Raw genomic sequence first — 62675 nt, forward strand, 5'->3', positions numbered from 1 at the left:
AAAATCAAGACAATACCTACCTCACAGGATTGTCATGAGGGTTGATTGATCATGGGAGGCATTTACAGTAATGTTCCTAAGACCACTGCTGTAACAGCAAAAAAATTGGAAACTACCTAAAAGTTGGTCCTTGAAAAACTAGTTAAATAAACTGTGGTTAAGACTTCTGGTTAAATGTGGAAGATTGGCCATGAGGATTTGTCTTCTTTCCCTTCCAAAATGTAACTAAATAACAGGAGAGGTGTCAAAGAGGCATAAATCTACAAAGACTCAGAAGAAGACAGCAGTGGACACAAGACTCTGACAAGACTTTGGAGGTTGGGCAGTGGGAGAAGGATGGTGCCAGGCCAAGCAGGGCAAAGGGAGTCAGGACACAACGCTCAGAGATTATGGAAGTCCCCAGACCCTGGGTTAGGGCCTGGCTGAGCACAGGGGGGAGCTGAGACACTGTGCTTAACGTGTGGAGACTCCTGGGGCTCCCCTACCTCTCACACTTGAGTCACACACACCACCCCTCTGCACACTCACTTTCAGGAGGCTTTGGACTTGGTGACACCAGACCCAGGAGAGGTGTGGCTTGAGGCTAGAAACGGGAGCCTCCACAGCTGCAGATCTAGCCCCTGCCCCCAAACACACATATCAGCAGGAATGGAGAATGGAGGATATTCTCTCAAAAAACTGGCCTGAGAGAACCTGCCACCACCTATCAACAAATTTTCCCCCAAAAAAGGATATATTAAACTTCCCAGAAAGTAAAACAAAAACACAAATGAGTTGGGAGTGGTCAAGGGAACCTCACTCAGCTTTATGTCCAATGTTTTAATATTCTGCAAGGAGAATGCAATCACATTATTTGTGTAATTTAAAAAAACGGAGCCCGTGTGGTAACGCATGTAACATGTCTGGCATAGTAGGTCTCTGATAGTTTCTCTTCCCTCCAGGATCCCAGGGCTTGGCAGGAAGACCCCAAACCTTTCTGGACAGAACTCAGCCAGAGGTCATAGGGTTTGAATAGCTGATTGTGATAGTGGTGTGGCTAGCCCCTCAATCCCCATTTCAACATTCCCAAGGGCATGCTTCTGTTCCAGATTAGAAGGTATTTTACAAGATGTGTTGAGGGACACACAAGGTCTCTGAAATTAATTACTAGTTTGGTCAGGTTTGACTGATGTGGATGGACCAAGTTCATGAATCAGTGTGGGAATGACCCAGCTCCCTTCTATCCCAACATCTAGTTAGTTAAGCTATTAGAAGAGGAAAATACAATAAAAGAAACCCTTTATTAAAACCTTTATTAAAGGTTTTCTTCGTGTTGCCTACATCAGAATCACTGGACGTGCTTGTAAAGAATTGAGCTTGCCACCTCCCCCACATCTTTTGAATGAGCCTTGGGAATGGGGCCCAGAGATTTGGCTGCAAACCCATGACGCAGGTAAACCTAGAAGCCACAGTCTCTGTGACATAAATATATTACTTTATTTTTCTTTAGCTCAACTTACCTTTGTATTTATTCTCCATTCTACCTGCTTGCAGAAAACATCCTTTTATTTATTTCCAGGTGAACTCAGTCATCCCATCCCTTTTCCTGCCTCCAACACTGATCTAAATTTGAGGAGTCCCTTAGCACCCCAGCATAGGTGGGGTGGGTGGGAAGGCTGCTCAGTGAAAGTCCTCTCAGATAAATCTGTGGATCATATGTGCCCTCATTTCTACTTTGCTGTTGCCCCCAGGATCCAATAGCAATATGCCCACTTTCCAACCCACATGGACTCGGCTCTGGGTTCTATGCCTTCCATGTCCCCTATACTTGGGTGTTGGGAAAACAAGGATAACTCCTAAAACAGTGACATATTTTCTGTGCCTCCACTAGCTATGCCCCTGCTAGTGTGGGGTGTTGGAGGTGGCCTCTGCCTGTTTGCACCTCCTACAACCTTCCCTGTCTTAAACCCAGACACTGCACTTTTGACCTTAAAAGCCTGGAATATGGCATCTTTGTTCTTTGGCTAGAAAACAAAGTAGTCTCAGGGCCAGAAAGCAAGAACTAGCACCCCACAACAGTCTGTAAGACCCTGAGGAAAACTGTTCTTTTACATCCTTTTCACATAGGCTGAGCCACCCAGACATTCTGTATCTGCACAAGGACCCAAGGACCAGGGAAATGGCTGCTCCTGGGAGGAAGGGAACTGAGAGCATGTCATCTTACCTCTGCTGAGCACCCAATATGTGCTCCTAGTTCACTTACCTCCCCAAGACAGCTGGGAAACACCTCTGGTGACAGAGCCACTCCCCAGGCTTCTGCTGGGAGGGAGTGGGGTACTGCGTGGGGGAGGTTCTCACACCCAGAGGCCCTGGGAAGCCTGGGTGACAGAGGGAAGAAGTTGGCTCTTACTTGTTCTCAGAGACCAAGGCCACCAGCTTCCCCTGCACCCTTCCCAGTATGCAGTGAGTATCCCATGCCAACAGGGGCAAGTGGCAGAAGTGTGAGTGTGGCTGCGAGGGCAGTGGTCAGGCCTCCCCAAGAGTGAAGATGCCTCCATCACTCTTGAGGCTTTCCTTGATCCCCCCAGTGTATAGGCAGCTCACCTGGTCCCATCTCTCCTCTCTGTAGAGCCAGGCCCGCTGGGAAGGAGCTAGGTTGGTGGGAGCAGCTGCTGGGGTGATCAGAGGACCTAAAGAGTCACCCATTAGGAATAGAAGGGGCTGTAGATAATCTCCTCCTACCAAATTCCAGATCAAGCCATTTAAGAAATATGTATTTAGTGCCTACATTATGTAATATATTTTAGGTCCAGAGATGGGACAGAACCTGTCCAAGGTCACTCATATGAGCCTAATAAGCATGTAAATTAGCACAATATACCTGGGTACTGCAGGTGCTACTCTTGCCTACTGTCTTTTCCCCAAAGAAAAACAAAAGCTCTGTCCATTTGCCCAGACCTTGTGCCTGAGATCAGAGGCTGAGCCCTCCTGCAGCCAGGAAGCTGACCCAACTCGCAAAGGAAGAACTAGGTTTTGGCTGGTCTGCAAGCACCACGTGAAGGAGCCCCAGGGGACAACCTCGTGCCCTCCTCCCTTGGGGTCCTAGGTTTGCCCAGCTCAGTGGTCCTAACCTGCCAAGTTTGGTTTGAAACCCAGTGGTGAGAAGAAGCAGTTTCCACACTGTAAGTCCGGGGAAAGGAAATCCTGGGGCACAATACCTCTAAAAACCGCAAAAGTAGAAATAAACTTTAAAATCCGTTTATTGCTTACAAACTTCAGTTCGGGGCCTTCTCTTTTTCCTGCTCCAGCAGCAGCAAAACCGATCCTCCCCTTACCTCTCAGTACAGATAAGCCCTCCGTGCCTAGGTAATTACCCACTGATATGGAGGTGAACTTCTTTCCACCCCTGAGGAATGATGCAAATACACTAAAGCCATACTTTCTCCACCCTTGAGCGCCTGTTGATGTTGCAGATGTCCTAAACCATGCGGGATATTCTGAAAATATTACAATTTTACCCACACACACTTTGCAGTGACTTGGTTAGGGGGATAGAGCCTGGCTCCTCTTCCGTTTTTTCATACCCTCTAAGCAGCCAGGGGCCCTAATCTCCTCGAGACATCTCACTCGGGGCGCCGAGGGGCTGGGGACCAATTCCCATCACTCCAGTCCACCTCAGCAGCAGGCTCCCAGCTCTTCGCATTGCCCATTCTTATTTCCCACCCCAGCTTATTCCAAATGCCCAAGGCGGGTCACCAGGCGTTGTGACTTGCGTGCAGGCCGAGACCTTGGGTTGCGTGGTGTGTGGACTGGTGTACAGGTTTCACGGATGAGCTGGCACGTGGTTTGGGGCTGAGGGATGCCGTTGAGGGCAAAGTGAGGCGTGGGGATGGCTGCGAGGGCAGTGATGCTCAGACCCGGTTAGCGGTGAGGATAGCAAATGCCGCAGCCATTAGGCTTGCGGCTCGCGGGGGCCGAAGGAGGCGCCGGCGCCGCGGCGCCAAGCGCGCTGCCCCGTCAGGCTCCGCCCCCGCCGCCCCGCTCCCGCAAGTCGCCCGCCGCGCTCCGCCCCCGCCCGCAGTGCCCGGATGTGGGTGACGTGCGGCCGCCATCTTCCCGTCCCGGGCAGCCAGCGCCAGTCGGAGCCAGCGCAAGCCGCCGCTGCCGCTTCCGCTATCACTGCCGCTGCCAAGTCCTCCGCTCGCTACCCCCGCCATGTGAGTCGGCCGCCTGCGCCCACACCGGGCTTGCCTGCGCCAGCCGCCGCCATTGGGAGCGCGCCTCGGGGTACCCGGGGTTCGGCCAGCGCCCGTGCATCCCGAGGCCAGGCCGGCGCCCGTGACTGCGCGCGGGCAGCTGGAGAGTCTCGCGTTTCGGGCTGCCCGCGCGGGCTATGGCCGCAGGAGGGAGCGGACCCGGCGTCCGCCCGCTCCGCCCGTCTTCACTGCCTCCTGTTCTTTCGGGTCGACTCCGGACTGTGTCTGTGAGGTCGTCCTCATTTGACAGGGTGGGAAACAGAGGCCCGGAGGTTGAGGGGGGACCTCTCGCTCAAGGTCACGCAGCTTATTTGCGGCGGGGCCTGACTGAGTCCAGGCTCCCATCGGATGGCCTTCCTCCCGGGTAGATGCAAGAGAGGGACGGATGGATGGACAGGCGTATGGGCGGAGCCCTGGCTGCGGGGCCGGAGGTTCCAGGCTCTGGGTCTTAGTTCGTCCCTTCCCTCAGGTCTGCTACTGCAGCAACTGCCCCCCCTGCCGCCCCGGCTGGGGAGGGAGGCCCCCCTGCGCCTCCTCCAAACCTCACCAGTAACAGGAGACTGCAGCAGACCCAGGCCCAGGTGGATGAGGTGAGTGGGGGCGGGGGGCGGGGTCAAAGGCAGTGTGGGGAAGATCCTGAGAGTTGGCAAACTGGTGTGGGGCCCATCTTGGGTTGGAGATAATAGCAGTTCACATCTATGAGTTTTGAAACAAAGACACATCATGCCCCATCCCTGTCAGTGGGCGCTTGGAAAGGCTCTGGGGTGGTAGTCAGCCTTGTTAGCCTGGGGTGTTTCAGCCTGGGCAGATGTACTCTGGTGACAGGCTGCTTGGGGCTCAATAAATAGAGGGTGCTGCTGTGACATCTGAGATGCCTGGCTACCAGCATGCCCCTGATATGTGCTCCTTGCATGTCCCCAGGTGTGCCAGGCATGATTTGTGTGTGTCCTTAGCATGTTAGCCTGGCAACACTATGTGGGCTCGTGATGGAAGAGTGCCCTCACTGAGGCAGGCCTTGACACACCCTCTGCCTCGTGGGCCCCTCCCCCAGGTGGTGGACATCATGAGGGTGAATGTGGACAAGGTCCTGGAGCGGGACCAGAAGCTATCGGAGCTGGACGACCGCGCGGATGCACTACAGGCAGGGGCCTCCCAATTTGAAACAAGTGCAGCCAAGCTCAAGCGCAAATACTGGTGGAAAAACCTCAAGGTAAGGGTGGAGGCAGGCTGGAGGGCAGATAGGAGAACTGAGGTATCATGGTCTGTCTTACCCTCTCTTCTTGCCCCCAGATGATGATCATCTTGGGAGTGATATGCGCTATCATCCTCATCATCATCATCGGTGAGTCGGGTGGAAGTGGCTAGAGTCCTTACCCTGGAGAGGTTTCCATTCGTAATTTGGAATTTTGAAGGTCATTAACCTAGTTTATACTATTCAGCAAAAAGCATGTATCACTGCCAATGGCAGTTCTGATTCATCCAGAGCCCAAAGCCTTCATGTTGTTTAACCTCACTTTGACTGATTCTGGGCAATTTCTGTTAGGATTTTTTGGAGACTGGAATTCTGGTGGTTCATCAGTGCTCCCTTCAGGACTCTGGGCCTGAGAGCCCAGTGTAGGAACCCTGGAACTGGGCAGTGAGAGAGCAGGAAAGCCCCTCAGGCTTGAGACATGGCTGGGGAGCCAACCACCCCATTGGTTGAGAGCTTGTGGTCTATGAGGGCCAGAGGATTAGGGGTCTGGCCCCAGGACTATACATGAAGTTGAACAGACCTTGGAACCCACCTGTCCAGCCCCGTTGCTTTACAGATGGAGAACCAAAGCTGAGAGGGGAAAGGGATGTCAGCCATTTGGGGAGTGGGGAGGTTCGGAGCAGGGCCAGGCCTGACACCCTGCTTTTTCTCTTTCTCCCCTCTCCCTCTCCTCCTCTTTCTTTCCCTCTCTACAGTTTACTTCAGCTCTTAAACCCCTGAGGAGCCTGCCCTGCCCAGAGAAGGGCCTCTTCCCCCCCAATCCCCAGCTGCTCCTCCACCTCTCAGCCATATCTTCCAGCCCCCCTCCCCTGGATCCGTGTGTGTGTGTCTGTGTGTGCGCCCCCCTGTAAATAGCCAGCTGTTATTTATACATATATAATATTATATATATTTGGTCTGTTTGTAGTTTTATTACTAGAAGATTTTTCCGGTTGTCCTTAACACCCCTTCCTGAGGTTCCCAGCACCTCCTTTCTCTTTCCTTCCTTCGTCCCTCTCTTCCTGACCAGCCCCAAGTTCCTTCCTTTGCATCTGCTATGCAACAGTCCCTCTTCCTCTCCTTAGATTTAGCTGACCTTCCTCCTACCCTCACCTTCCTCATATCCCCCTCCCCTCTACCAAAACAAAAGGGAATTGTCCGGGCCTCTTGTGGTGTATCTCTTTTGTATCCTTGGGAGGCTCTGAGACTGGCCCCACTTGGTCCTAAGAATCCCAAGGTCTTCTGGGAGCTTCCAGCATGTTAATTAGCAATCATTTGCATACCGACATCCCTTTTGGTTTCCTTCATTTTTGTTCTATCACTCAACTTGATTCTCTCAGCCCATGTTTTTTTTTTTTACTGAGGAGTTAGTTCCCATTGGTCCTTTGTATCACATTTTCATTTGCATGACATTACTTGCAGGTGGTTGGGGAGCTTGGGCTCTTGGGAAGCCATGCTCTTCTGGCCCCCAGAAACACTCCCTCCTAGCCCCTAGTCCAGTTTGCCTCCCCTACCCCATTTTCCAAACCTCTTGTCCCCTCCTCTCCCTTCCCCCAGCTGATGTGTAAGTGTCTTGGAGTTCAGTGTGTTATGATGGACCAATAATTCTGCACTTGGAGTCTCTCCCCACATTCCTGCTCCCTAGTTTTCATGTGGGGCACTCAACTGACATTCCCATGGGGTCTCCCTCCCTCTCATCTGCCTGATTTGCCTCCTTCTCCTCCCACTAGGAGAGTTGGGGGTTGGCCACAATCTGATCTCGGGAGAAGTGGCTACCAGTGTGTGGGGTCATCACTGCCTTGGAAAGGAGTGAGGCAGGGCAGAGAATCCCCAGTTCTTGCCTGAAATCTCTGGTCCCACCCCTCCTGGGGGTTGGACTGAAAACTTTCCTCCCCAATTTGGGGGGTGTTGCCCCCATTACTGCCCAGCCCTCTGACTGCCCCCCTCTGAGTTCAGGGGGGGGTACTAGTAACTGCCAATGTATGTATGGGGCTGGCTGGAAGATAGGGATTCTCACCCTTCTCCAGGATGGTCAAGCCCAGAGAGAGCTGTCTCCTCCTTAGGTCAAGTTGAGAGAGGAAAGGTCTAAGGTCTTTTTAAATGGCACAATTTTAGGGGTCTGAGGGTGCAGTTCCTTAACCTGCCACTGGAGGGGACCCCCCCAACTTCCCCCACACTCAAGGTTTCAGTGTGAAGGGGGAGCAGGGAGATCTAAGTTGTGGTGTGAAAGGGTAGGAAGAGATGCTGGGGATGGGGGTGCTATGTTCTAGACACCCCATATTATCCCAGTGTCCCCTGCTCCCCCTTCCCTCACCCCATGCCCCCAATTCTGTGACGCATCCAGATTGTGAAAATGTACAATAAATGTGTAATGAGTAACCAGGTGGTGTCTGTTCTAAGATATTTTTTTAACCAGTGGGAAGAGTATCAGATCTGCGGGTATACCAGGAAGGTTGAGAAGATGCTTTGGGAAGGGACTGAACATTGTGAGAGGGCATGACCTTGTCCCGGGCAAAGTGTGATTCCCCAGATGGCCACGAGTGGGCACCAGGAATTGATAAGAGGAAGTGTTCATGATCCCTGTGTCTCAGTCTGGTGAACCAGGGAGGTCAGAGCATCCTGACTTCCCCCCTTTTTCTCCTCAGGGGGGATGGTGCTGCTATTTGTTGGATCCCTTTCTACCCCTTGATTTAACTCCCAGATGCTCTGCCATTGCTCTTGTGATTTACTCCTAGGCCCAAAGTAGATGACCAACTTCATGAAATATCTCTTCCCTTTGGTACCCAGCACAGTATCGGCATACAGAAGGGGCTAATAAATACTGAACCAGTAGGGTCAGGGAGACCAGCTGAGTGTGTTGTGGAGCTGGCCACAGATGGCTCCTACCCCTGCACTCTGTTGTTTTAGTAGTGACCCCACACTGCCTTCCCGTAGCCTCCAAGGTCCATGACGCCCCTGATGTAGCACCCGAGAATTCCTATCCCCAGGTGTCTCAACAATGAGTGGAGTGTTAGATGAGCCATGGAGGGCTGACTTCTCTGGGCTGCAGCATGAGGATTCAGCAGCACAGGATCTAGATAATGTTTCTTTTTCCTTAATTTGTCAGCTCCTAAGAACTACCAGGGATGCTTCTAAGCAATAGATTTCAAAAGGTTCACAGTAATTATAATGTCCACCATTTACTGAGGGTTTATTGCAAACGGTGCTCAGGATTGTTTTTGTGCTTTAGCTACTGAAGCCTTTCCAGGTTTGGGTTCCTGTACATCCTAGGACCCTTCTTCATAGTGTCAGGGTCCGAGGTTCAAATTTTGGCGCTATAACTGATTTGCATGTTAATCGTTTGACGTAACCTCTGGATATCAGTCTCATTTGTGAGGCGGTGTGGTAGTAAAGGAACCAGCCTCCTCCTGGTTTGTAAGAAGCGCCTGGCCTGGTCCACAGAAAATCAGGAGGCAGCTATCATCGTCGTCATCATCGTCACGTGGTACGGAGATATGAAGACCGCTTCACCATAAAGCTCGTACCTTCCAGCTGTTCACAACCTCAGGAACCCAGGGCCAGAATCCCATCGCGGGGGGAGGGCCGCTCTTGTCAAGACGACTGATCGCCCTGGTCCTGACACAAAGAACCACTGTCACTCACATCTGCGCCTGCGTACAGGTGTCGCTCGCTGCTCCTGCGCAGACTCCGCAGTGTCCGGTAAGAGTGTCGTCAAGGAAAAATCCCCAGCTTCTAGGTAAACAAGTTGCCGCGTGAGCCGGCCGGCACGTGTCCTCTACAGCTCCGAAACCTCTCAGCCTATGGGGAAGTTTAGAGGGCTGGACTGGCATTTGCGTCACTGATCTAGGCAGGGTGAGATGTTGCCAGAGCCAATAAGAACTTCAAAAGTGGATGGGGGCTTGGCTTATCGTAAAGCTTCCAATCAACGTTCTGGGGCGGCCCCTCCCGCACGTGTAGCTCGCAGGCCTGTTGGCAAGACGGCCAATGAGAAGATGATGACACCGGTAGGGCCAATAGCGGTTGAGTGGGGGCGGGGCGACCCACGCGGCGCGGAGCAAGGGTCGGCCTACTTAGGCCAATAAGCTTGAGGGGCGTGGCAGCCCTGCGGGTGGGTGGACCTGGAAGAGCCAACCCTAGTTGTCGAGGTTAGGGATGGGAAGAATTCGGACTCTGCGTGCGCCGCGAGCTGTGAGTGCTTGAGAGTTGGGGGACATGAGCGGCGGTCGGTATGAACTTTTCTAGGGTGGTGTGTTCTGTCAGGAGGGGTGTTAATGGAGTGTGTGTGTGGAGGGGGGGCGGGGAATCATGCGAATGTGTGATCGCTGTGATGGAAGCTCTGATGGTTGTCAATAGAGCTCTCAGCTCTAGAGAGACGGGGGAGGGGGCCAGGCAAGTATCACTGAAATCAGGTCCCTCACCGGGACCCCTGACTGCCTGGGGAGAGGGGCCCGGACGCCCTCAGCGACCTAAGTGAGCTGTGACCACCTGCTCCTAGGGAGGTGTGGGTACCGGACTCCTGAGAGCGGGGGTGGGGGTGGGGGATATAGCAGTGCGTGGCTGCTTTTGGATAGGTGCCTTAAACACTTGAAAGAGGCGGGATTCTGAGACTGGAGGAAGAATCTTGGTAGGGTGGGTAGGAGGGTATCAGTGGGTGTTGACGTGGTGATTTTTTAGAAAGGGTGGTGAGATGATTTGTATGATCCTGAGCCAGTAATATCAAGGCCCTGGATGTCTTTCTTATTTGTGAAGGTGAGGGGTTGGGCCTTGGTGCCATCCTTGGGTTTAAAAGTAGGGTAGCAACTGCTGGGTCCTGAGAGGGAGGATGCAGTTATACAGATTGGCTGTGTACGTGTCTTCCTGAGCCCCTGGGAGTGAGGAGGCACCAACAGGGTGCTCTGGTAACAACCAACCAGACATTGGTAAGATGGGAGAGTGAGGAAGTGGGGTTCCTACCTAGGAAATCCCTGGGACTGATGGCTGCTAAGGTGATCTCAAGAACTTTGTGAACATGTGAAAACTGGGGCTTTGATGATTCCGATTGTGTAAGGAGTGAAAACTAAATGCCTGAGATCCTGTCCAGAGGAGGGTGGAGGGTGGATGGAGTCTGTGTTCCAGGCACCAAACTTAGAATCAGCTGTATATTTAAGAGGCCCAGGTTCCCCAGTGGTGGGTAACACCTCATAGGTTCCTAAAGGGTAAGAAGCCAGAATAACAAGCCTTTATCAGAGCTCAGATTTAAACTCTGGAATCCACTTGTTAAAAGCCAGAGAACATATGAGGCAATTTAGGCACGTTTAGTAACTCTGAACCTTAGTCGGTCTTTGTGGAATGGAGATAATAATACCCATCTCACAGAATTGTTCTGGGGATTGAACAAGATAATATATGTAAAGTGCTTAATAAAATGCCTGGGTCATGTTTTAAAATTGTTTTAACTTTAAAAAAAAGGCTATAAGATGAAAAAACAGTAGTGACAGATTTATGTGAATGCTGTAGATGGAAAGTATTCTCAGGTTTTTCTGCATATTTTGGTGACTCCCACGCCATTTCCTTATTCTTGGTTCTTCTGGTCTTCAGGTACCAGCTTGCACCCTTTTATACCTCTCCCAGGTTCTAATTCCCAAGCGGGGTCATTTGCTTTCCCAGTTTAATTTCCTCATCCTAAACCTATTCTCCTCCGTGCCCCTCCTCCCTCTCAGCTGCCACAGTAACAAGAGGTTCAGGTTGGGAAGGGGACCCCTGGGAAGGAGCAAAGGTGCGTGCTCTCTCTCAGAACCTGGGCCTCCAACTTCCCCGCCCCGACTCTTTGGGACTGGGCCAGCAGATGTGTACAGTTTGGGAGAGGGGGAAAGCAGTGCCAGGAGCTGTAGGAACACGCTGAGGGGAGGGCGGTGCGAGTGTCGAGGAGAGAGGCAAGCGTGGGGGCGGGGGCGGGGGACCCCCTTCCTCCTAATCCTCTCTCCAGGAATCCCTGGCTTTGGGACAGGATGGCTGTCGTTGGGTTGGGGGAGGCGCCCAGTCTGGGAGCATGTCCTGGGCCACCAGCCAAGAGAACAAGATGTTCCCAAGTGCGCTGGCCGCCGCCCTCTTGGGCTGGCCGCCTCCCAAACCGCTGCCTCTCCAGTCTCCCTGCCCCACATTCCCCGGCTGCCTCGCCCGGCCCCTTCCTCCGCTTTGACGTCACCACTGTCTCCCACCCCCCTCTCCTCCATTGACGGCAGCAGGGGTTGGTTATTGTGGGGACTGTGAGGCAGGATAAGCAGGGCCTTGAGAGCAGGTGGGGGCTTCTAGAGTGCTAGACCCTTATGTCTATGCAAAAGATAGATGTGGAGGTGGGGGAACAAGAACTGCCTCTGTTAGGGGAGAGCACACCTAAATCCCTAGGGAGAGCCGGGAAGGAAAAAAACACGACGTTTCCAGAAGAGTTGTCTGAAAATGAGACAAGGGACTAGGCCACAGTATATAAGTTGGGGTAACATTTTTGAGAATCCAGGCTCCTGAATTCTTTGTTTTCTGGCTTTGGTTTTTCTGGGTAATATATTTTATAACATCCCTCTGTCCCAGCTTTTCCACAGAACCCTCCTCCTCCCCCGCCCCTATGGAGAACACCATTGTCTAGGAAAGCCTAGGCCACGTGACAGTGAGGGAAGTACACCCACATATGACTATGCCAGCTTATGCTTGTGAGCCTCTTCACTTGACACCCACATTTCCCGGGAGCCCTGAGAGGAACTACTCATTACAGTCTTGGATAGAGGGGTCTGTGTAACTGCAGCTCTCCCTGGCCCAGTCGGACACTTTTTTTCTCATATTAGGACTCAGTGTTTTGCTCCCGCGACCACCCCCTTTCAAACCCCCACCTCCCCATCCCCACCCCCGCCCGTTAGAAGTTGTAATTTCCAGCCCTGTCTCCACTGCTGAGGCCCCTTGGGCTTTTCTGTCTATCCCAGTTAACAAAACCACCAAGTTTATTGATCACTTATCATATATCAGGTTCTGGGAATACAGTAAAGTGACAAGTGAGGTTCTTGGATCTTTTCCTACTTGTGGAGATCTGAAGCCCTCGCCACTCCACCTTTCTCTGTCTAGGGTCCCAGTTGGTACTGTCTTTCAGTCACCCCCTCTATTACCCTATAATCTTGGCTTCACGGCCCCACTTTTGGGGCAGCCCTAACTGTGGGTGGCCGCATTCTCAGAGAAGAATCACTAGTCACCATGTAGGCTGCCTGGAGACCTTTTCTCTGATTGGCCACAGAGGCACCTGCTATTGTTTCCCTTCACAGCCCGTATTGGCTCTTGCTGTCCCTTCTATTGTTTGCATCCTCCCCCACACCCCACCCCCCCATCACACGTGGACCCTCAACTGCTCTCAGCTGTCAGCAGGATTTAAAGTGTCAGAGGAAGGGGTTGGGTAAAATGGCTTTATTATGATGCCAAAGCTTGGGAGGGGAACCCAGGTAAGGCCAAGCCAGGTTTCTGTTTGTCCCCCTCCTCCCAAGGACCAGACATCTTATCCAGCTTGGCCCACCTCCCAGGGTCTGCATTTCTTTTCCTCACCTCTGTTAAGGCCACCGTGTACTGTTCTGCAGGGTTCCTCAGCACCTAATTGTGGTCCAGGCATTTTTCCTTGAAGAGAGGCAGCTTACCTCCTCTCCCCTCCATTCCATTATTTACTGTGCTAGGCGTCCTGCGCCCATTGGCTGGGCGGTTTTCTCTGGGGCCCTTCAGCCCAGCGCCAGCACCCAGATCCACGTGCGCCCGAGTGTGTGACACAGTCCTGACCTCAGTGGGAGCCAGTAGCCAATCAGGCGCCGGGACCAGATCCCCAGCCAATCGGGGGCGGGTCCTACGGCTCTGTCGGCTGGAGGCCAATGAGGGACAGTGCCAGGCATTATGCAACCCGCCTCCTGGCCCCGCTGAGCTTCCACTCCGCTGCGGACTTGCAACCACCGCGGGCGGGCGGCCGGAGGGCGCTCGCGCGGCCAGGTAGGCATCTCCACGGCCCCTAGGCAGATTACCGCCACTTCCAGCCTGATGGGCTGCTTTTGGCACAGGCGCTCAGACGGCAAACCAATAATACGCCTGCCTTGCCGCTGTCCACCCTTCCTTGGCCCCCGGGGACCTAGGTGTTCCCTGCAACCCTGCACCGGGTGTCAGCACTCCTGACCCGCTTACCTTACCTCCAGCTTTGTCGCCCGTTGCCAGCTATCCCGGCCCCACACCCAACATTCGGCAGGCATGTCCCCAGCGGCCTTTTTTGTCACTCAGGAGTCCCCGGTTTTGCCCAGCACCAGGACCCCTTTCAGGCCTTCCGCGCACCCCGCGCTCCCCCCTCCAATCCCTGGCCCCACGCCGGCTGTGATGTCAGTCCAGTTCGGGCTGGAACATCCCGTTCCCGTCGCTAGTTCCTGCTGTTGGCCACAGCCTTCGCTTTTCTCCTGGCACTCAGAAAATGCTTGGGGCCCTGGGGGTGTAGTTGAAAGAACTATCCTCTGGCTGTTGTGCGTCCTTTGCTCAGAGGTGAGGGTGTCTGCTTCGGATGGGGGGGGGGGTGAGGGGTGTCTGGGAAAATAGAGGACCGAGGAAGGAGAATTCCTGGGTCCCTGACAATGGCAGGTGCCGGGTTCGGGAGAGGGTTCAGGGTCCGGAAAAACGCTGTGTCGTCTTCACCAGAATGACTGGAATCCAGGCGAGAGCTTTGGCGCGGAGGGCGGTGGCGGTTGTTTTGACCCTGGGGGCAAGGCCAGACCCCGGAACCCCGATGGCCACCGGGCTCTCCAGGGACTGGGGACGTATTAGAAGTGGGCGACCCCTGGCCGCACCCAGTAGTGTGGGAGTGGGTCGCTCCAGTTTCCGCCGGGAAATGGGGGAGGGGTCGCCCCTCCCACCCTCCTGTGGTCCCTACGGCAACCGCTGAGCTCAGCTGCTGACGTCGGTTTCCCTGGCGACCGAGGCGGCGGCGGTGGAAGCGCGTGGTGGGGTCGCGCATGTGCAGCGGGGGGGGCACCGCCCCCGGATAAAATTAGCCCGGAGGCCTAAATATAGGAGGTGACAGGCCCACCTCCTAATCGGATGCCTTGGAGTCCCAGCCAGAGTGGGGGCCTATGGGATTTGGGAAATGGGAAGTGTCCAGGATTTGGCCCACCGCCGTAGATTTAGTCTATTGCTCAGGCACTACTTACCCTGGCCACTCTGGCTGGGAATGTAGGGGAAAGCTCAGAGAGGCCCTTTCCCACCTGCAACCGCCCTCTGGGGACAGGAAATGGAGCATACATAGGCTCTCTTTTGAAAGCCTAGGGTCCAGGAGCGTGAGGGCAGGCAGGCTGAGTGCAGCCGGCAGGTACTGTAAAGTTAAGAGTCCAGCTTTCTCCAAGTCCTACTTCCGGGTCTCTCTCCAGGTACCTGCTGTGATCGAACTTCGGAATCCTTAGAGGCTTGGATCTTCCATCTCATTACCGTCGCCAGGCTTCCCGGCCCCCTTGTACATTCGTGGTGGCCTCTCCGCCTTCTCTCTTTTCCTCACGCCCTCTCCATGGCCCAAACATGAGCAGCCCTCTAGAAGGAACTGATGGGATAGGGGACCCCAGGCCGGAGGAATCCTTTTGTCCTGGAGGGGCCCCATCCCCTGGGCCTCCACAGCACCGGTCTTGCCCTGGCCCCAGCCTGGCTGATGACACAGATGCCAACAGCAATGGGTCAAGTGGCAATGAGTCCAATGGGCCCGAGTCCAGGGGTGCTTCACAGCGGAGCTCACATAGCTCCTCCTCTGGCAACGGCAAGGACTCAGCCCTCCTGGAGACCACTGAGAGCAGTAAAAGGTGTGTATGGGTATGTGTCTGTCTGGGAGTAGGCTTGTGAGCAGGATGAACTAGAAGATAGGCCAATGGTGTTGGCCATTTTCCCCTCATTTGGGCCCATTCCTTCTCCCCAGCACAAACTCTCAGAGCCCATCTCCACCCAGCAGTTCCATTGCCTACAGTCTCCTGAGTGCCAGCTCAGAGCAGGACAACCCATCTACCAGTGGCTGCAGGTTTGTGGGGGGAGGGTGGGGGAGGGGCCTGGGGGCCTGGGCCACACTCTGGGGCTAATGCCTCTGTACCTTCCTTTCTTGTGGGCCCTGTAGCAGTGAACAGTCAGCACGGGCAAGGACCCAGAAGGAACTCATGATGGCTCTGCGGGAGCTCAAGCTTCGCTTGCCACCAGAGCGCCGGGGCAAGGGCCGCTCTGGGACCCTGGCCACATTACAGTATGCTCTGGCCTGTGTCAAGCAGGTGCAGGGTGAGTGGTACTTCCTGGGAGGGCAATGGCTGGGTCCTGGGATGCCATGGTGGGGCAGTCTCCTCATTATATGCTTCACTACCCTCACCCTGCAGCCAACCAGGAATACTACCAGCAGTGGAGCCTGGAGGAGGGTGAGCCTTGTGCCATGGATATGTCTACCTACACCCTGGAGGAGCTGGAGCATATCACATCTGAGTACACTCTTCGCAACCAGGTCAGCTGCTGCCCGGCCTATGCCTCCCAGTCCACCTCCATCCCTACTCCCACAACTCCTGAATCTGCTCTTGTCCTTGCTTTCTTGCCTAGGATACTTTCTCCGTGGCTGTCTCCTTCCTGACAGGCCGCATCGTGTACATTTCAGAGCAGGCAGGTATCCTGCTTCGCTGCAAGCGGGATGTGTTCCGGGGTGCTCGTTTCTCAGAGCTCCTGGCTCCCCAGGATGTGGGCGTCTTCTATGGTTCCACTGCCCCATCTCGCCTGCCCACCTGGGGCACTGGGGCCTCAGCAGGTGAGGTCTTCAAGTGCTTGCAGGGGAGGGATGAGAAGTCTCCAGAAGTTCTTGCCATGAGGGGGCCAGAGGACCCAAGCTTTTCCTTGCTGGGTTCCTCTCAGCCCAGAAAGGGTATGGGAGGCTATGCTCATTGCCATCCTGGTCTGTCCCAGGTTCAGGCCTCAAGGACTTCACCCAGGAGAAGTCTGTCTTCTGCCGTATCAGGTAAGTGGGAGAATTGGGACCTCTCACCTTTTACAAACCCTTCTTTGCTGTGTGGGATGTAATCTGGGGGTGGAGGGTGGGTGGCCCCCATGGTTAGTCCCTAATGCCTCTTTCTCTCACTAGAGGAGGTCCTGACCGAGATCCTGGGCCTCGGTACCAACCATTCCGCTTAACCCCATATGTGACCAAGATCCGGGTCCCAGATGGAGCTCTTGCGCAGCCATGCTGCCTACTCATTGCAGAACGCATCCATTCGGGTTATGAAGGTGGGCAGGCCAGGGGCCTGGCCTGGTGGGGGTAAGAGGAAGGTATCTTCTCTAGGCTAGGGATGTAGCAAGACATGGGTCTGGGAGGCATGACCTAGCCCTTCAGAATCTTAGAGCAGGGAAGGTATTATGATGGTGAGTGTTGGAGTCCCCTGTAAAAAGTAGAGTTGGATCAGAGCCCCAAACGAAGAAAGGATGAAGAAGAATGCCTTGTTCTCAGTTTCATTATTGGTTTGGGGCACAAGACCATCTTTGTAGACCAGAGGATCCAGGGCAGAGCTGTAGGGAGGATTGCCAGTCAGTGTGGACCCAGGCAGTATGGAGGACTGAGGAGCTGGACCATTCTGGATGAAACCCAATGGCCACACTTTCTGTGCCTCAGCTCCCCGGATCCCCCCAGACAAGAGGATCTTCACTACACGGCACACACCCAGCTGCCTCTTTCAGGATGTGGACGAAAGGTGAGGTCAGGACCTCATGGAAAAAGGGATGGCCAGAGCTGAGGCCATGACCACTCTGATGCCTTCTCCTGTTTCAGGGCTGCCCCACTGCTGGGCTATCTCCCCCAGGACCTCCTGGGGGCCCCAGTGCTCCTGTTCCTGCATCCTGAGGATCGCCCCCTCATGCTGGCCATCCACAAGAAGAGTGAGTTCCTCTCATCCTGCTCCCCCTAGTCTCCAGGGCTTCCTAATAACTGCCCTTGTGGTTATATCCCTCAGTGCCCTGGTCTGTCCTTCAGTAGGATCTCCAGTAGGGTATCCCCCCACCCCATTATCCAGATCTCCCTCCCTTTGACCCTCACCTCATTTCCCACTCCCTTCAGTCCTGCAGCTGGCTGGCCAGCCCTTTGACCACTCCCCTATCCGCTTCTGTGCCCGTAATGGGGAGTATGTCACCATGGACACCAGCTGGGCTGGCTTCGTGCACCCCTGGAGCCGCAAAGTGGCCTTTGTATTGGGCCGCCACAAAGTGCGCACGTAAGTGGCAGTGTCCCAGAGCTGGCATTGGGGGAAGGGATGGTGTAGGAGGGGGTAGGGCTCAACTCATCCTTCCACAGGGCACCCCTGAATGAGGATGTGTTCACTCCTCCGGCCCCCAGCCCAACTCTGTCCCTGGACCCTGATGTCCAGGAGCTATCAGAGCAGATCCACCGGTTGTTGTTACAGGTGAGAGTTCAGGGGAGGGGGCCTGGGCAATGGCAAGCTGGTAGGGAGTGGGCCATCAACATCTAACTGGTCCCTCCTCCTGTGTCAGCCTGTGCACAGCCCTGGCCCCACGGGGCTCTGTGGAGTTGGCCCTGTGACCTCTCCAGGCCCTCTTCTCAGCCCCGGCTCCTCCAGTGACAGCAATGGGGGAGATGCCGAGGGGCCTGGGCCTCCTGTCCCGGTGAGTGTCCCCCTCCCACTTCACCCTCTAGTTCCCCATTTTCCTGGTCTTCTCAGAATCAGCATAGCCAATCCCAGAGGAGCTCTACCTTGTCCCCATTCCTTTTCCTCCATGGCCTGCTCTCCTTGCAGCCTCCATGCCTCCCCACTGACACCTTGTTGCACTGTGCCGTGGGCCCCTGATGCTGACCAGGCCCTGCCAATGCTGCCTTGCTTTGTCCCATAGGTTACCTTCCAGCAGATCTGTAAGGATGTGCATCTGGTGAAGCATCAGGGGCAGCAGCTTTTTATTGAGTCCCGGGCCCGGCCTCCACCCCAACCCCGCCTGCCTGGTATGTTAGTGAGGGTGTGGGTGAGGAGTGAGACCCGGGGGTCCCTTGACCTTCACCCTAACTCAGAGGAGTTCTTCTCTCCTTTATTTCTCCTTGTCTCAGCTACAGGCACATTCAAGACCAAGACCCTTCCTTACCAGTCCCCAGATCCAGAGCTGGAGGCCACCCCTGCTCCAGTCCAGGCCCCACCAGCCTTGGTCCCTGGGGAGGCTGAGAGGAAAGAAGCCTCCAGTTGTTCCTACCAGCAGATCAACTGCCTGGACAGCATCCTCCGGTAAGGCCAGCCAGGCACCTCCTCCCACTCAGGCCCTGGCCTTACCTCACCCGCCAGTCCCCCCTCTCATCCTCTGGTGCATTGTTAGGTACCTGGAGAGCTGCAACATTCCCAGCACAACCAAGCGTAAATGTGCCTCCTCCTCCTCTTGCACTGCCTCTTCAGCCTCCGATGATGACAAACAGAGGACAAGCACAGTCTCTGTGGGGGCCAAGAAAGGTAAAGGCCTGGTGCATGCCCTGCTCCCACTGCCCAGCCATGGCCCGCTGGCCCTGTGTCTCTACCCTTCTGCCACTGGGGCCCCCACTTTGCTCTGCCTTGCCCCCCTCCCAGCCTCCAGATCTCCAGATTCCTCCCTACTGTCAACCCACCCCCACCAGGGTTTCCTCTTCTGACCTCCTGTGGGGGGTCACAGTGGTAACTGGTGCCATCTCTCTGCACAGATCCATCGTCAGTGCTGTCTGGGGAGGGGGCCACCCCGCGGAAGGAGCCCGTGGTGGGAGGCACCCTGAGCCCGCTCGCCCTGGCCAATAAGGCGGAGAGCGTGGTGTCCATCACCAGTCAGTGTAGCTTCAGCTCCACCATCGTCCACGTGGGAGACAAGAAGCCCCCAGAGTCGGGTATGGGCGTGGAGTGAGGGGACAGTGTCCGGGTTCCACTTGGTCCCTGCAGCCAGAGCTCCCTCCTGCCTGCTTTTCCCTCCCACTGTGGTCCCTGATGTGGAGAAGGAGGCCTCCATCCTAATGGGGGTCTACTGCTGCGTGCTCTCCCTCCACCAGCTTCTGCTGCTTTGTCTTCCCCATCCTGCTTGGTGTGCTCTTATGGTCGGTTCTCACACAAAGTCTAGGGTCAGGGGGTTTAACCCAGAGTTGCTGACCACAGAGGGTTTGAAGGCAAGGACTTTTGAAACCCCTGAAGGGTCTTTGGGCATTGACCTGGAAAACGTGTGAGGGAAGGGCAAGAAAGGGCTTCCCTTCCAATAGGTAGTGCCACTGGAGCGTACTGAGTATTCTCTCATCAAGGGACAGCTTTGCATGGAGAAGAGGGCCCAGAGCTAGTCCTCAGTGGTAGGGAGGTGGCCAAGAGATGCTCCTGGGGCCTAGGCTTGGTTTTGGGGCAGAGGTCAGGGGTTGGCTAAGCTGTTGGATAGGAGCAGGTCAGGTGGGGGAGGGAGCAGGGACGGTGCAGATGTGTTAACCCCTAAGATGATTTTAATGACCTTTCCCTCATCTCACTTTTCTCAGACATCGTCATGATGGAAGACCTGCCTGGCCTGGTTCCCGGCCCCGCCCCCAGCCCCGCACCCAGCCCCACTGTAGCCCCTGACCCAGTCCCAGATGCCTACCGCCCAGTGGGCCTAACCAAGGCTGTGCTATCCCTGCACACACAGAAGGAGGAGCAGGCCTTCCTCAGCCGCTTCCGTGACCTTGGCAGGCTGCGTGGACTTGATGGCTCCTCCACGGCCCTCTTGGCCCCTGGCGAGCGAGGTAACTACCTGGGACATCCCTGAACCTGCCCACTGCCCAGTCTGGGCCCACACTTTCTGGGAAGAGGGTTCTTGTGGGGGAGATGTTTCTGCTCCAGGGACTCAGGCTGATGCCTCCACCACCAGGGCCCTGCCTAGGGACAGGCCCCTTGCTAGCCTCTCCCCACTAGGCTGGGGTTCCTGGCTGCAGCCAGAGGAAGGCAGCCTGGGGGCTGACTCTGAGACTGGCAGCAGAGATGCTCAGTTGCAGGTAAGTCACTTCAGGCCCAGCCTGGGGACAGGGGCAGGAAGTATCCCCACTAGGACTCAGTTGTCACTAAGAGATCTGTAAATAGACTCTGGACCAGACACAGGCAAGGAGGGCTTGAACAACTCCAGGTTGGGTGGGACTTCGGGGGCAGATGGCAGTCTTCTGGGTGTCCGAGGGAGGTCCCCTACAGGCAGATGCAGGACTCAGAACTGGGCTTTCCTGCTCACCTTTTCACTCTTCTGTGAGCTAGGCAGATCATGACCTCGACAGGCAGCAGGAGTGCCCAGGCTGGCAGTGGCTGTGGGAGTTTGGTGGATGGACCAGAGCTGCCTGCCTGTTCGCAGTCATGGACCATCTTGTCCTCTCCCATTTGCCAGCATGCCTGTGTCCAATGCATACCCACAACTCGACCCCTCATGTAACTCTTCCTTTCTCTGGCTCCTTTCTCAATAAATACCCTTGTCCCTACCTCCTGTAATTCTTCCCCAAAGATTTCTTCCACTCAGTTCTTTGTAGGCCTGTATGCCAAACACTTGTCTTGGGCCTTCACCTGCCCTCTTTTCTGGTCAAAGTGGCATGGCAATGGTGGTCGTAGGGGTGCTAACCCCCAGGTTGAGGCTCTCACTAACCCTGGTCTCTCCCTACAGGCTGTCACCATGGCCCCGTACCTGTTGGCCGCCGACACCACTGCCGATCCAAAGCCAAGCGCTCACGCCACCAGCCAACTCCCCGGGCTGAAGCTCCCTGCTATGTCTCCCACCCCTCACCTGTGCTGCCCTCTGCCCCTTGGCCCCCACCACCAGCCACTACTCCCTTCCCAGCTGTGGTCCAGCCCTACTCACTCCCAGTGTTCTCCCCCCAAGGAGACCCCCAGCCTCTTCCCTCCGCCCCCACATCTATGCCCCCTGAAGCTTTCCCTGCTCCTTTGGTGACCCCAATGGTAGCCTTGGTGCTTCCTAATTATTTGTTCCCTACCCCATCCACCTATCCCTATGGGATACCCCAGACCCCTGCTGAGGGGCCTTCTACCCCTGTCTCCCACTCCCCTTCCCCGTCCCTGCCGCCACTGCCTCCCAGCCCTCCCCACCGCCCAGACTCTCCACTATTCAACTCGAGATGCAGCTCCCCGCTCCAGCTAAATCTGCTGCAGCTTGAGGAGTCCCTCCGTGCTGAGGGGGGTACTGTTGCAGGGGGCCCTGGGAGCAGTGCTGGGCCCCCACTTCCCAGTGAGGAGGTTGCTGAGCCAGAGGTCAGACTGGTGAGCACTTAACCCACATCCTCTTACCAGCCCCCACGTAGTTCTGTGCCACCACTGTTCCTCCCACCTTATGCTCCTTTCTGCCCTGCCCTCTGCCTGCCTGGCCTCAGTCTCCAGGAGATGGTTTCATGGGGTGGGAGACCCCAGCTGAATTTCTGAAGGATGCAGAAATCAGCTGCCTCATCTGTGAAATGGGGACAGTCCTGTCTATCTGACAGGTAGCAAGCACAGCTCAATAACTTCTTAGAGTTTATCTGCAACTTAGAAATAGTCCAGCATCATGTCCCTACCCTTTACCGGCTCTCCTCTCATCCTGACTCCACTGTCTTGGAGTGGGAACAGAAGCCACTGGAGTGGGGTATGGTCCCCACAACCAGAGGAAATAGTTGAAGGGAGCCCTTAATCCCTCCCTGTCCCTTCTGCCCTTCTAGGTGGAGGTAACTGAGTCCTCCAATCAGGATGTGCTTTCGGGCTCCAGCGACCTGCTGGAGTTGCTGCTGCAAGAGGACTCTCGCTCTGGCACAGGCTCTGCTGCCTCGGGCTCCTCGGGCTCTGGCTTGGGCTCTGGGTCTGGATCAGGCTCCCATGAGGGGGGCAGCACCTCAGCCAGCATCACGCGTGAGTGCTCCCAACACTTCCCAGGATTGGGCAGTGGCTGGGGAGTTGGGAGGCCAGGGTCCACCTTGACTGAGTGGTCTGGGCCCATGCCTTGCTTCTGAAGGCCAGTGGGCTGGATGTGTGGCCTTGATGGAGGCCTTGTAAGGCCCTGGAGGTGGAAGTGCCAGCTGTCCTGACTCAGTTGGCTGGCTACTCTGCTTCATAGGCAGCAGTCAGAGCAGCCACACGAGCAAGTACTTCGGCAGCATCGACTCTTCCGAGGCTGAAGCTGGGGTTGCCCAGGCCAGGGCTGAGCCTGGGGACCAGGTCATTAAATATGTGCTCCAGGATCCCATCTGGCTGCTCATGGCCAATGCTGACCAGCGTGTCATGATGACCTACCAGGTGCCCTCTAGGTGAGGACTTTCAGAGGCCACCTCTGCTTCCCTTTCATAGGGGTGGGGAGTCTGGGCCACCCTCATTTCACAGCTAAGTAAAGATTTTCTTTTCTGGGGCTGGCTCTGCCCTAGGGCTTCCCTTCTTACCCCAGCTCCTTGGAGCCCCATCATTAGTTCCTTCCAGGCCAAGGGCAGCTGTCCTGGTCTTGTAAACCCTCAACTCTCAGAGGACTGGTTCAGGGGAAGAACATGAGGCAGCAGGTGGGCAGATGGGGTAGAGGAAGAATGCCAGCCTTGTGGTCCCTAACCCTGGCTTCCAGCCTCTGCCTTCTGAACCCTTTCGCTGGGCAGGGATATGGCCTCTGTGCTCAAGCAGGACCGGGAGCGGCTCCGGGCCATGCAGAAGCAGCAGCCTCGGTTCTCAGAAGACCAGCGGAGGGAACTGGGTGCTGTGCATTCCTGGGTCCGGAAGGGCCAGCTGCCTCGGGCCCTTGATGTGATGGTGAGAAGAGAAGTCTAGGCCCGAGGGAAGAAGAAAGAATTAAGCTTAAGTTCAAAGAATAGAGGCTAAGGGCTGATACCCTCATTGTCCTTGGGTCATTAATTCTGAGGGATGTTAATTCCACTAAGTTTGCTGTTGGGTTATATAGTGTTAAACCACATGAGTTTTTGTAGACCATTTCTGGGCCAATCCAGTGCTGATTGTGACTGTCCATGCTGGGGTCTAGATACTCTGGGTACAATGTTTTTCCAATCATGTTGGCCCCATGTGCCTCTGTGTAGACTAGTGTTTCTTGGGAGTATGTTTTTGGGAAGTGCTCTTGGGCTGGGGGACAAGGGAAGCTGGGGGGTGGCAGGTCAGCAATGAGAACTCCACCTGACTCATCCCCTCTCTCCCACCAAGGCCTGTGTGGACTGCGGTAGTAGCACTCAAGACCCTGGCCACTCTGATGACCCGCTCTTCTCTGAACTGGACGGACTGGGGCTAGAGCCCATGGAGGAGGGTGGTGGTGAGGGTGAGGGTGAAGATGAGGCCCAGGCCCAAGCTGGGGCCAGGGTCTCAAGCTCTCAGGACCTGGCCATGGAGGAGGAGGAACAAGGTGGGAGCATGTCCAGTCCAGACTTTCCTGCCACAGAAAATGGCACCAGCTAGACTACATTTTGGGGCCATCTCCAGGAGTGCATGAGAAGCATCTTTCTCCCATGTCTGAACACTCAGAACTCAGATGTGGGTGGACCAACCAGTAGGAAACTGCCCCAGCTTCTCCCGCTGTAGGGGGCAGGACCCCCACCACCAGCCCAGGATCCAGGGGCTGCCTCTGGCCTTTTAGGGTACAGAGGGTGGAACTCTTTAGCGCAGCCCACAGAAGCCTCACCTCCAGTGCTTGGTGAGAAGCTCTTCCTTCCCCTGGGCAAGGTTACTGACAAGCTGCTGAAGTGATCTCTCCAAGTTCCACCTGAGCCAGAGTCCTGGTCCCTAGGGTGGGGGCTGCACTTATTTATTGGGGGAGATAGCCCTCTCTCCCACCTCCTCCCCAGATGGGAGGAGGAGGGCCTGAGGCCCAAGCAGGACCCAGTGGTCCAAACCCCTAGCTGCTCCAGGGTGGGGGAGGTTGGTGGACCATGGAGTCCCTGGTGCTGCCCCTCAGGTGGGACCCAGGTGTTCTCAGCTGTACCCTCTACCAATGGCATTTGTGTTTTTGATATTGTGTCTGTTATTTTTTCTAATACAAAAAGAAAAAAGATTTTGTGGAATGAAGTTTAGGGTTTGGGTGAGGGAAGCTATGGGGAGATGTGCCGCCCACCCCCTTCCAGGAAGGTTGTAGGGAGAGTAATTCCTCCCCTGACTACCCCAGACCTCTTTGTCCCACACCCTTTCCACCTTAAAAGTCTTAACTGAGTCTGCTAAATCTCCACCTAATTAAAGCCCACTCTCACCTCTAACTGTTACCTCCTCTGGGTTTGTCCTGGGAAGGAGATGAGAGTCAACTTGTGATGAAGGGCTTAACCTCCAGGTCACATGTGCCTGAGGGAGGGGACACCCACTTAACCCCATGGGCCTCTGAAGCAGTTGAGGGTGTTTAGCTGCTCTGTCACCTTACAGAAGACCCTTTAGGTCAGTTCGGTGGCTAAGGGACAGGTCGTCACAACCCATTCATGGTCGAGTTGGACCCAAAAGGTGGGGAGAAGGGAGGGGGTGAGCGCTAACCTTTTGGCTCAACTGGGAAAGGAAAGGAAGGACTTTGGAAGGAATGAATCATTGAGGACCACCCCCTCCACCCGCCCTTAACTGCTGTTAGCACGGTAATTTACTGTGCCCATGAACACCTGATCTATTGCTAGAAAGGCCATCTGCTGCTGGCGCCGTGGCTTAGCTGGTTAAAGCGCCTGTTTAGTAAACAGGAGATTCTGGGTGCGAATCCCGGCGGTGCCTTCGCGGCTTGCAAGTAACCTGCTGTTGCTGCAAAAAGGACGCACTTCCATCCTTTCCAAACACCCCTGCTGCAGCAACTTGCGAAAAGGGTCGTGTCTACTTACCAACCCAATTACTCTTCGAGCCTCTGTTACCATAAGCTTTCAGAGCGCGGATAGAGCCTGGCTTTTCTACTTCACTGTCATAAACTAAGGGGCAAGAGGGCATCCTTTTGTCTGTCTTTAAGGCTGTGAGACCATGGACTCTGATTTAGACTCTATTGGGGCCGTACTGTGGCTCGGTGCGGAGAACAGGAAAGCGTAGTTCTCACAAGGCCGACGACAGCTAGAGAAGGCAAGGCCAGTACTAGCTGAGGCGCACGCGCATCGATGTCCTGAGACAGCCGGAGAACAGCTGGCCTGTTGATAGAGAACTATAGTTGCGCAGGCCCGAGAGTGCACGAGGCTGTGATGGCCGAGTGGTTAAGGCGTTGGACTCGAAATCCAATGGGGTCTCCCCGCGCAGGTTCGAATCCTGCTCACAGCGTCAGTAGTTTTGAAGACTGGTTGTTTACTACCTTTGGAAGAAGCAAGTTCGTTTTCCTACTGCTTTCTTCGGAGAAAATCCAGCATTTATTCTGAGTCTCTCAAGGGACTGAGCTACCCGTGGCCAGTCCGCGAGCGCCCTCTTACGGGCCTCGGACCCCTGCCTACACCTCCACGGACGGTTGTGTCTCGGCGAAAGCATTTTAACTATTAATTAGAATTCCTAACTCCATCGCACTAAGGTGGTTTCTCAGCGATGCTCGGCAATCGTTATTACAGATCCATTAACTAATCACCCTGCAACTCTCCTAAACGACTATTTTATTTCTTCTCCTTTCACCACAAACCACGAATCCTTTCATCCTCCCTCAGCTTTACTTCCTGTTTCACTGAGAAAATCAGGCACTTCGACGATACTTTGCCGTCGATATCCGCAGTCTCACCTACCTACCTACCTGTCTGTAGCCACATACTCTCCCTTTCCCTCATTACTGTAGATGAACCCTTCCACCTAAAGCCAACTCCTACCCTTACTAGACCACCCCCATCCCTCTGGCCCACGCCGGCTCAAGGACCCTCTCTCTCTCTTTTTTTTTAGATCAGAAAAATATATATATTTGCAATACATATCTCTTGCAAATAAAAAATGAAGTGATTGGGGTAAATGCCACATAAATCTGGGGAAAGGGTATACAGGTATTCTTTTTTTTAAATTAATTTTATTATCATTAATTCAAGGACCCTCTCTTATACCATCAAAATTTCCCTCTCTAACTGGATTATTCCCACCAGCCTACAAACATACTAATGTTTTTCTTCTGATCGCCCTTCTACATCATTAGCATTTCATTCACAGACTAACATCATCTGGATCTCTGAATGTCGGAATGTTCCCAAGGCTCAATTTTCCAGTCTCTTCTGTATCTGTACTCATTGTCTTAGAGATCTCCAGTCTCAGAGCTTTAAATATCAATAATACATTAATGTATCCAAAATTTTCATATCCAACTCTGAAACTCTTCCTTGAATTATAGATGCATATTGGTGCCTACTTATCATTTACACTTGGATATCTAAGAAGCAATCACAAACTTAAAACGTCCAAACCAAACTCCTGGTCATCTCCCCAAAACCTGCTTTACCTGTAGTCTTTCTGTCTCAGTAAACGGAAATTCTATTTTTTCAGTTGGTCAGAGTAAAAGCCTTCTGTCATCCCCGATCTTCTCTTTTACACACATTGCACATCAAATCAGTCAGCAATTTTCTAATTTAAAATATATTAAAAATTTGACTACTTGCTACACTCTGATTCAAGCTACCCTCATCTCTCACCAACATTACTGGAATAGCCCTAAATTATTTCCTTGCTTTTCCTTTTGTTCCTTTACAGTCTATTCTGAACACATTGGGCAGAGTAATCCTTTTAAAACCTAAGTCAGATTCTGTCATTCCTCTCTTCAGAATCTTCCAATGGATATCGATATGAGTTCGTGTTTTTTAATGTTTATAGATAAATAAATGCATGTACATACACAATACATACACATACATGTATTTCCTAGCTCTGTGAGAGAGCCTGGAAGGAATGATGCACAAGTAGAGATAAACACACCAAGTACTCCGATCTTGGTTACTAACTACCATTCTCTACTAAAATGAATCTGGGCTCATAGGTAAAAAAGGCTGAAAACTTGAATCTATTCATAGAGAAACTTCAGACAAACCAAACTGAAGGACATTCTGCAAAATAACAGTCCTGAACTCTTCCAACCGTGAGGATTAACAACAAAAATTCTACCAAATTAAATGAAACTGATGAGCCATAACAACTAAATGCCACTTGTGATCTTGGATTGGGAAAAAAGAACTGTAACTGATGTTATTGAAACACTTGAGAAAATGCAGATGTGGGCTGAAGATTAAATAATTGTGTATTAATTTTAATATCATGTTGATAATTGTATTATTGTGTTAGGAATGTCCTTGTTCTTAGGAAATGCACACTGAGTAACTGTGAGCAAAGAGCCTGATGTTTCTAATTTACCTCCAAATGCTTCAGAAAACAGATTTGATATCCATATTACATTTGGAAAGAAAAGATAAAGCAAATGGGAAATGTAAACAATGGATAAACCTGGGAAGAGTACACAAGAGTTTCTTGTACTATTCTTGTAACTTCTTTGGAAGTTTGAAATTATATAAAAATTATAAGTGCCAAAAATAAAACAAAACAAAGCCAAAAAGCTAGGGGAGAAATGCTCTCCAATAGCTTTTCATCTCATTCAGAAATAAATGCATGCTGACAAAGTCCTTGTGATGGTCTAGAAGGTTCTACTGATCAGCCTTCCCTTATCACAGAGGTCTCCTACATGTTGTGCACTTGCTACATGTCCTGCAGTTGCTACCTCCACTCCAGCCATGCCCATGCCTGCCCCTTGCTGCTCTCTGTCACTTTGACAAGTCAGGCACATTACCCCTCAAAGCCTTCCTTCCTGCTAGCTGGCCCCTGCCTGAATTGTTCTTCCCCTGGGTGTCCCTGTTAGCTTTCACCCTCACCTCTTAAATTTCATCTTCTCCATGAGTTCATCCCTGATGAAACCATCTAATAGTACAATTTCCAAGCTCCACTTCCCTGCTTCACTTTTCTCCATTGCACTTATCACCATCTGACAAATAAGTTTTGTATAATGTTCATTTGACTGCTTCCCCCACAAGAATGTACCACCTATAGAGGCAGGGGTCGTCATCTGTTTTGTTCAGGCTACATAGAGTTCTTCTATCCTGATTCTTCCCTTGGCCCAGGGCCCTGGTCCTTCTACATCCCCACCCCCAATCCCCAGGACCCAATCCTCCAGGAACTCCCCTGACCCAAGACCCAGGGGGTTCCAGGAAACTAGCCTTCCCTTTGAAGAACAAAGAGGGAAGAGCTGAGCCTTGGAACCTAGGCCTGGGGAGACGTCACAGCGGGGGAGGGGAAGCTCAGACACTCGACCAGCTGTGCTTCTTAGTTCCTTCCCCGCCTCCCACCTCCGTAGGGGCCCAGCGCGTGTGGGACACGAGCTCTCCACCCCCAAGCCCAGATGCGGCCTAGGTGAGAGGGAGGCCTGAAAGAGGCTGGAGGCCCAGGCTCCCATACACACACCATGTTCACAGACACAACCACAGACCGACACACACAGGCCCACACTGACACACAGGCCTGTCATCTGCAGAGAGATCCCTCAAAAACATTGGGGATGGGTGGGGCAGATGCCCTCATGGCCACATCTACACAGAGAAACTCACCCAGCCAGGCCAACTAATGTAAAGTTTTGGGGACCTGAAGAGTATATAATTTGGGGGAGAGGTGGCTTTAAGAAAATAACACAAAGTTAGATACAAAAAGTAATATTTAGAGTGAAACAAGAGATCACAATAACTTACAAATTGAAAAAGCTGACATGCCACAAATACCAGCATCCAGAAAATTAACTTGTTCATATCGATTGCCTGCACACCTCTATAATGCTTTCCACAGGCTAGCTACTGTCTCTCTATATTTCAAATCTTGTTTCTCCTCACATCCATGTACTTAGACTGACAAGAGCCACTGGATGCATTCCTATCACTTGTGCCCTCTGGCTTTACACATTCATAGCAGGAAGCCTGGTGACTGGCCACAGGTGATGGGTGCATTGCTGGAAGCCATTACTACACAAGGAAAGCTAGGCTAACTAACTATACATGGAAGTGACTGGAAACCACATTAACATTTCTCATGAACCCGTAAATTTTATGTCTCTTCAACTCACCTTCTCCATGACCAGATCCCTAAAATGCCCACAGCCATTTGGACACTAGGGGGAATGTGTGACAGAGGGAAAGCCAAATGGAAAGAGACAGTGGTCTTTACCACTTATAGATAAATGTTTTACTTTTGCAAATTTACAGAAGTAAAGGACCATGTGAATATGTTGCCAGGCCCCTTTCAGGGGCCTGTGTGAGGGGCCCTGAAAGATAAACTTTATTGGCTTCATGGTGAATTGGCCTCTGAAATTAAAGATTTTCACATTGCAAAGGGACTCTCAACTTGTCTAGAAACCATATTCTTCTAGCCTAGGAGGTTTGTTTTCCTACTTTCCCAAATAAACATTTAGTATCTTCTTTCTCCTCAAATTACCCGTAGCTCACTCCCCTCCAGCAATAAGCTTGATTCATTCTCTAGCAGCCCTCATCTAGCAGTTCCTATCCACCCCACATTGTTCTGCTCACTGTTCACAGCAGAACTCATTGGAGTTGTTCACAGCTGCTGTCTGCATGTCTTCACATCCCATTCTTACCTGAACTATTTGAGTGGGACTGCACACAGTCACTATCCCCCCAGGTCATCTGTGACTTCCAAGATGCCAAAGTGGATGCTTATTTCGCTCTCTTCTCCTTACCTGACCCCCCAGCAGCTTAGCTAGGGCTGACTGCTCTCTCCTTCATATACTCTTCTCTGGGTTGCCAGGACACTCCTCTACTCCCCTGGCTTTTCTGTGGTTCCTCTGATCATTCTGGATTCTTTCGCCAATCCTTCCTCCTCTAAGTGCTGGGCTGCCCCAGGGCTCCTTGCTCAGCCCCTTGCCTTCTGTCTCCACTCCTCTTTCCCTAGGTGCTCCAGTCTCATTAAAAGCCATCTATCTCCCAATGACTCTGCCATATTTACCCTCTAGCTCTGACCCCTAAACTCTGTATAGCCTGGCCTACCTGTAGCTTCCACTTGAATGTCTAAGGGAATCTCAACTAACCTGACTAAAGTACAATGTTTGATCTCTCCTCCAAACCTTTTCCTGTCTCCTTTCCCCATGTTTCCTAAAAAAAGCACTACCATCTACCCAGTTACTCAAGCCCCAAACCTAGAAGTAATCCATTCACTTTCTCTCTTCTCTGCCACCATTTCAGTACAACCCACCCTCATGTGTTGCCTAGAGGATTGCTCTAGCAACTCAAATGATCTCCCTGCTTCCATTCTCCACATAGAAGCCAAAGTGATCTTTTAAAACTCCAGTGAATAAAACTTTTCCTGATTAAAACCTTCACTCGCTTCCACTGCACTTAGACTAAAATCCATAATCTTTCGAGGAACCTCCAAGGCCCTGTGTGATGGGCATGTCTGCCTCTCTGTTCTTATCTTTGCCCTGCTCCAAAGTCTCTGTTCAGGAACACTGGCCCTGATTCTCTAGCTCCCCACCTGTGAAGCCCGTTCCTGCCAGCGCTGGTCTCCAATATCATCTCCTCACAGAGGCTGTCTAGCTGGCCAGAGTAAAGTGGCACTTCACGCTCAAGTCATTGCCATGTCCAGTTGTCCACCCCCCCCGCCCTGCTCCCCAGCCTTATAGCCATCCTATATTATTTCCTGCTTTCTTAGTTATCCCCTACTCCCTTACTTTATAGTAAGTTTCAGGGAAGCCCAGGCCCATGTACCCTCGGTGCCAACAATACGTGGCACACAGGAGGCACTCCATAAGTATCGGCTACGTTAATAATACAGTGGCTATGCACACACACAGACACACAGACGCCCAGATTGTTGTAGTTTCCTTCTGGGGGCCACTGCCACGGCTTTGAGTTAAGAAGAGAGCATTCCCAGTCACTGACACAACCCAGAGACAAGGAAAGACCCAGACACTGGCCCACATGAAACGGAGCCTGAACGAGTCAGCAGACAGAATCTAACTAAGCTCAGAGACATAGGCCCAGGGCGAGTTCCAGAGACAGAGGCCGAGACGGACTCAGACGGAGACCAGACTCAGCGGACCAGAGAGCCGGGCCCGCAGAAGCCCGGGTAGCGGCCGTAGACAAGCCAGGAGAAGCGGCGCGGGGGAAGGCCTAAGACGCCGGAGAAGGGCGGAAAACCAGCGCGCGAGCCGGGGAGCCCGGCCGCCCCGCCCCCGCTCACAAGTGACCGCGCAGCCGGCGGGGGAGCCCGGCCGCCCGCCGCCCGACGCGTGCGGGATCAAAGGGGCCGGGAAGGGCCGGCGGGAGGCGGCAGGAACCCGGAGGTGTGAGTGAGCTTCCCAGGGCGGGCGGGAGCGTGGGAGCGTGGGAGCGCAGAGGGCCGGGAGGCGACAGCGACCCGGAGAGACCACGAGAGATCCACAGACGCGGGGCAGCGGAGACAGAGACGCAGGCGCCGAGAGGCACGGAGAAGCCGAGACCCGGGGCTGGGGATGCAGACAGACTCCTGAAGACGCGGAGAGACCAGAGCCGAGTTGCCAAGAGACCTAGAAAGAAGTGGAAGGTACAGAGAGAGAGAGACGCCAACAGGGGCGCAGGACGCAGAAAGACAGAGAGATGGATTTAGAAAAAGAAAGGGCGCTCCAGACAGAACGGGAAACAGAGATTGCGGAAGAGAAATGACGGAAAGAAGAGCCGGAGGCTTAGAGGGCGTGGGCGGGAAGACCTCGCTCCTCCCCTGCGGAGGGCTGAGAGGACCCCCGGGGCAGGGATCCGAGCGCCGCGTCCTTTCTCAGGGTCACGCCTGCAGAGGTGCGGGGCTGGGGCGGAGGGCGGGGTGGGGACGGCACCAGCACTCCCAGGCTCAGGGGAGGGGGTGTGGGAACGGATGGACTCTAGGTCTTCATCCAGATTAAAACTCTGTGATGGAGTAAACAGTTAAAAACTAATCTTCAGTGGAAGTGTTAAACCTTAATAGGTTATCAGGTTCTCCCCTTTTTGAAGAAAAATAGAAAACGATCAATTGTGCATTGGCCGGGAATCGAACCCGGGCCTCCCGCGTGGCAGGCGAGAATTCTACCACTGAACCACCAATGCAAGTGATAGGTCGCTTTTTGTGTCTTTAATCCGAGCTTGTAGGAGGGTGAGCGAGGCACCCACGCGGTCAGGCAGGCGGTGTAGGCCAGGCTCAACGAAGGAATGACCCGGAATAATTAACGTGGGAGGAGCACCCGGCTGTCCTTCCTCCCCTCCGGATCCGGCTACCCCGTCATAAAGTCGCCCCATATGGCCAGGGGCGGCCCCACACCCGGGTGCGAACAGCCCGGGGCCGCAAGCCTCGCGTGCAGGTGAGAAAAACTCAGCCCGAGCCCAGGTTCCCAAGGAGGGGGGCGACGCGGGCTGCTGGGGCCGCACATCTGTGTTCCCATTTGGTCCAGGTAGGGGGGAGGTGGGATGTGCTGGGACCCTGATCCCAAATGGGAGCGCCCTCTCCAAGTCTGTGTCCTTTCATACTTGGGCTTTGGCAAGGCAGGCTCCGCGGGGGTGTCGGGGGGTGGAATAAAAAGGTGTGGAGGTGTACTGACTGGGAGGGCTTGGAGGAGCCCCATCCGTCTCTGACTCCGCAGCTATCTTCTGATGGTGTGCAATCTTGTCTTTCGTTGTTCTTCACCCTGGCATTCTTGCTGTCCCGTTAAATCTTTGATTTATCTTCTCAGGTACTTGGTCCTGAAGTCTCCGAGTGTTCAGGCATCATTCTACAGAGGGTCATGCTCTTGGATTGAGGTGGGTGTTGATCCTTTTTTTTTTTGGTATCCCTTTCTTGACCCCCAAAAAACTGCTTACACCCTACTCCCCTACAGTCACGAGCGGTCCCCAGGAGCAAGTAACGCGGGCACTACGTGTCAGTTGTCCTGGCAGCTATACACCCGAATCTCCTATAATTAGTTTTTAATCAAATACTTCTAAGTGGAAAGATCTCTCCACTTCTGTTCCGTGCTTCAAAGCCTTGTTGCTTCCTCTTCCTAGAAGTTACCCCAACCTCAGTCCAGCCATCTCTCAGGACGACTCTTTCTTGAGGCACCTACTTTTTACTCTGTTTCTATAATAGCTACTTGATAACACATCATTTTTTTCACTAGATCCTGCAGGGATAAACTGAGCCTCTAGTGCATATCTCAGTATGAACAGCCTAAGCATAACCCAGTGACCCGATGCACACAATGAGCGCGCAGATGTTGGGGGAATCGAATATGACTGACTTGGGTTGAGCAAAGCTCTTCCATCCCTAGGAAGGGCCCTAGTTGAACTACACCGGTCCGCCCAGAACACTCGGGCCGCTCCCTGTCCCAAGCAGGAGGCGGATTTTAGGGGAAGATGTGTATGTTCCAGTCTGAGGGTTGAGGGGTCTTAACTAATGTCTGGGTTGGTGGGTTACAATGAGCTTCTGAGAAAACTGCAATTATGGAGGTTGGGGGGCTTCACTCCTGAGTTCTGTCCCCAGATCACTCGAACTCCCTCTCCCCCTAACAACCACCTCCCTTCAGCTGGGTCCCACCTCATTATACAGCCTTACGGTTCTTAAAGCAGCCGGGGCTGCATTGGTCCCTCGTTTCCCACACTCCCAGGCCAGTTCTACTCCTTCCCTCCATCCCACCCTCTTGCGCCCCTCCCCTTTCCGGGAGCCTCGTGCCCTGGGCCCTGCCTAGCGGGATCCGGGTGCCGAAGGGGCGGGTCCAGGTCCTACCCTTTCTACCCGGGAGTCTGCGGGATATAAGGCGCAAGGCGAGTAGGGACTTAGTCCACATCAGGGTCCGGAGGAGCGATGGTCACCCGGGATCGAGCAGAGAATAGGGACGGCCCCAAGGTGAGAGGCGGGAGTGGAGGGAGCAGAGGTCCCTGGTCCGGTCAGGAGACCGTGGGTCAGGGGAAGAGGCTGGAGGCTCCAGACGCAGGGCTGGAAGGGGGAGAGGTGCGTGGGGGAACCCAAGGAGCAGGAGCTGGGGAGTAAACTGTAAAGGGTGAAGAAGGGGACAGGGTCAGAGCAGGACCTGCGTGGGCGGCAGAAGCGGAGGTCTGGGGTTTGGGTAATGGGAGTTGGCACCTTGCGGCCTGGAAGGGTGTGGGAGGGGGCCGGAGTTTGAGTAAAATAAGCAAAAAGAATACAGAGATAAGGGAGGAGGGTGGGGGAAAAAAGGCGGCCGTGCTCCACACGGGCTGTGAGCCGGAGCTGGCCCAATGCAGCCTAAAAGAGAGGGCCCGGAGGGTATTGGTTCCAGAAGCCCGAGACCTGGTGGAAGGTTTTAGAACCAGTGGAGAGGGGTGACCGCATAGACCGGTTAGAGGGAGAAGAGGCGCGGTGGGGCTGGGTATCTCCCTTTCTACACTCAGGGCCGCCAACTCTGAGCCCGGCACCTTGCGGCCCTCGTGTCGGGCGCAAAGAGGGTCCCCAAAGTTCTCCACTGAGACAGAGAGAGACTGCACGAGACGGAGACGTAGAAAGAAAAGAGGTGGAGGAGGAGTGACACAGACAGGGGAGGAGGGAGGACAAGACTGAGAGAGGAGAATACGGAAGACCCGGGAAAGAGAGGAGGCGAGCTACAGAAATTGACCCTAGGGACGTTGGGAGGGGGAGCGGCGGAGAGGGATCGAACGGGCCCGGCCCTGGGCTCTCCGGAGTCTTGGGGAAGGGGTGGAGGCGGGACTATCCCAGCCGCGGGATCCAGGGTCCAACTCCGGCGCGGCCGCGCTGAGTGTCGGTCGGGTCGGCCCGCTCTCCCTTTCCTGCTGGTCGCAGATGCTGAAGCCGCTTGTGGAGAAGCGGCGCCGGGACCGCATCAACCGCAGCCTGGAAGAACTGAGGCTGCTGCTGCTGGAGCGGACCCGGGACCAGGTCAGTCCTTCCGCTGGCCCCCGACCTCCCAGTATCCCGTCCTCGTGTCCCAGGGCTTGACACTGGGGTGGGGACATTTGCTGCATTGGCGACCCTGGCCCCAACGCATCCTGACCCGAGTCCCGCCCTTGGAGTCCCAACCCAGACCCCCTCTCGCTCTCAGCACGCGATCTTCAAGGCCTCGCGGCTCGGGTCTGTAAGTTTCACACCCAGCTCTGTAAATTTCACCCCCAGGGTCCATCAGTTTCAACCTCTGGGTCTGTGAATTCTCCCTCCTCTTCCCCTCCACCCCACCTCCCCTCCCCTCCCAGAACGTCCGCAGGGTGGTTTGCTTCACGCTCCGGGTTTGCTGTTTCAAACCCCCTCCTCACACTGTGGGTTGGTTTCATCTCCTCCGGTTGGACAGTTTCGTCTCTGGGTGTTGCATGATCATTCTTGGTCATCTCCACTCCGCTTTTCGTTGTGTGCTCTCTGGGCAGCGCGCAAACACGATCCGGGGGGCACCCCCAGCTCCCTATCCCCCTCCCTTCTTCCCCCTGTCACTTCCCCCTCTCTCCCCACCCCTTTCTGTCTTTGCGCCCTCCCCTCCTGTCTGTAGAACCTCCGGAACCCGAAGCTGGAGAAAGCAGAGATACTGGAGTTCGCCGTGGGCTACTTGAGGGAGCGAAGCCGGGTGGAGCCCCCGGGTACAGCGCGGGGGTGGGGCAGCGGCGGGAGAGAGGGGGGTTTCAAGGAGGCCCGGGACGGGGTAGAGGGGGCGGACGCTGCGGTGGACGGTGGGCTTGGGTTGTGGCAGGCTCTGCCCCGAGGCGAGGTTAATAACACCCCCGCGTGTCTGTCTCTGTGTCTCCCTCTATTTCGCCCTCTGTCCGTCCGTCTGGCTTCCTGTCTCTGTGCGTCTGTCGGGCCTTGGTATCTCTGCGCCCCGCCCCTTCCCTCACCCCTACTGGGCCCCTGCCCTGCCCGCCCGTCCTCCCGCCGGCCGCTCCCGCCGCCGCGGCTCCAGGGGTCCCCCGGTCCCCAGCCCAGGACGCCGAGGCGCTCGCCAGCTGTTACTTGTCCGGCTTCCGGGAATGCCTACTTCGCCTGGCGGCCTTCGCTCACGACGCCAGCCCGGCTGCCCGCGTCCAGCTCTTCTCCGCGCTGCACGGCTACCTGCGCCCCAAGCCGCCTCGGCCGGAACCGGTAGATCCGAGGCCCCAAGCGCCGCGCCCGCTGCTGGACCCCGCCGCCCCGGCTCCTGGCCCCGCGCTGCACCAGCGCCCCGCAGTGCACCAGGGCCCCCCTAGCCCGCGCTGCGCATGGTCCCCGTCCCCTTGCTCCCCTCGCGCCGGGGATTCCGGCGCGCCGGCGCCCCTCACCGGACTGCTGCCGCCGCCACCGCCGCCTCACAGACAAGACGGGGCGCCCAAGGCCCCGCCGCCCCCGCCGCCCGCTTTCTGGAGACCTTGGCCCTGAGCTTTGGGTGGTTGGAGGCGGGGTCTAGGGGTGAGGTAGAGACTCCAGCCCGAGGGCAGCAGAGGGACCCGGGCGTTGGAGGTGTTGGGGAGGGCGGCGGGGCGCGCGGACGTAGCGCGCGGGTGAGATGTGGTCTATATTAGAGTATCTATATAAATATATATTTCCCTGGTTCCTGTCCCTTTTCCCTGCCCCTCTTGCGTCTAGGATTGTACCCTCTCTGGCCCTGGCCCAGGCCCAGCCCCTTCCCGAGTCCCTAGTGCATGGAATAAAGTGGTTGTTAAATCCCCGTGTGTCCCCGAGCCAGGGGCCTGCCTTTATCTCGGCGTCCACGCCCACTTGCCCTCTCCTTCTGTCTCCCGCCCCTCAGTCTTGCTCTCCAAGGCCCAAGCCCCGGGGCAGACAGGTAAGTAAAAGAAGAGAGCAGAGCGGAAACTGAGGTTGAAATTGAAATTAGGTGGAAAACATTGAGTGAGATAGGGTAGGTGGGGTGGAGGAATGGGAGCCTTTAGGAAAAAGCCACGTAAAAAAGACGGGGAAAAAAAAGTTGAAATAAAATCGACTCTGGTGGGATTCGAACCCACAACCTTTGAATCGCTTTTTCGTCACTAGAAGTCCAATGCGCTATCCATTGCGCCACAGAGCCACCTGGCGGGCGGCGGCGGCTGACGGCTTACCGGGTACTCGCTTGGGAAGGGGGCAAAAGAAGGGGTAGGGGTGTGAGGGAAATGGGCGGGGCGAGCCATGAGCGCGTATTTTGGAACTAAGAACAGTCTGGGAGTGGGAGAGGTAGCGGGCGAAATGCACCTGGGCCTGGTGGGAGTGAGGGCGCTCTTGGGTCGAAGAAACGGAGAGAAACCGAATATGAGCAAGAAAGCGAGTACGGAGTTCCGGCTGCCCGCCTGAGGGATGCTTCCAGTCCAGGAGCACCCCACCCCCAGATGCGGCCCCACCCATCAAAATAAATTTTCTTTGTTAATTCCCACGTGTGTGTTTCCTCTGGTCTGTCTGCTTTGCCATTCACTGCTCCGCGGTCTAGAGTCTTGGAGATTCTCATAGACTAGCTGATTTGCCAGAAATATTTCTAGTTTAGTTGTTCGGTCAAGTCTCTTACGAAGACTACAAAAACACCCCTTTTCCACGCAGGTAGCGTGGCCGAGCGGTCTAAGGCGCTGGATTTAGGCTCCAGTCTCTTCGGAGGCGTGGGTTCGAATCCCACCGCTGCCAGGCCAGAGTTTTTCTGGGGGTTGTTTACCGTGTGACTCAGGAAGATATTTCGTCTATGTTCTTAATTTTATGTCGCCTCCTCGTTAGCAGTCTCACCACTGCCTTTCTTCTGTGATATTCCAGATTAAAGGCATTCCAACCCCAAACCAAAACCTCATGGAAACTACCGAAGTAACCTTAAATTCTTCATAAATGGTATACACTTAAACATGTTCTCAAATAATAGTATTTCTTAAAATTTGCACAACTTGCTGCATATTTTACTTACTGTATTTTCTCCTGACAGTATCTTAGAGGCTCCAGTCACCCCGTCTGAAAAGTTCGAAAATAGTACCCTAATTTTTCTTTTCAGATCCTGTCTGATCATTAGACAGTCTCACATATGAAATGTTACTTAATAGAACATAATGATATTATGTGAAAGCAAAATTCAAGGTTCCACCGAGATTTGAACTCGGATCGCTGGATTCAGAGTCCAGAGTGCTAACCATTACACCATGGAACCTTCGGCGGTTACCTTTTTCTAGAATATACGTATTATTGAACTTCTTGTTTTGTGTGTTTCTTCACCTCTCCACGTATGGAAGACAAAACAGAGTGAAAATAGTTGTCAGAATGAACATCGCTATAGAGCGCCTGAAATATGAACTGAGATGTACTGTAAGTGAAAAATACACACCATACTGAAAAGGCTCAGTACAAGAAGATTCTGAAAATTTCACTAAGAAATTTAAAATAGTGATTCTATGTTAAGTATACGATTTCGGATTTATTGGGTTGGATAAAATAAAATATGTTATTGAAGTTAATTTGCCTGTTTCTATTTGTTTTAATGTGGTTGCTAGAAAATTCAAATTCGCTTACAAAAAACATCTCTACTTTCCCTTTACTGCTATTCGTTCTACCTTCTGAAAATTAAAACCTGGGGCGCTTATCACGGATTCACTTTTAAACCAACAGTGCTTTCGTCACTCTTTTCCGTTGTTTTGTTCGAAATAATATAAACATTAATGGTACTAAAAATAATTGCGTAGAAAAACATCAGCATACGCCCGAACAGGGACTTGAACCCTGGACCCTCAGATTAAAAGTCTGATGCTCTACCGACTGAGCTATCCGGGCCCTAAGAAAGATGTTGCACTTCTAGATATAAGAAGCTTTTACTTACGAAAGTTTTGCCTGATTGAATCAAGTGTAAATTGCACATGGTTGTTTAGAGAACAGCAGGACAAATCAGGAGGAAGCAGCTGGAGCCTCGCTGCTCCAGACTGCGCTTTCTCGGTCTCGTTCGGGGACATCCCCAGCCCAGTTTGGGCCATTGTGAATGGAACGCCGCGAAAGCGGGGACGATGCAGTACCAGGACTGGCCGCGCGGGACAGCTGCCGGCTGGAGGCTTCCCTCGAGGAGGGATTCTTGTCTTGAGGACCCGGATTCTAGGCACCCCGGCATCCCCGCTCCGGTCCACAGCCTCAACGGCGGAGGGCTGGCCCGGAGCGAAATGAATGCACCATGGGGACTAAAGACGCTGTACGCCTGGAACCGATTTCGGTCTCCTGACCGACCCATTCCAAGGGAGAGACCGACATCTGGCGTACCTAAGACCGGGAACACTGGGAGCCGGGCGTGGGGATGGTAGTGCAGAGTGTCGGGGATGAGGGGTGGGAGGTGGCAGGAGAGTTGTTTCTGACCCCCATGCAGTGTACAGGGATGCGTGTGCAACTCACCGGCGTGTGGCTGTGTCACGTGTGAATTATAGTCGAGTGTGGCTCCTTGTGTATAGTGATTCACATGGGTGATGCACAAGTAGAAATGCAGGTGCCCTGTGCCGGGTTCTGGCTGAGAGAGAGAGGAGGAAACGGTCTTGAGAGGAAATTGGGGAGTGGGTGGACAAGGACCCCAGGGCATCAGGCGGCCCATGACCAAGAGGAGGGCAATGTCCCAATCATACAGGCGTCACCAACTTCTTTTCTGGAGCATCTGGCCCCTCCCATTCCGTGCGACCCAGGCTCCTGATAGCTGGGTGAGCCCTGTCCAGTCAGCCAGAGGGAGCGGCTGTGCCAGAGACAAGCAAACAACTATTAGGGCTCAAGGCTGTGGGCGGGGAGAGGGAGCCCTCAATGAACAGCGGCAGTGAGTTCCGGGAAGAGAGACAGAGAGAGAGAGAGAGCCCAGGAGCATCCCTGAGAGATCTGGCCCTTCTTCAGAAGCTAACCCTGCGCTGCCAACCCCCATCCAGGGGCTCAGCAGCCCAGCCCTGCCTGGCCTGCCTCTCACCTCCTCCAGGGGAGCTGCTGCTGTGGCCAACGTCGCTGGGGGTGGGGAGGGCATCCCCTCTTCCCTCCCATCATGGCCGTGTACCGCGTGTGTGTGACCACTGGTCCCTACCTGATGGCCGGCACATTGGACAACATCTTGGTCACACTGGTGGGCACGTGTGGTGAAAGCCCGAAGCAGCTGCTGGATCGAGTGGGCAGGGACTTCGCCACTGGATCGGTGAGTACAGAGGAGAGAGGGAAGAGCAAGCCCTGGAAGGGCCGGCGGGGAGGGGACCCTGGAGGAGGGGAGGGTAATTCCTCCGGGACTCATCACATTCTGCAGAACTCTGGGTGCCCACCCACCTCCTTCCTATTCTGGTCCCTGTCTTTACTAGGGATGATAAGCCCTACCTAGGCAGGGCTGGGAAGAAGGAACCCTGAGCAGGAAGTCAGGAGAATTCCTCTGGCTTCCTATCTTCTCCCATAATTGAAGGTGGGCTTTGGGCAAGTTGCCTGCTCTCTCTGAGCTTGGGTTTCCTCTTCTCTGCCTGCCTCTACAAGGCCCCAGTATTGTCTGCCCACATGGGTGTGGGCAGCCAGGGAGACTGGTGAAATCCAGAAGCCACTCCGCTCACACACAGTGCCTGTGGAAGCTGTGGCTACTCCTGCTTGGCTGCTTTTTCTAATTCATACAAAAGCACCACATGGGTTAGTGGCAACTCAGGTTTATATGTCAGAATCGGCATGGGTGTAGATGCACCTTGCAAGGTGCAAGGATGGCTCTAGCAGTTCCTTGCCTCTTACCTGCTCACTGTCTTGGTCTCCTCAGGTGCAGAAGTACAAGGTACGCTGCTCAGCGGAGTTGGGTGAGCTCCTGCTGCTGCGTCTACACAAGGAGCGCTATGCTTTCTTCCCCAAGGACTCCTGGTACTGCAGTCGCATCTGTGTCACTGCCCCTGATGGTACCCTTTCCCACTTCCCCTGCTATCAGTGGATTGAGGGCTTCTGCACCATAGAGCTGCGACCTGGAACAGGTGGGCCAGAGGCAGTGGCTGGCCTGTGCTGCAGAAGGCATCTGTTGGGATTAGGGATGGGGCCTCGCAGAGCACAGGGTGTACAGAATATAGTTGAGGTTAGATTAACTGGAACTCAGAGATCCCAAGTAGATACTTCCTGAAAAAGGTGAGCCTCTGGAAGCTCTGAAAGCCTCTGCCTTTCTGGGCAGTATTTATCCCCTGGACACACAGAGATGAGACACACACATTCACAAATACTCACACCATTCATAGACACAAACACACACAGATATGGTTTGCTTTCCACTGAAGGTCTCTGCACTTCCCCAGAGTGAATTCCTCTGGAGCCTGGAGAGGAATTAACTTGCAAACTGAGTAATTAGATTTCAACAGGTGGAGAAGCCCTGAATATTGAGAGACTTTGACTGGAAAGGGCCTTTTGACCACCACTGGCTTTTCTGTCATGGATGAAGTTCCTGTGAGATGCTATTAGGAATCCTTCTTGAATTTGGGGGTCTTTCAAGGATGCTGGGCTCAAGCTCCTTCAGCCTCTGGAGCCCCATATCTCCTGAGCTGTCTGATCAAAGAGGCAAGGCTAAGGCTGCTCTGAATGTTGAGTCTTAGGGATGAGAGCTGATGCTCCAGGTTAAGGTGAGCAGAGTGAATTACCCTTCAGCCTGTGGCAAGTTCTTCATAGACCTCTAAACCCTCCTCTTTCATCATAGCATGTCCATTTATCACTTCACAAAATATACTCACTATCGTCATTTGTTGAGGGCATGTTTTGTGCCCGAGCACCATGCTAGATGCTGGGGTTACATAAAGTGAATATAATGTGACTCCTGTCCCCAAATAGTTTAGTTTTAGAAAGGAGACAAACATGCAAACATTTAAGAAGATTGTTTTAAGTTTGGGATGAGGTTGGTCTGAATCCCTTCTGCTGAGGAACGTACAAAGAACATGCGGAATCCATGCCCCTGAGGGACTGGGTTCAAGGATTAGGAGATTCAGGCAAACTTTGATGGAGGAGGTGTTGTTTGAAAAAAGACTTGTACGATGAGTAATTTTCATTTCTCCATAGCAAGAACTATTTGTCAGGACTCCCTTCCCCTCCTTCTGGATCATAGGAATCGGGAACTCCAGGCCCGACAGGAATGCTACCGGTAAGGGTGGCCTAATTTAACTTCTTTCCTCATCTTTATTCTGACCTCATCCTTAACCAGACTGTTACTAACTCTGACCTCAGTTCCAACCGTGGGGACCCAACTCTGATCAAGACCTTCATTTAACCCTAATTTCAATCTGATATTGACTCTGAGTCCAGACGCAGAACACCAGTACTAACAATTGTCCTGATACCATCAATGAATCCACACCCAACCTCCGGCTGCCTTTGATGTGACCAGGTAGCAGATGGGCCCCCAGTCCTGACCAATCTCAGCCCATTCTCAGCCTCACCCCCAAACTGGCCATGATCTTAGTCTTAACACAAACCCAGCTCTAAACCAGCCTGGACATTCATGTCATCCTTAAATTCTATCCCGATCTGAAGCCTTCAAGGAGAAATTTCCAAATCTTCATAATGTACCCAGAAAGTGGGTGACTTATGGGAGTTTTAATTTAAAGTCATGTCTTTAAAAGTTAAGGTTTATGTTTACCCTAAGTTTGGCTCACTGCTTCTGATTTCTTTTGCCTGGAAGCTGGAAAGTCTATGCCCCTGGCCTTCCTGGCATTGTGGATGTCAGCAGCTTTGAGGAGATGGAGTCAGACAAGAAATTTGCCTTGACCAAGAGGACACCTTGTGCAGACCAGGGAGACAGGTGAGGGAACCCTCAGGCTTGGGAAGAAGGTGAAGGGCCTGAAGAGAAGTTTGCTTGGAGGATGGGGCCCAAGCAGCCTGGAAGGAGGAGTGGGATCTATAACATGTGAAGTTTAATTCAAGTGGCAGGAACAGACTGGGTGGGGATGGCCCCAGGAGTCTGGGAGAGAGGAGGACGTGGTTTCAGGCCTAAGCCCACAGCAGTCGGGGTTTGGGAGGGGACCCAGAGCTAGAGGAGGCCTGGGGCCTGGAGAGAGGGCAAGGATTTAGGGGAGTGGGCTGCAGGTCCCTCTGACTGGTTTCCATCCTTCTGCTCCCTCCTTCCCAGTGGTGGGAACCAGTACCTGCCTGGCTTCCCCATGAAAATTGACATCCCATCCCTGCTGCACATGGAACCCAATATTCGCTACTCAGCCACAAAGACGACCTCGCTGCTCTTCAATGCCATCCCTGCGTGAGGACACTGCCATTCCCTGCACTCCTGTGCCTTGGCCTCTGCTTCTTGGATGCACATGCACACCTCTGTCCTGAAGTCCCCCTTTCCTGCCCCCCATCTCCTCCTCTCTGCCCTCAGGTTCCCCCTTTCTCTCCTTAGGGAACTCCATTCTCTATCTCCCCATTTCCTCCTCTTTGCTCCTTTGTCATCCCTTCTCTTTTTATTCTTCAAACCAATACAGTTAATTGAGCACCTACTCTGTGCAGACCGTGGGACCATGGGATCATGTGGAGTAGGACATAGAGGTCTAGCCCGTAAGCTTTAAGGAAGTGGGGTCAGACCACCTCAGGTTCAAATTCCAGAACTAATACTTCTTTGGTTTCCTCTTTCTCTCTAAACAGTTTCCTTCTTTGTAGAATAACAGTAATAGTTGTACGTACCCCATGGGCTTGGGGGAGAATTAAATGAGATAACACACAGCACAAAATACTCTCCCAAAAGATGTCACTGAGTACATCTTTTGTTAAGTATTAGGATAGAGTCTTCAGCCGTGAGGAACTCACAGTGCCATGGGGGAGACCGGGCATGACTGTCTTAGCAGTTGGAGCAGTTAGCAATCAGAGGGGTCATCAGCAGCTTAGCTCAACAGCTGAGGCTCTGTCAGGGCTAAGGGACCAGAGAACATCTCAGAAGGCAGTCACCTGAATTGGTCCCCAGATGGATATGCAGGTCTAGGAAAGTGAGGGCCTGGGGGACCACCAGGACTGCCTGCATGGGGCTCAAAGAAAAGCCAGTGGGAAGAGGGAGCTGGCATTTCGCAGCCATCCAGGGGCAGTAGTTGGGCTTTAGTGTAGGGCAACTACAGGGTGCTCTGAAGGGCTTTTGTGGCAGGCCCTTGGAAAGGGAAGACTTGTCCTTTCTCCTTTATTGCCTCCTCAGCCTCTGCTTTAACCACCGCTCTTCTGCCCGTTTCCCATCCCCAGGTCCTTATTGGGCAGGAGCTCAGCAAATGCTGTGGAGTGAGGAGGGAGCAGCTTAGTGGACACATAGGAAGGTGTCCCTGGGCTTGCGAGGTCATTAATGTTCCCTACCCCAAGGGCCACACTCTTCATGGCACATCAGCTTCCTTACACAGCCTGCTTGACTGAGCAGTTGCCACACACTTAGATGTTTATGTTTCATTCCCTTGCTTTTGATCTGACCCAGTTAGTGAGTGATTATTATGAACTGGATATGTTGGGGGTACAGAGCCCAGTCCTGGCCCTGAGGAGCCCACAGTACAATGGGGGATGATATGAGTACATTGAGTTTACAGTGTAATGCAGGCAGTGATGAGCTTTTTGTGAAAGGCACATGAGGTATGTGTTTGGGGGGCATCAGGCCATACTTCATGAAGGATGTTGCATCTAAGATGCACACACAAGAACAGATAGGCTTGACACTAGAGATGTAGGAGATCACTTTCTAGGAGAGGCACAGCTTAAAACATTGAACAAGTAGGGAAAGCAGACTTCATTTCAAGTGTTTTTTTATGATTGTAAATAACACATGCTCATTGTAAAATATGCAAACACTCCAGACATCCACAAAGTGAAAAGTGCACAGCCCAGGCTGCCAACTGGACTTTTGCCAGTCAGTGTACAAAGTACATCTCTGGTTATATTTAGTGAGAAGGCCATGGTTGGCCTTATCTAGTGCATAGGGTAGGAGAAAAAGCTGGAAAGGATGGTAGAAACTGGATGGAGGTTCCTGGCCAACCTTACCAGTTGGGGCTTTGACCTGCAGGCAGGGAAGGTCTACGACAAGATGGAAGCTTGGAGAAAGCAGGCCAATGAAGCTGATTTGTCTGCACCATGTGGCCACATACGCCAAATGCACATGTGGAGTCACCCCTACAAAGCCTCAACTGGCCACTAGACTTTTCTCCCAGGGGGATTGTTAGGCACCTCTGCTCTGGGCATTGACAGGTCCCCCAAGGCCTCTAGGCTGGGGGCACAGTGCCTCTGGCCTGAACTTCACCCTTCCCCTTCAGGTCCTTGGGCATGAAGCTTCGAGGGCTGCTAGACCGCAAAGGCTCTTGGAAGAAGCTGGATGACATCCGTAACATCTTCTGGTGCCACAAGACCTTCACCTCAGGTGTGCAGACCCAGGCAGGAGACATCTGTCTCCCACCCTGCCCAGTGCTCAAACCCCTCTGCCCCCTCCTGGGAAAGGGCCTCTTCCACTGTTCTGGATTCCTTCAGCAAGTGCTCCTGGTTTCACTGGTGGCAATTTCATAGGTTCCCCTCAGGAACCCATGCATCTCCCCTTCCTCTGGGTGGGGGGAAAAATATAGGGAAGTGAGGACAGAGACGTACTCTGCTGGCCTGGCAGAGGGTCACGTCATTTAGGGAGTCCTGATCCTGATCAGGGGCACTCTCCTCTTTTCCCCTACCCACAGCACCAAAAGTTGTGAACTTCAGATCCAGACCTAGGTTCAAATCCCTGCACTGCCACTCAACTGAGCAAGTCACACCATCTCTTTGACCTAAGCCATAGTGATGAGCAGAAGGCTGGGCAGAAGCAGGATCTAGAGAAGTAGTTTTCAGTCCTACCAGCCTCCCTCTCTTGCCTCCTAGAGTATGTCACAGAGCACTGGTATGAGGACTGCTTCTTTGGGTACCAGTACCTGAATGGTGTCAATCCTGTCATGCTCCATTGCCTCTCCAGCTTGCCCAGCAAACTGCCTGTCACCAATAACATGGTGGCCCCTTTACTGGGACCAGGAACCTGCCTGCAGACAGAGCTAGAGGTGGGTGAGTTGCCATATGGAAAGGGATGGGTGTGGAAGGTAAGGGGATATGGCCAGGGCTGCATCCAACGTGTGGGCCTCACCCTCTGGGCAGCCCTGGTCCTGTGCCTTTTAAGTAGAACCAGTGTTAATGAGGGCCAGATGGGGCTCCGGATGACTTGAGGCCTGAGATGGGGCTTGGTGAAGTGGTATGAATGGGCAGGACAGCCTGGAGAAGGAGGCCCCACTTGTGTTCTGGGGCCTCCAAGATCCCAGGTGATGAGGCCCAACAAAGGTTGTTATAGGACAGGCCAAAGGCAGTGCCACCAGATCCAGCAAGAACAACCGTGTTAACTAGCAGCTCTGAGGGTGTGGACGATGACTGAGCCAATCTCTCTGGGGCAGCCAAGCCCTCAGGCATCCTCCAGAAGGGTGGAGATATGCTTGGTGAATTTTCGCCGTGTGTTGATTTTGCTGTTTGGATACACTGAGGGTTTCTGAGAGAGTGGGAAGGACCAGGTAGAGGGGGAGGGCGAGACGACGCTCGCTGGTCCAAGCTGGGAGGCCAGGTGAGGGGTTGCACAAGAGGGATTCAGCAGGACCTCATTCTGGACATTCTGGGAAGGGTGAGGAACCCAGCGTTCGCCATTAGGGCAGGCACCAAGCATTTCTTGAGGCCCAAGCTGCGGTGGAAGTGGGCCGAGAACAGAGGGAAGCGAAGCGCGGGTGGGGAGGGCACTCTGAGCCTCTGTGCGCCTTCCGCAGAGGGGGAACATCTTCATGGCGGACTACTGGATCCTGGCGGAGGCCCCGGTCCACTGCCTCAACGGCCGCCAGCAGTACGTGGCCGCCCCGCTCTGCCTGTTGTGGCTCAATCCCCAGGGGGCGCTGGTGCCCTTGGCCATCCAGGTGAGGCCTGGGGCGGGGCTTCGGGGGCGGGGCTTCAGGGGGCACACTGGCTCTCCTGAGCCTCACTTCCTTCTTATCCTTGGTCGCAGCTCAGCCAGACCCCAGGGCAAGATAACCCCATCTTTCTGCCCACTGACTCTGACTGGGACTGGCTGCTGGCCAAGACGTGGGTGCGCAACTCTGAGTTCCTGGTGCACGAGAACAACACGCACTTTTTGTGCACGCATTTACTGTGCGAGGCCTTCGCCATGGCCACGCTGCGTCAGTTGCCTCTCTGCCATCCTATCTATAAGGTCTGTGCGGCCCCCGTGCGGGGACAGAGGGGGCGGGGTCAGGGCGGCCTTCTCCCCTAACCTTCGGCTCCTGTGACCTCATCCCGCTTGCAGCTCCTGCTTCCCCACACTCGATACACGCTGCAGGTGAACACCATCGCGCGGGCCACGCTGCTCAACCCTGAAGGCCTAGTGGACAAGGTGCGGCCTTCCCGCCCCGCCTCTGAAGCTCCTTCCCAAGTGCGCTTTGCCCCGCCTACAAGCCCTATACAGCCTCCAATACTATTCTATGGTCTCTGCCAGCCTTCCCCCACAAGCCCCTCCCCGCCCTCCAGTCTCATATTTGCCCCGCCCACCAACCCCTGGCCCTGCCCACCACCCCATCCACAGGCCCCACCCACTCAGGCCCAGGTTCCAAAGGCTCCTTGAGGTGGGCAGGGCAAACAGCTGGATCACAGAGCCCCCTCCACGGCTTGACCCTGCGCCGAACCAGCTTTCTCCTCCCCGCCGTCAGTTCGTTGTTCTCTTAGTTACCAAATACCTAAGGGTTACTTCCTATGCACGTGGTAGGGCCGGAATCTCCGCAGCGCGCATCAGACCCTTATAGGTATTTGATCCGTGGTCTTGGAGTGTTTGATCAACTGATCCCCTCTGATCAGTCAGTAGCCCCATGCCCCCAAGCCATGGGGTGGGGGTTGGGCCGGCGCGGAAGAAGCCGAGCTGTGCTCTGTCCTCAGGTCACGTCCATCGGGAGGCAAGGCCTTCTCTACCTCATAAGCACGGGTCTGGCCCACTTCACCTACACCAATTTCTGCCTTCCGGACAGCCTGCGGGCCCGCGGCGTCCTGGCCATCCCCAACTACTATTACCGAGACGACGGCCTGAAGATCTGGGCGGCCATTGAGAGGTGTGTACCTGGGACTGGGCAGCTAATTTGGCCCCATCAGGGCCTCTTGACACAGGGGCATTGTGGAGCCCCGTGCTCACGTAAGCTGGGCACTTGGTGCTAGGGGTTCCGGTGTTCTCAGGCCGTTTGGAGCATCCGAAGAATGAGAGTTGGGGCTGGGCTTCCCTATGAAATGGCAGGTAGCTGTGGGCTGGGACGGGGCTGGCTGTGCATGAATGCAGTGGAGGAAGGGAAGGACGGGGTGTCCACAGGAGTCAGGGCAGATCCAACAGCTAGGTGTGGACTGGAGCCTCCAGACAGGCAGGTCTTCCTTTCTCCTGGGTGCTGTGCTGAGTGCGAAGGGGTGGCAGCATGAGTCAGACAGACCGTCCTTGGTGTACCCTACCCCCAACCCCCTGCATGGGAAGGAGGCTCAGAGCCCCCATGACTCTGGGGTAAAACTTGAGGGAAGCCTGGGCTTTTGCCTTCCAACTGTATCTGGGCGTTCTCATTGAACCACTGTGGGCTCTCAGTGGACCCTGGCTGTCTGTCTCTCCCCAGCCTGAGTGGCACTGGGCCTTGGTTTTCTGGTCAAGCCTGAGCCTGAGGTCACAGCCTTGATCTGGGCATCTCTTTCCTACAGCTTTGTCTCAGAAATCGTGGGCTACTATTATCCCAGCGATGCGTATGTGCAACAGGACATGGAGCTGCAGGCCTGGGTTGGCGAGATTTTTGCTCAGGCGTTCCTGGGCCGGGAAAGCTCAGGTACCCCCTCTCGGTCCTCCAGCCACAGGTGCTCAATGACCCCCCAGTGCTCACCCCGGCATCCCTATTACTCAGTTCTTATTTATGGACCAGCCTTTGAAGTACCTCCTATTACTAGCCCCACTGAACATATGAGGGACAGACACAGAGAAGGCTGCACAGATAGTGGCAGAGGTGGAATGCAGAGCCCACTCCCACGGTCTCCAAAGCCTTTGCTTCGGTTTGCTACAATGTGCCCCTCTGGTTCCTCCGCAACCTTTACATGAGCCCATCCATTCACCTCTGCATGGTGAGCTCTGAGGATATGTTGCCTCATGTGGTAGGAGCCATCTCCAGCCTTAAACATGAAGGATTCTGGAATCCTCTCATATTCTTTCATGCCTGTCTTGCCTGGTGGCCTTTCCTACCAGCCACCAACCCCTCTCACTTCTTTTGGCTTCATGGAGTAGCTTGGTCCTGTTGTTGCCTGATTCCTCCTTAACTCACCCTAACTCTCTCTTTCTTGATTGACACTTCCTAAGAAGCCTCTGAGACCCAACACCAGCGGCCCTCTCTTAGTTCTCCTTTGCTTAGCCTCGGTGCCAAGCAGATGCCCCACACCACCCTGCCTTCCTTAAAGTCTTCTCTTAGCTCCAGGGAGGATGTGTCCTTCAGAACCTCCCACTTCTTCCCTGGTCTCTGCTGTCTTTGCATCCTGGCTTTGGCCTGTCCTGGATCACTGTCTCCTTTCTCTCCCTGCCCCTAAGGGATTGACCCTTTCTCCTGTTCCTTCTTTGAGCTGATTCCAGACTTGGAGGTCGCCCATTCCCCATTCCCTGAAGGACTTACCTTTTTAGCCATCTCATTGTCACCTTTGAGACCAGCACATGAAAACTATAAGTCATCCCACGATAGAATAACTCCTGGCTTCACCAGGTTATACACCTTTTGCAACTCTTCACAGCCTACTTCCCTAGTGCCACTATAGTATGTGGTTGGTACTCCAGGCAGTGGAAAAGGCAGGAGAGGCCTCAATATCTTGTATAGTGGGGGAAAAGGAAAAGCTCCAAGTGGCATTAATGTCTATCCTTCAATCCCCCCAGCCCTGGCCTGGCCCGAGGGTGGAAGACTCACTGCCTGGGACATCCTCTCCCAGAAGGGATGTGGCTTTCAGCTAGCTTAGTGCTTCTGGTGGCCTCCCAGAGGAGTTTCTGTCTGGAGAGACCCTGGGAGGAGGGGTGATCTCAGGTCACCCGCAAACAGAATGAACAGTTGTTGCAGCCCTACCTGCAATGGGTTCCCAGTCTTTAAAAAAACAGCAACCCAGAATATTTGAAACACATACAAAAGTAGAGACTATAATGTAATGTATATTTTAAACATACTTAAAAGTAGAGAGTGTAATGAATAATGGTTAACATCCATTTACCCACTGCCCAGATTCAACAATTGCTAACATCTTTGCCATATTTGATTAATCTGTTGCTTTTGTTTATTGCTGAAGTCTCTTAAAGTACTGTATTTCATTTTACTCCTACTCAATATGCAACTCAAAAGAACAATGTTTTTCCGAACCATATTACTGTTATCATGATTAACAAAGTTGACAATAATTCCAATATCATCCTCTTATCTAGTCAATATTCAAATTTCCTCATGTGTCTCATTTTCCCCCAGTTGATCCTGTTGATGCCTGAGCCAATCAAGGACCACATGATATGGTTGTTTATTTTGACTCTAAAGTCTCTCTTAATTCAGGACAGCCCCCACCCCCTCTTTTAAATTACATGAATCTGACATGGACTTACTGAAACCCCAGGACTAGTTGTTCTGCAGAATGCCTCACCTTCGAATTTATCTAATTGCATCCTATGATGTCATTTATCTTGTTCCTCTATTTCCTGTGTTTTTTGTCAACCAGAAGTAATATCTAAAGGTTAAATGTTTTTGGCAAGGATATTTCTCAAATGAAGCTGTGCTCTCTACATTGCATCATATTGGGAGGCACATAATGTCAGGTTGTCTCACTGTTAATGATGCTAACGTTGATTTCTAGGTTAAGGTGATAACAGCCCATCTCCTTGGGATCTTTGAAAAGGTGACCCCTCCCCAGGCTTTGTAAGCCTACCTTTAATTAGGAGAGAGTGTAATGAATAATGGTTAACACACATTTACACACTGCCCAGATTCAACAATTGCTGTTAACAAGATTCAACCAGATTCAACAAGAGCAGTTCTGCCCCTGACTCCTCACCCCCTGCTGAAGGCAGTTACTTTTGTCTTTGGGGCTGTTCCCTATTGAAGAGCCACAGGGAGACTAATTACTATTGGCTCAAATCTTCTCCCTTACTTTATTAAACTTGTCTCTGATTTAATACATCAGAACAACCTTCAGACTGAAGAACCTCTTCTGACAGTATAAACTTATTCTAGAGTCATACATTTTAAGGCAAAACATGCTCATTAACCTCAGTCAGTATGACTTTTGCTCTCCTATTTCAAGGGGAAAGAAAAAAACAATACGAGATTCAGAAAAATTCCCAAAGATGGCCTGACTTCCTTACTTTTTTATTCTCAGCCCTAAGGCCAGAATATCAACCACGAACAGAATATTCAGGAAATTCCCACACACCCAGGCAGGTACCTGGCTCTTCCTCGAAACCTCTCTGTCCTGCTGCCCCAGCCTCTCTCCAGCCAACCCGACTCCACGCCTTGTAGCCATCTTTGACTCACCTTCCCCTTGGCCTTCCTCTCTCTGTCAATCCAGTTGGGTGGCTCATGCCTATTGTTTCCATCGTTTCCCGCTGTTGCTGCCCTAGTTCCAGTCCTCACACTACTTACTCCTGCACCGTGGCAGCTGCTTCTCAACCAGTCCCACCTTTCCCAGCCTTTTGTTGTTTGCTGGCCAAGCCTGCAGGGCCACCACCCCAGTAATCCTGGCACACTGCTGCTGTCTCACCTCCAACAAGTACCCTCCCTGTCTCTTCGCCTTGCTTATGCCCCATTCCTTCCCAATGTGACTTCTGACCTTCTTATGCATTCACTTCATTCAACTAGTAATTACTGAGTGCTTAACTTTAAGTATTGTTCTAGGTGCTGGGGCTAAGCAGTGAACATGACAGACAAAAATCCTGGCCTTCATGGAGCTTAATGTTCTTGCGGGAAGAGTCAGATGATAAATATGTTGGGTGGTTATGAATGCTAAGAAAAACAAAATAGCATGAGGGGATATAGCATGTCAAGGTAGGGGGATTCTTTCAGATAGGTGGTCAGGGAAGGCCCTGACTGCCCTCAGGGGAGGTGATATTTGCATGGAGACCTGAAGGAAGTGAGGGAACTAGTTCTGTGAATAACTGAGGAACGAGCATATAGGCAGGTGTATAGTAAGTGCAAAGGCCTGGGGGTGGGGGCATACTGCTAAGTCTGTGGGCTTTGGGGAAGGCCTGTGTGGCCGAGTAGAGTAAGGTCGGGTGGAAACGTAGGGAAGGAAATGAAGCCAGAGAAGGAGCAAGAGCCAGATCAAGTAGGGCCATGGGAAGATGTGGGAGGTGGGAGTCCCTAGCTGGTTCTAGCAAGGGTGACATAATCAGATTATGCTTCTAAAGGGTCACTCACTCTGTCATGTGAAGAGCAGGCTGTCAGTGGCAAGGGTGGAAGCAGTGAGATTTATCCAGGAGGAGATGGTAGAGACTGGAGGTGATGGGATGAGCTTGGCTTCTGGAAGTGTTTGCCAACATGTGTGGTATGAGGAAACAAGAGCAGTGAGTGCACGGGTTTCCACCTGAGCAATTGGAGAAAGAGGACAGAAATGGGACCACTGAGAGAGGAGGGATGGTGTGGGAGCCTGTTGCGGGGTGGGAGGGATATGTCAAGCATCAGGGTTTGCAGATGTTCCAGGTGAGAGGGCTGGTGGACCTTCAGGTTGGAGATGTCAGGCAGTAGCTGCTGATCTGTGCCCAGTGCTGAGTCTAGAGTTCAGGGGCTGTGCAGGGCTGGAGCTGTGAATCTGGAAGCCGTCAGCCAGTGGGAAGTGGATAAAGCCATCAACTTGGATGAGACCAGTGATGTACAGGGAGACAAGGAGTGAGGGCCTGAAAATGCCTCCCTCTGTCATCTTTTTCTACTCAAAGCTCACGTGTTCTTCACGCAGAGGCCCCTTCTCTTCCTCCAGGGAAGTCCCTAACCACGCCAGCCCCAGGGCCCACTTCTGCCCGGTCTGCCCTCTCCTCAAAGAATCAGGCCCTGGCCTCAGAGCTTCCCTCTGCTTCCATTATTATGAATTGATGAGTAACACACTCTGCTCATCTTTTCTGCTGCTAAGCCCAGCAGTGGGTGATCTACTCCTGGGTGCTTGGACAAGTCTTGGGGAACTTTGTAGAACTCAACCAATAAGTGCTAATGTGGGCTGCAGACAGAAGTGACTTGGCAGTCGGGGAGCAGAGACAGCTTGGCTGTTCACTTGAACCTGGCTTCTCCATGGTGAGCTCTGTTGGGTGGGCATTTTCTGGTCTGATCCCAGGACCCAGCATCCTGTCCTGACCCCCTTCAGAGACCATAAACCTTGGTGGTAAATCACTCTAACCTCAGCCCAACCCTTAGTCAAAAGACAGTGGTAGCCTAATGTTCAGTTCTCCCCCTCCCCTCCCCCTGTGGTGAGCCCCAGCCCTGAGCTGCCCCTAGGAGTCCAGTCACCTCCATCCACACCCTCTTTCCTTCCTCCCACACCCAGGCTTCCCACGCCGGCTGTGCACCCCAGGAGAGCTGGTGAAGTTCCTCACTGCAGTCATCTTCAACTGCTCGGCACAGCATGCCGCTGTCAACAGTGGGCAGGTGCGGCCGTAGAGGGCAGGCCTGGGGGACACTGGGCCATGCAAGGTTAGGCTCAGCAGTGGACGTGAGGCCAGAGTTAGGGTTGCAAGCATGGGTGGGTCAGGGTTGGGGTGGGTTTTTGGTCAGAGCTGGAGTTGGATGATGACTGGGGTGGAGCTGGGTCCAAGATTGTAATGGTGACTCGAATTGGTGTTGTGTAGGGAGTAGAATTTATGGACCTTGTCATGGGTGAGACGTGGCTAGGTGGAGTATCAGGTTGCTCTGTGTGGCATGCCAGCCCAAGCCCTTTGCGAGGGTTACCTCCTCTCTGAGTGCCCCTGCTTCCTTGGTGATTCACTCCATCCAGTCCAGGAACATTGGTGGAGAGTGTTAAGGGATGAGCCAGGCTCCTGCCCCACTTCTGGAACTTTCTATCCTATATCCCACCCTCTCTTCCCTTTCCACCATCCCCTCATTTCCCAAGTGCAAGTGCAACACCTGGGCTGGTAGGGGCAGGATCAGAGATAATGATGAAGGAGCTGGTCCTCCCACTCTGGCCAGCAGACTCAGCTGGGGTGGGGGGTCTCTGCAGCACGACTTTGGGTCCTGGATGCCCAATGCCCCATCATCCATGAGGCAGCCGCCACCCCAGACCAAGGGGACCACCACCTTGAAGAGTTACCTGGATACTCTCCCAGAAGTGAATACCACCTGTAACAACCTTCTCCTCTTTTGGTTGGTCAGCCAAGAGCCTAAGGATCAGGTGCGTGTAGTGGGTGGGGCCGAGTGGGTGTGGGGCTTGCAGGGCCTGGGCAGTGGAGGTGGTGGTTGCTGTCTTGGGGGGGCTTGGGGACTGACTGCTGGCATTTATGATCACTGCCTGTTGGCTTTTGTTCTGTTTCTTCAGGAAATGATAGCTGACTCTGAAAAACATACACTGACGCAAATACCAGTTTAGTGGCCAGGGTACAACATCCATCCAATTTACCAGTTTACCAATTCATCCACCCATCTGTCCAATCCATCCATCCATCCATCCATCCATCCATCCATCCATCCATCCATCCATCTATCCATCCATTTATTTAGTCAGCCATTTATTCCTTCATCAACCATTCGCCCCCCAACCACTTATCCATTCATCCAAACATTCAGCACCACATGTTTGGACAGGGAGTCTGATGCTGGGACTTTTGGGTCAGTATGCTGGGTGCTGGGATCAGACCAGCACCGCAGCCCTGGGCACCAAGCGCATGACGTTGAATGAGACCTTCCTACCTCCCAGAATGCTATGGTCTAGTTGAGGAGACACACAGATAAAAGAAAAAGGGCACCACAGTGTTGTAGGAATTATCGATGTACTGATTCCTCCTTTCAGCATGCACTCCTTGAGCAACTACAGTGTGCCAGACAATGGTGAGCAGATAGGAACCCTGTTCTCATGAGCTTACAGACTAGGGGTAGAGGTGAGGACTGGCCTTCTGGAAACTGACTGAGTCCGCGTGAACCTGGGAAAGTTTCTTGCAGGAAGTGACATCTAAGCTGAAACCTTGAGATAAGCAGGAGTTTGGCAGACAAAGGAGGGGCAGGTTTAGTCTAGGTAGAGGAAGGACAAGACCAAGGGAAATGAAGTGGAGGGAAGGTGAGAGTCTGTTGGTGTTTGTAGGATAAATGGTTCAGTGTGGGCACATTCAGAGGACAGTGGGAACCACTGACGAGTTTTAAGCCTGGGATGATGTGGCTAACTTTGTGTTTTAGCAAGAGCACCTCTGTGGATGGATGGGAGGGGCAGTTTTGGAGGCAGGAGGGACCATTGAGTAGGCTCTCCTTTAATCACCAGTTAGCATCATCTCCATTTGCACATTGGGTTATCAGTCATGCCTCTGCCCTCCTAGTCTTGCTTTCTCAGACATGACGTGAATATCCTCTTTTCTCATGCTTGACTCGGTTTGGTGAAGATATTTTGTCTCTCCCAACAAGTTTTAACTTACTCTCTCATAGCCTGGGAATGCCAGGAATTTGTCCACAGAGTTCTTTTCTGGTCCCATCTCCCAAGGATTTGGAGATATTCTGTCATTATAGAGAAAAAACTCATTTTTTTGTCTACTCACAGAATACTCTGATTTCTGCCCTCAACACTCTCCCTCTGTACTCTGGCTACCCAGTGTATGGGGGTTGTTCCCACACCAAGCAATTCCTCGGCACCAGCTAGGTGTCCTATAATTTAATTCAGAACCCACAGGTTAAGGGCTCAGATCTTCGAGACTGCCCCCCCCAACCCCTGCCCCCTTCAAACACCAGTTCACAAGTCCAGGTTGTCATCTGTGCTTCTGACCAACCAACTATAAAGCAGAGGTTTCTATAACTCCCCTCTCAATCATTTGCTAGAATGGCTCACAGAAACTCAGGAAAACAGTTTACTCACTAGATTACTGGTTTATTATGAAAGGATGCAACCTAGGAACTGCCAGGTGGAAGAGATGCACAGCAAGGTGTGTGAGAAAGGGGGTCATCCCCGCCAGCACCTCCATGTGTTCACCAGTCTGGAAGGTCTGAACTCCTACTTTGGGGATTTTTATGGAGGTTTAATTACTAGGCCTGACTGATTAAATCATTGGCCACTGGGGATTATTTCAACCTCCTGTCCCTCTCCCCTCCCCAGAGGTTGGAGGATGGAACTGAAAAACCCAAGGTTGATTCTCCTGGCAATTAGCCCCCAACTTTAGGGGCTTTCCAGAAGTCACCTCATTAACACAAACACAGGTGTGGTTGAAAGGGGATTATAAATAACAAAAGACACCTTTAACACCCTATCACTTACAAAATTGTAAGGGTATTAGGGGCTTTATGCCAGGAACAGGAACAAGTATATATTATTATAAATCATGGTATCCCACTGGAAAGGGATGAGTAGGCAAGAGGATGAGGGTGGAGGGCTCCCTCCTCATAAGCTAATGGGAAGTTTAACCTGGAAAATTATAATGACAACAATAGCAGTCAACACACTTCTGGAGGATCTACCCTGTCTCAGTCATTAAACCGATACCTTATATACACTATTTTAAAACACAAAATAAATAAGTAGCTTATAGTTAAAATGCTTAATACAATGCCTGGCATATAAATGTTCAATCAATGGTAGTTCTATTTTCCAGGGGAGAAAACTGAGGTTCAGAGGCACTAAGCAATTTGTCCAAGGTCACACAGCTAGGAAGTGGGCTTTCAACCCAGTCTGTCATATTTCTGTGTTTGGCTTTTTTGACAAGTACACTATAGTTTTAGAAATTACATGTCAATTTAGCAAATAAGACATAAAGCTTTGAAAAGACCAATAAAGAAACCAGAGACAATTCTAATCAAGAAAAACAAGAGAGAACACAAATGTACAGCATTAGGAGTGGAAAAGGCATGCAGCCACAAATACAGAGAAGATTGAAAACATAAAATACTAGTTGTAGTTTTATGCAAGCAAATTTGGACATATCGATGAAATAAATTATTTTCTAGGATAAACAGAACACCAGAAGAGGTGAAAACCATACATACGTGGAAAAGGTTGTCAAAAGATCTGAACCCTCTCCTTGCAAAGGGAGAATGTATTAAACCTTCAAGGAACAAGTAATTCCTAAATCGTTCAAACTGCTTAAAAGTATAGAAAAAAGTAGAAGCTTCCCAAGTTATTTTACTGGGAATGCTGATACCAGCAGCTGGCAAAGGCAGGGCTGTTGAGACGGAATGGGGGTCTAAGGTAGTGAGTTCCAGTCCCAGATCCACATGTCCCACCTGTGTGGCTTTGGGTATGTAATTGGGCCTCTCTAAGCCTCAGCTTCTGTATCTATAATGTGGGAATGATAAGGGTAGTTGTCTTACAGGATTGTTGTGCCCTTGGGGTAGTCCAGGTGAACTGCTTGCAACATGTTAGCTGTAATTAAGAAGATAAAATTATAAACTTGTTCCACTTAGCTACAACAGTCTTAAAAAGAGATCATCAGCTAATGAAGGCCAATAGTAAGAGAATAGTAAAACAAACAGCAAATAGTAAAATAGTAATACACCATGACAAGGTCTAGTTTATTCTAGGAATGACAGGAATGAGAGGTTGGTTCACCCTTATGAAATCTAACAACATAATTCATTACCTCAATAAAGAAGCACACCATATAATCATCTCAATAGATGCTGAAAAAGCATTTGATAAATGTGAACAGGCATTACTAATAAAAACTCAAGTGTATAATGAAACTCTCGTACAGGGTTTTGATGAAAAGTATATTTGAGAAAACAAAACCCTAAACTTACAGTGAAACAGCAGAGGTTGCTTCACTAAGGTCAAGAACAAGAAAACAATGCCGCTGTCACTGCTGTGATTTAACATTGTCCTGGAGGGCCATGCCAGTGCAGTAAAATAAAGAATTTTTTAAACATCAAGAGTTACTGGCAGCAGTTATTTCATATGAGGGTGATATTGGCCTGGAAGTGTGTGCTGGTTAGGCGGCTGGGGTGGTGAACTATAGTGGGGACCAGTTGTGTGGTGCGGTCATGGAGAAGGGGGCAGTCCTATACTGCCAACAGGGTGGCACTACCCGGAGGTCATTGCGGTATCTCTTGATTGTGGTTGGTGGTGCCATACCTCCAGTCAGAGGATGGGGATGTGATTGTGTTGGCAGTTCTCAAGTCGGTTGACTGGGAAGGTGCTTTGGAACTGGTTGCCTTCAAAGGGTTGAGTTTTGTGGGGTAGTAGGCATATTCTTGGCTGAAGTGTGTTTACGTTGATTTCAGATCTGTTGTGACTGTGGTTCTGTTCCTTTAGTTCAGAGAGTAGTGGGTCAAGCACTGGAAGGGATCTTTAAAGATCGCCTAGACCACCATCCTCTTCAGACGCACTCTCCGAGTCAGTCACAGGCAGGGGGTTGCCAGCAGAGGGCGCACTAACCCCGTCACCTTGGGATGGCCGGCTCGCAGGGCCCACCACTCTGACTCCCACACTGCAGGCCATGCAGTTGCGGCTGCCCTGTGCAGGGTGCTTGCACTGGTGGTTTGCGGTCGTGGTTTGAGGGGTTTACAGTAGCTGTGGGAGGGTCATAAGTTTGGAAGCTGCTTTGTTATTTGTTGGCAAATGTGCTTCTTCATTATTCTTCATCCCATTCTGAGCATCATCCTGACCCGGCACATCATTTTCTTCCAGCGGCCACTGGGCACCTACCCGGACGAACACTTCACGGAGGAGGCCCCGCGACGGAGCATCGCCGCCTTCCAGAGCCGCCTGGCCCAGATCTCACGGGACATCCGGGAGCGGAACAGGGGCCTGGCCCTGCCCTACGCCTACCTGGACCCTCCCCTCATCGAGAACAGCGTATCCATTTAACCCCCTCCACCTGTCGACCTAGAAAAGCCCAAGAATGAGGAGGGCCATCTTCTGAGGGTCCTCCAGGCCCTTCTGTCCTCCTTGTTTCCAGTCAGCCTGAACCTTCTCTGCACGTAGGGACCTTTTCTACCCAACAGTGCTTTAGCATCATACAAACTGGGCCTGAGCTGCAGGAGACTAGTGCACCAGTGCCCAGGATGAGAGGCCACTGGCTAAAGTCAAATGCACAACAGGCCCTCCCAAAGGAAGGAACCCCATCACCTCTGCCCTACTTTGGGCAGCTTCTGTGAAAATCTACCACCTCTCATCAGGACTCCCAGCTTGGGAGCTCTCCTTCCTGAAGGGCCCCCACCAGTAAGATGGCGAACTTCTGGCTTCTCTTCGGGGTCCTCGGTTCCCGCTGGCACCACCTGAAGCCCAATCACCTCTCGCCCCCCTCCCAATCCCAGCACCTAGCCAATAGCCACCAATCCCGTAGAAGTAACACCACAATCACCCCATGCCCCTTCCTATATAACCCAGCACCTTTCCCTAATAAAGCGGAATTCTCCGGTGAATTGCTGCTGTGTGTCGCTCCTTTCCTTTCATTGGTGCCGAAACCCGGGAGACAGGACACCCCAACTGGGCCCTGTCTTCCCCCCCGACACCAGCAGCAGCTTGCCCTCATCCTCTTTTTCCGGCGCTGGCTCATCACACTCACCACTCCTCTCTGGCCTTTAGATAAGTTTTCCCCCCGAGTGGGCCACTCTTCCCCGAGCTATTGCAGTGCCATTGACCGTGATCGTCTGGCAAGGCTCTGACGCTGGGGGATGAGGAGGGAACTCTCCCCGCCTCCGGCCTTCACAGCTGCTGCAGACCCTCAGGCCCCCCTCCAACAGCCATAAATCGCCGCCTCCGGCCTTAACGGCTGCAGCAGACCCTCAGGCCCCCCTCCAACAGCCATAAATCACCGCCTCTGGCCTTCACAGCAGCTGCAGACCCTCAGGCCCCTCCTCCAACAGCCATACACGAGGTGACTCTTTGTGGATGAGAACGCTCCCTTTTCCCCTTCCTCCTTCCGTTCTGCCTGCCGAAATCCGTTCTGTCCACCGAAAATTCCTAGTACTAGGTACCTCGTGACCCCGGCACTCTGCCTTCTTAGGGAAGTCTGGGTGACGACCCACACTTCCTAAGAAATTCCGACTCGTATACGAGTTTCTGCAGACCACCAAGGATCATCGGGGACGCCCTTTGTCTCCTTGCCGTCTGCCTCCGGTCAGAGGATTTCCATTTGTCTTCCCCTGTTTGTCTCCTTCTCTGTCCTTTAACCATGGGAGCCTCCTCATCCCTCCCTGAAAGTTCACCTCCTGAATGCCTGCTTAAGCATCTGGCTACCCTCTCCCTAACACCTGATATAAAACCAAAACTTCTCCGTAAATACTGCTCCCAAGATTGGCCGACATACCCCCTAGACGATAACAACCAATGGCCTGCAGGGGGACCTCTTGATCCTAACATCACTCGCGATCTTTTTGACTACTGCCAGCACCTGAAAAAATGGGAGGAGATTCCCCATATGGAAGCTTTTCGCCTCCTAGCTCAAAATCCCAGCCTCTGCACCACCTGCTCCCCGTTCCAAGTTCTCCTAGCCTGTAAGCTGTCTCCCTCCCCTCCCCACACTCCCAGCCCCTCTTCAATTACCTTTGACCTAGCTGACGAGCCTCCGCCATACAGGCTTCCCCCTTCGGCCCCTCCCCGTCCTACAACCCCTCCGCCCTCCACCGCTGCCGCTGCCTCCACCCCCGCAGTAGCCTCCCATCCTCTCCCTTCACCCTCCTCTCCTCCCTCCACCACCATCTCCTCCCCCACCTAACCCCCTCCACCTCCATCCCCCTCACCTTCCCCCCTCCGGCAGATCGAGCCTGAGCCTTTCAACCCCCCTCTAACTAGGTCCCAAGAGCCTCCTCCGCCTTTTCCCCCTCAGACTCGGTCCCGAGGGCCTCCCAAAATTATTGCCCCCCTCCGGGAAGTAGCAGGATCCGAAGGCATCGTGCGTGTTCACGTCCCTTTCTCCTTAGGAGATTTAGCCCAACTTGAGAAATGCCTAGGTTCCTTTTCCACTGATCCCACGACCTACATCAGGGAGTTTCAATGGACCCTCCAGTCTTAGCGCCTCACGCATCATGACATTTTCATGCTCCTGGCCAATACTCTCCTCCCTGAAGAGCATAGACGAGTTTGGGACTTCGCCCAAACTCATGCTACCGAAAACCACAGGACTGAACCCACCTACCCCCCTGGCCCCACCGCTGTCCCCGAACAAGACCCACTCTGGGATTATAACACCACCATGGATCTCCGCTCTCGAGATATTTTTGCCTCCTGCTTAATAACAGGTCTGAAAAAGGCAGCTCGTAATGTAGTCAATTTTCAAAAGCTTCAAGACATAATTCAAAAGAGGGACGAAACTCCCTCCGAGTTCTTAGACAGACTCACTCAAGCCCTATTACAGTATACCAGCCTAGACCCAGAAACGCCTGATGGAAGACATGTCCTTATGACATACTTCCTAGCTCAAAGCTACCCCGACATTAAAGCTAAACTCAAAAAGTTAGAACAGGGCCCTGCTACCCCACAGACTGAGATCCTAACAGTGGCCTTTAAAGTCTTCCATAACTGGGAGGAGGAGAAAGAACGCCATGAACAAAAGGCTGATCAGGCCAATTTCCAGATGTTGGCCCAGCTGATAAGACCACAACCTGGGCGCCCCTCTACAAACAAGCCCCCCCCAGGAGCTTGTTTTAAGTGCAAAAAAGAGGGACATTGGTCAAGGGCGTGCCCCTCCCCCAGATCTCCTACCACCCCATGCCCCAGATGCCAAAAAAAGGGCCACTGGGGATCTGATTGCCCAACCACCCGAAGGGGAGGCTGGACGAACAACCCCCATCCTAAGCCCGCCGTAGTGGGGCTGGCAGAGGAAGACTGACGGGGCCCAGGGGCTTCTCGCCTGACCATTTCCATCACCAAACAGGAGCCCAGGGTTACTTTAATAGTAGACGGTCGCCCCATCTCCTTCCTCCTAGATACAGGAGCCACCTTCTTGGTCTTGCGAGAATACCGGGGCCCTACCACGCCTGCCATTACTCCTATAGTCGGGGTAGGAGGTAAACAGATTTTCCCATTAAACACCCCCCCTTTTATGCACAATCCAAGACAATCCCATACCTTTCTCCCACTCCTTCCTGGTTATGCCCCAGTGTCCCATCCCTTTACTAGGATGGGACATCCTTTCTCTCCTCCACGTTTCCATAACTATATCCACTCCCAAAGCCCCCAGTACTCCCTTTCTGATGGCCCTCATAGCCGACGACCCCCCTCTACCCAATGAAAGCTCCGGTTCCACCCTCATACACCCTGTAAATCCCAAAGTTTGGGACATCTCAAGCCCCTCCGTGGCTCTATGTCCTCCTGCCT

The 62675-nt window shown here is 53.0% G+C and overlaps 5 protein-coding genes and 7 non-coding genes across 29 annotated transcripts in view; 8 read left to right on the forward strand and 4 right to left on the reverse strand.

Moving 5' to 3' along the window:
- The window catches only part of TMEM107 (transmembrane protein 107), a 14532-nt gene extending 12878 nt beyond the window's left edge, over window positions 1–1654 (forward strand). Inside the window, exon 5 of the mRNA XM_037026869.2 lies at window positions 1–1654. This exon is cut by the window's left edge and continues 916 nt beyond it. The gene's annotated coding sequence lies outside the window, so the exon portion shown is untranslated.
- A 2386-nt stretch (window positions 1655–4040) lies between these two features.
- VAMP2 (vesicle associated membrane protein 2) lies at window positions 4041–7849 on the forward strand. Of its 2 annotated transcripts, none has more exons than XM_017680422.3 (5): window positions 4041–4196; window positions 4705–4825; window positions 5287–5445; window positions 5526–5577; window positions 6183–7849. In XM_017680422.3, coding segments are annotated over exons 1-5 (351 nt in total). In that variant the 5' UTR covers window positions 4041–4194; the 3' UTR covers window positions 6200–7849. The 2 variants fall into 2 exon arrangements, with proteins under 2 accessions (XP_017535911.1, XP_036882913.1); XM_037027018.2 differs by lacking the exon at window positions 4041–4196 and adding an exon at window positions 4203–4599.
- Window positions 7850–9541: 1692 nt separating this feature from the next.
- PER1 (period circadian regulator 1) lies at window positions 9542–24453 on the forward strand. 8 transcript variants are annotated; one of them, XM_017680390.3, is made up of 23 exons: window positions 9542–9654; window positions 14865–15284; window positions 15398–15496; window positions 15590–15744; window positions 15840–15961; window positions 16054–16255; window positions 16411–16462; window positions 16586–16728; window positions 17111–17189; window positions 17267–17373; window positions 17552–17705; window positions 17786–17894; window positions 17983–18114; window positions 18340–18445; window positions 18548–18719; window positions 18808–18938; window positions 19163–19339; window positions 19964–20206; window positions 21103–21713; window positions 22145–22331; window positions 22537–22726; window positions 23060–23210; window positions 23613–24453. In XM_017680390.3, exons 2-23 carry the CDS (start codon window positions 15010–15012, stop codon window positions 23859–23861), a joined length of 3846 nt encoding a protein of 1281 aa, XP_017535879.1. In that variant the 5' UTR covers window positions 9542–9654; window positions 14865–15009; the 3' UTR covers window positions 23862–24453. The 8 variants fall into 8 exon arrangements, with proteins under 8 accessions (XP_017535879.1, XP_017535884.1, XP_017535881.1 ...); XM_017680395.2 differs by having other exon boundaries at window positions 9560–9692; window positions 23029–23210; window positions 23613–23838; XM_017680392.3 differs by having other exon boundaries at window positions 9561–9692.
- A 615-nt stretch (window positions 24454–25068) lies between these two features.
- On the forward strand, window positions 25069–25142 carry TRNAT-AGU (transfer RNA threonine (anticodon AGU)). The gene has a single exon. It is a non-coding gene; the product is annotated as a tRNA-Thr (tRNA).
- Window positions 25143–25585: 443 nt separating this feature from the next.
- TRNAS-CGA (transfer RNA serine (anticodon CGA)) lies at window positions 25586–25667 on the forward strand. Its single transcript has one exon. It is a non-coding gene; the product is annotated as a tRNA-Ser (tRNA).
- Window positions 25668–31360: 5693 nt separating this feature from the next.
- HES7 (hes family bHLH transcription factor 7) lies at window positions 31361–37703 on the forward strand. 10 transcript variants are annotated; one of them, XM_037027138.2, is made up of 9 exons: window positions 31361–31928; window positions 32504–32712; window positions 33082–33148; window positions 35160–35255; window positions 35419–35451; window positions 35854–35941; window positions 36262–36440; window positions 37084–37119; window positions 37326–37703. In XM_037027138.2, exons 2-9 carry the CDS (start codon window positions 32651–32653, stop codon window positions 37380–37382), a joined length of 618 nt encoding a protein of 205 aa, XP_036883033.1. In that variant the 5' UTR covers window positions 31361–31928; window positions 32504–32650; the 3' UTR covers window positions 37383–37703. The 10 variants fall into 10 exon arrangements, with proteins under 10 accessions (XP_036883033.1, XP_017535873.2, XP_036883026.1 ...); XM_017680384.3 differs by lacking the exons at window positions 37084–37119; window positions 37326–37703 and having other exon boundaries at window positions 31386–32176; window positions 36262–37002; XM_037027131.2 differs by lacking the exons at window positions 37084–37119; window positions 37326–37703 and having other exon boundaries at window positions 31386–31928; window positions 32497–32712; window positions 36262–37002.
- TRNAG-GCC (transfer RNA glycine (anticodon GCC)) lies at window positions 32391–32461 on the reverse strand. Its single transcript has one exon. It is a non-coding gene; the product is annotated as a tRNA-Gly (tRNA).
- TRNAR-UCU (transfer RNA arginine (anticodon UCU)) lies at window positions 37273–37359 on the reverse strand. Its single transcript is given in 2 exon segments — window positions 37273–37308; window positions 37323–37359. It is a non-coding gene; the product is annotated as a tRNA-Arg (tRNA).
- Window positions 37704–37858: 155 nt separating the features above from the next.
- Window positions 37859–37940, forward strand: TRNAL-UAG (transfer RNA leucine (anticodon UAG)). The gene has a single exon. It is a non-coding gene; the product is annotated as a tRNA-Leu (tRNA).
- A 433-nt stretch (window positions 37941–38373) lies between these two features.
- TRNAQ-CUG (transfer RNA glutamine (anticodon CUG)) lies at window positions 38374–38445 on the reverse strand. Its single transcript has one exon. It is a non-coding gene; the product is annotated as a tRNA-Gln (tRNA).
- A 544-nt stretch (window positions 38446–38989) lies between these two features.
- TRNAK-UUU (transfer RNA lysine (anticodon UUU)) lies at window positions 38990–39062 on the reverse strand. Its single transcript has one exon. It is a non-coding gene; the product is annotated as a tRNA-Lys (tRNA).
- A 1006-nt stretch (window positions 39063–40068) lies between these two features.
- Window positions 40069–59779, forward strand: ALOXE3 (arachidonate epidermal lipoxygenase 3). The gene is made up of 15 exons (XM_073234858.1): window positions 40069–40434; window positions 41026–41230; window positions 42294–42375; window positions 42913–43032; window positions 43360–43485; window positions 45500–45603; window positions 46086–46258; window positions 47003–47146; window positions 47236–47439; window positions 47533–47619; window positions 48156–48325; window positions 48948–49069; window positions 53778–53878; window positions 54450–54620; window positions 59043–59779. The coding sequence occupies exons 1-15, from the start codon at window positions 40288–40290 to the stop codon at window positions 59220–59222; spliced, it is 2136 nt and encodes a 711-aa protein (XP_073090959.1). The 5' UTR covers window positions 40069–40287; the 3' UTR covers window positions 59223–59779.
- Window positions 59780–62675: the final 2896 nt, after the last annotated feature.

Source organism: Manis javanica, chromosome 4, assembly GCF_040802235.1.
Source record: "Manis javanica isolate MJ-LG chromosome 4, MJ_LKY, whole genome shotgun sequence".
Taxonomy (NCBI): domain Eukaryota; kingdom Metazoa; phylum Chordata; class Mammalia; order Pholidota; family Manidae; genus Manis; species Manis javanica.

Coding starts and splice junctions, on each gene's coding strand:
- VAMP2 (XM_037027018.2), top strand. CDS start 4,373: ATGGCCGCAGGAGGGAGCGGACCCGGCGTCCGCCCGCTCCGCCCGTCT. Junction 4,600..4,704: donor TCGGATGGCCTTCCTCCCGG/GTAGATGCAAGA, acceptor CCCTTCCCTCAG/GTCTGCTACTGCAGCAACTG. Junction 4,826..5,286: donor CCCAGGCCCAGGTGGATGAG/GTGAGTGGGGGC, acceptor CCCCTCCCCCAG/GTGGTGGACATCATGAGGGT.
- PER1 (XM_017680390.3), top strand. CDS start 15,010: ATGAGCAGCCCTCTAGAAGGAACTGATGGGATAGGGGACCCCAGGCCG. Junction 17,190..17,266: donor TTTCAGGATGTGGACGAAAG/GTGAGGTCAGGA, acceptor CTCCTGTTTCAG/GGCTGCCCCACTGCTGGGCT. Junction 17,706..17,785: donor GGCCGCCACAAAGTGCGCAC/GTAAGTGGCAGT, acceptor ATCCTTCCACAG/GGCACCCCTGAATGAGGATG.
- HES7 (XM_017680384.3), top strand. CDS start 32,651: ATGGCCAGGGGCGGCCCCACACCCGGGTGCGAACAGCCCGGGGCCGCA. Junction 32,713..33,081: donor GCCGCAAGCCTCGCGTGCAG/GTGAGAAAAACT, acceptor TTATCTTCTCAG/GTACTTGGTCCTGAAGTCTC. Junction 35,452..35,853: donor AGGCCTCGCGGCTCGGGTCT/GTAAGTTTCACA, acceptor TCCTGTCTGTAG/AACCTCCGGAACCCGAAGCT.
- ALOXE3 (XM_073234858.1), top strand. CDS start 40,288: ATGGCCGTGTACCGCGTGTGTGTGACCACTGGTCCCTACCTGATGGCC. Junction 41,231..42,293: donor AGAGCTGCGACCTGGAACAG/GTGGGCCAGAGG, acceptor ATTTCTCCATAG/CAAGAACTATTTGTCAGGAC. Junction 48,326..48,947: donor ATCTGGGCGGCCATTGAGAG/GTGTGTACCTGG, acceptor TCTTTCCTACAG/CTTTGTCTCAGAAATCGTGG.